The sequence below is a fragment of the Lolium perenne genome, chromosome 5, assembly GCF_019359855.2.
Source record: "Lolium perenne isolate Kyuss_39 chromosome 5, Kyuss_2.0, whole genome shotgun sequence".
Lineage (NCBI taxonomy): Eukaryota > Viridiplantae > Streptophyta > Magnoliopsida > Poales > Poaceae > Lolium > Lolium perenne.
The window spans coordinates 156,969,629-157,041,717 of record NC_067248.2 but is presented as its reverse complement, the minus strand read 5'-3'; the positions used below and the strand labels follow the sequence as shown (position 1 = coordinate 157,041,717).

The window sequence follows — 72,089 nt, the reverse complement described above, 5'->3', positions numbered from 1 at the left end:
AATTGCCAAGTATCAAATTATTCAAGACATTTTAGAATTACTACATGTAGCATTTTCCAATTCCAACCATATAAGAATTTAACGAAGAAGAAACTTCGCCATGAATACTATGAGTAAAGCCCAAGGACATACTTGTCCATATGCAACAGCGGAGTGTGTCTCTCTCCCATACAGTGAATGCTAGGATCCATTTATTCAAGCAAAAACAAAAACAAAAACAAAAACAAACCGACGCTCCAAGCAAAGCACATAAGATGTGACGGAATAAAAATATAGTTTCAGGGGAGGAACCTGATAATGTTGTCGATGAAGAAGGGGATGCCTTGGGCATCCCCAAGCTTAGACGCTTGAGTCTTCTTAGAATATGCAGGGGTGAACCACCGGGGCATCCCCAAGCTTAGAGCTTTCACTCTCCTTGATCATATTGCATCATACTCCTCTCTTGATCCTTGAAAACTTTCTCCACACCAAACTCGAAACAACTCATTAGAGGGTTAGCGGACAATAAAAATTAACATGTTCAGAGGTGACACAATCATTCTTAACACTTCTGGACATTTCATAAAGCTACTGGACATTAATGGATCAAAGAAATTCATCCAACATAGCAAAAGAAGCAATGCGAAATAAAAGGCAGAATCTGTCAAAACATAACAGTCCGTAAAGATGGATTTTATTGAGGCACCAGACTTGCTCAAATGAAAATTCCCAAATTGAATGAAAGTTGCGTACATATCTGAGGATCACTCACGTAAATTGGCTTAATTTTCTGAGCTACCTACAGGGAGGCAGGTCGAAATTCGTGACAGCAAAGAAATCTGTTTCTGCGCAGTAATCCAAATCTAGTATTCACTTTACTATCAAAGACTTTACTTGGCACAACAAAACACAAAATTAAGATAAGGAGAGGTTGCTACAGTAGTAAACAACTTCCAAGACTCAAATATAAAACAAAAATACTGTAGTAAAAACATGGGTTGTCTCCCATAAGCGCTTTTCTTTAACGCCTTTCAGCTAGGCGCAGAAAGTGTAAATCAAGTAACATCAAGAGACGAAGCATCAACATCATAATTTGTTCTAATAATAGAATCATAAGGTAACTTCATTCTCTTTCTAGGGAAGTGTTCCATACCTTTCTTGAGAGGAAATTGATATTTAATATTACCTTCCTTCATATCAATAGTAGCACCAATGGTTCGAAGAAAAGGTCTTCCCAATATAATGGGGCAAGATGCATTGCATTCAATATCCAAGACAACAAAATCAACGGGGACAAGGTTATTGTTAACCATAATATGAACATTATCAACTCTCCCCAAAGGTTTCTTTATAGCATTGTCAGCGAGATTAACATCCAAATAACAATTTTTTAATGGTGGCAAGTTAAGCATATCATAAATTTTCTTAGGCATAACAGAAATACTTGCACCAAGATCACATAAAGCATTACAATCAAAATCATTGACCCTCATTTTAATGATGGGTTCCCAACCATCCTCTAGCTTTCTAGGAATAGAAGTTTCAAGTTTTAGTTTCACTTCTCTAACTTTTATGAGAGCATTTGTAATATGTTTTGTGAAAGCCAAGTTTACAGCGCTAGCATTGGGACTCTTAGCAAGTTTTTGTAAGAACTTTATAACTTCAGAGATGTGGCAATCATCAAAATCTAAATCATTATGAGCTACAGCAATGGGATCATTGTCCCCAAGGTTGGAAAAAATTTCAGCAGTTTTATCACAAGCAATTTCAGCAGTTTTAGCAATTTCAGGCAGTTTTGTATGCTTTGCACTAGGAGTAGAAACATTACCAACACCAATTATTTTACCATTGATAGTAGGAGGTGCAGCAACATGTGAGGAATCAACATTACTTGTGGTGGTAATAGTCCAAACTTTAGCTACATTTTTCTCTTTAGCTAGTTTTTCATTTTCTTCTCTATCCCACCTAGCACGCAATTCAGCCATTAATCTTATATTCTCATTAATTCTAACTTGGATGGCATTTGCTGTAGTAACAATTTTATTTTCAATATCCTCAGGTTTAGCAGCCATTTTATTAATTAAAGAAGATTGTGATGCAGACATGTAAGAAATTCGGTTTTCAGCATTAGCAAGCTTAGTTTGCAACCCAGACATTTCAACAAGGTAGATTGCTCATTCATAGTTTTAGTAAACAATTTATTTTGCTTATATTGTGATTGCATAAAGCTCTTGGTGGATCTTTCAATTTCTAACACCTTTTCCTCATTAGGTGAAGCGTATCTACCATAAGAGTTACCATTAGCTGGATATGGCCTAGAATTATTTTGAGAAACCAATGACGCTAACGGAACATTATTAGGATCAACATTAGGCCTACCATTCATAAGCATAGACATAATAGCATCAATCTTATCACTCAAGGAAGAGGTTTCTTCGACAGAATTTACCTTCTTACCTTGTGGAGCTCTTTCCGTGTGCCATTCAGAGTAATTGATCATCATATTATCAAGAAGCTTTGTTGCTTCACCAAGAGTGATGGACATAAAGGTACCTCCAGCAGCTGAATCCAATAGGTTCCGCGAAGAAAAATTCAGTCCCGCATAAAAGGTTTGGATGATCATCCAAGTAGTCAGTCCATGGGTTGGGCAATTTTTAACCAGAGATTTCATTCTTTCCCATGCTTGTGCAACATGTTCAGTATCTAATTGTTTAAAATTCATTATGCTACTCCTCAAAGATATAATTTTAGCAGGGGGATAATATCTACCAATAAAAGCATCCTTGCATTTAGTCCATGAATCAATACTATTCTTAGGCAGAGATAGCAACCAATCTTTAGCTCTTCCTCTTAATGAGAAAGGAAACAATTTTAATTTTATAATGTCACCATCTACATCTTTATACTTTTGCATTTCACACAATTCAACAAAATTATTGAGATGGGCAGCAGCATCATCAGAACTAACACCAGAAAATTGCTCTCTCATAACAAGATTGAGTAAAGCAGGTTTAATTTCAAAGAATTCTGCTGTAGTAGCAGGTGGAGCAATAGGTGTGCATAGGAAATCATTATTATTTGTGGTTGTGAAGTCACACAACTTAGTGTTTTCAGGAGTATTCATTTTAGCAACAGTAAATAAAGCAAACTAGATAAAGTAAATGCAAGTAACTAATTTTTTTTGTGTTTTTGATATAGAGTGCAAGACAGTAAATAAAGTAAAGCTAGCAACTAATTTTTTTGTGTTTTGATATAATGCAGCAAACAAAGTAGTAAATAAAACTAAAGCAAGACAAAAACAAAGTAAAGAGATTGGGAAGTGGAGACTCCCCTTGCAGCGTGTCTTGATCTCCCCGGCAACGGCGCCAGAAATTTGCTTGATGCGTGTAGTTGACACGTCCGTTGGGAACCCCAAGAGGAAGGTGTGATGCGCACAGCGGCAAGTTTCCCTCAGTAAGAAACCAAGGTTTAATCGAACCAGTAGGAGTCAAGAAGCACGTTGAAGGTTGATGGCGGCGGGATGTAGTGCGGCGCAACACCAGAGATTCCGGCGCCAACGTGGAACCTGCACAACACAACCAAAGTACTTTGCCCCAACGAAACAGTGAGGTTGTCAATCTCACCGGCTTGATGTAACAAAGGATTAACCGTATTGTGTGGAAGATGATTGTTTGCAGAAAACAGTAAAACAAGTATTGCAGTAGATTGTATGCGATGTAAAGAATAGGACCGGGGTCCACAGTTCACTAGAGGTGTCTCTCCCATAAGATAAAAGCATGTTGGGTGAACAAATTACAGTCGGGCAATTGACAAATAGAGAGGGCATAACAATGCACATACATGACATGATAAATATAGTGAGATTTAATTGGGCATTACGACAAAGTACATAGACCGCTATCCAGCATGCATCTATGCCTAAAAAGTCCACCTTCAGGTTATCATCCAAACCCCTTCCAGTATTAAGTTGCAAAACAACAGACAATTGCATTAAGTATGGTGCGTAATGTAATCGATAACTACATCCTTAGACATAGCATCAATGTTTTATCCCTAGTGGCAACAGCACATCCACAACCTTAGAACTTTCTCATCCTTTGTCCCCATTCAATGGAGGCATGAACCCACTATCGAGCATAAATACTCCCTCTTGGAGTTAAGAGCAAAAACTTGGCCAGAGCCTCTACTAATAACGGAGAGCATGCAAGATCATAAACAACACATAGGTAATAACTTGATAATTAACATAACATAATATTCTCTATCCATCGGATCCCGACAAACACAACATATAGTATTACAGATAGATGATCTTGATCATGTTAGGCAGCTCACAAGATCCAACAATGAAGCACAATGAGGAGAAGACAACCATCTAGCTACTGCTATGGACCCATAGTCCAGGGGTGAACTACTCACTCATCACTCCGGAGGCGACCATGGCGGTGAAGAGTCCTCCGGGAGATGAATCCCCTCTCCGGCAGGGTGCCGGAGGAGATCTCCAGAATCCCCCGAGATGGGATTGGCGGCGGCGGCGTCTCAGTAAGGTTTTCCGTATCGTGGCTCTCGGTACTGGGGGTTTCGCGACGGAGGCTATTTGTAGGCGGAAGGGCAGGTAAAGAGGCGGCACGAGGGGCCCAGACGACAGGCCGGTGCGGCCAGGGCCTGGGCCGCGCCGCCCTGGTGTCTGGCCACCTCGTGGCCCCACTTCGACTCTCCTTCGGTCTTCTGGAAGCTTCGTGGCAAAATAGGACCCTGGGCGTTGATTTCGTCCAATTCCGAGAATATTTCGTTACTAGGATTTCTGAAACCAAAAACAGCAGAAAACAGCAACTGGCTCTTCGGCATCTTGTTAATAGGTTAGTTCCAGAAAATGCACGAATATGACATAAAGTGTGCATAAAACATGTAGATATCATCAATAATGTGGCATGGAACACAAGAAATTATCGATACGTCGGAGACGTATCGGTTGCTACAGTAGTAACAACTTCCAAAACACAACAAAACAGTAGCGAAATAAAGACATGGGTTATCTCCCAAGAAGTGCTTTCTTTATAGTCATTAAGATGGGCTCAGCAGTTTTAATGATGCACTCGCAAGAAATAAGAGTTGAAGCAAAAGAGACCATCAAAAAGCAAATTCAAAACACATTTAAGTCTAACCCACTTCCTATGCATAGGAATCTTGTACACAAATAAATTCATGAATAACAAAGTGACAAGCATAAGAAGATAAAATGAGAGTAACTTCAAAATTTTCAGCATATAGAGAGGTGTTTTAGTACCATGCAAATTTCTACAACCATATTTTCCTCTCTCATAATAATTTTCAGTAGCTTCATGGATAAACTCAACAATATAACTATCACATGCAGCATACTTTTCATGATCCATAAACACATAATTTTTATCAAGTTCAAAAATAGCGGGATTAAAACTTTCAAACCCACTTCTATCAATAATATAACAAGATGATTGATCAATCTCAAGAGATATGAGACTCCTAGATAAAGTCAAGACCTCTCCAATCCCATTTTCATTAGTAGTACAATTAATATTATCAAGTAACATAGGACCATCATCTAGAGCTTTATCATAAACATTTGCTAAGCAAAATTCTTTAGTACCATGCATTTCGACATCAGGCACAAACAAAGCATTATCATAAGATTTATCAAAGTAGCATGGATTATCATGAATAACAGTAGCATAATTATTCTCACAAGTTTTACTCATAGGGAATATTTCAAGAGAATCCACAGGAACATAACATTCATCCTCCTTTGGTAAGCATGGAGGACAATCAAATAGTGTAAGAGATAAAGAGTTACTCCCATTAGAAGGTTGGCATGGGTAGCTAATCCATTCTTCCTCCTTTTGTTCATCACTCTCCTCTTCTTTTTCATCCAATGAGCTTTTAGGTTCATCAATTTCCTCTTCTTTTTCATCCAATGAGCTTTCAGGTTCATCAATTTCTTCTTCCACAGGTTCCTGCAAATTGTGAGTGCATTCTTGTGCATTAATGAGTCTCTCTTTGTAATCAATGATATAAGGATATCACTGTAACTTTCTATGCAAAAATTAAGGATAGAAGAGACATAATCTTTAAGGTCCTTACAAACAACACAAGTTTCATAATTTTTAGCAATGAAAGATTCTATCTCAGAGGCTCCCATAAATATGACAAATTGTTCTACCTCTTCGAACCCAAAATGAAGATAGCTAATCCAATTATAGTTCTTAATTAAAACTTCCTCACTAAAGCCACATTGAAATTTAAGATGTTTAGTATCCTGTTTAGAGCAACAGTTTATATCATGGCGTTTAAGCAAGATTTTAGCAATTGTATTCAGTTTTTCTATCACAGCACTCATAACTTTTCCCGTTCTTGATTCTCTAGAATTATTATATAATTCAATAAGCTCCAAATAGGTTGTGGGTTCTCCCATAACAAAAGTTTTTAATTTTTCGGTTTTTCAAAGGATTTCCGGGTATATGAGATAAGTAAAACTAAACAAAAACAAACTAGACAAAAGTAAACTAAGCAAAATAATACTAGACAGAAATAAACTAAGCACAAATAAACTAGACAAAAGTAAACTAAGCAAAACGAAATAAAATAAAACAGAGAGAGAGGTGGAGTGTACTCCCCAGGTGAACTTATGAGTAGAGCTATGCCTCCCCGGTAACGGCGCCAGAAAATAGTCTTGATAACCCACAAGTATAGGGGATCGCAACAATCTTCGAGGGAAGTAAAACCCAAATTTATTGATTCGACACAAGGGGAGGTAAAGAATACTTATAAGCTTTAACAACGGAGTCGTTAATTCAGCTGCACCTGGAAAAGCACTAGTAACAGGGTGATGTGAAAGCAGTAGTAATATGAGAGCAGTAGTAACAGTAACACAGCAGCAGTAGCAGTAATATGAGAGCAATGGCACCAGAAAATAGTTGATACTACTTCCAATGACATGTAGGAACAAGTATATGATGATGAAAGATGGACCGGGGTTCCCAGCTATCTACACTAGTGGTAACTCTCCAATAACAAGTGTTGGGTGAACAAATTACAGTTGGGCAATTGATAGGATTGAAATAGCATTAAGACAGAACATCAAGATTATTAATCATGTAAGCATGTTTTCCATATATAGTCATACGTGCTCGCAATGAGAAACTTGCATAACATCTTTTGTCCTACCAGCCGATGGCATCCGGGCCTCTAGGAAATCTACTGGAAATTAAGGTACTCCTTTTAATAGAGCACCGGAGCAAAGCATTAACACTCCGTGAAAACATGTGATCCTCATATCTAAGCCTTCCCCTCCAGTTATCCCAGTTCCTGTCACTCTGGGGCCTCGGGTTCCGGACATAGAAATGTGCAAACAACTTGTAGATACAATCTAAGCAATAAGTATAGAGCTTAAATCTAAGATCATGCCACTCGGGCCCTAGTGACAAGCATTAAACACAACAAGATTGCAGCAACAATAACTTCACAAACTTATATAGATAGACTAATCATAATGTAACAATCCATCGGATCCCAACAAACACAACACCGATTACATCAGATGAATCTCAATCATGTAAGGCAGCTCATGAGATCATTGTATTGAAGTACATGGGGGAGAGAGTACCAACTAGCTACAGCTAGAACCCGTAGTCCATGGGGTAACTACTCACGGAGCATGATGAAGGCGGAGGCGTCGATGGAGATGGCTTCCGGGGGCACTTCCCCGTCCCGGCGGCATGCCGGAACAGAGATTTTGTCCCCCGAATTGGAGTTTCGCGATGGCGGCGGCGCCCCTGGAGTCTTTCTGGAGTTTCGTCAATCGGTATCGATGTTTTAGGTCAGGACGGCTTAAATAGGCGAAGAGTCGGAGTCGGAGGGGCCACGGGGCCTCCTCACACTAGGGTGGCGCCCCCCCCCTTGGGCCGCGCCGCCACCACGTGTGGGGCCCCCAGGGCACCCCTCTGGTCCCCCTCTGACTTTCTGGAAGGTTCCGGGAAAAATAAGATGTTGGGTCTTCGTTTCGTCGAATTCTGAGAATATTGCCCGAACAGCCTTTCTGGAACCAAAAACAACAGAAAACAGCAACTAGCCCTTCGGCATCTCGTTAATAGGTTAGTTCCGGAAAATGCATAAAAACATTATAAAGTGCAAGCAAAACATGTAAGTATTGTCATAAAACAAGCATGGAACATCAGAAATTATAGGTACGTTGGAGACATATCAGGCAGCAGAAGTAGTAGATCCTCCTCGGAATCCCGACAGCACAACGGCGTGGTGGCGGTGATGGTGGAGATCTCCGGCAGGACTTCTCCTATGCGCTGCGGGAGAGATATGTGGAGGAGGGGCGCTAGGGTTTGGGGAGAGGGGGGGTCTTGGGCGCCGGCCAAGGAGGCTTGGTGTGGCCGGCCCCCTCCCCTTGCTCCTCATTATATAGGTGGAAGCCCCCAAGAGTTCTAGTCCAAGTCTTCGAATAAGACCCCAACACCAAAACTTGCATAGGTGGGAAACCTACTCAAGATGGGAGTCCTACTCAAGGTGGGACTCCCACCTTTCCTTGAGGGGGGTGGCCGGCCACCTTAGGTGGAGTCCACCTGGGTCTCCCCCCCTTAGGATTGGCCGGCCATGCTAGTGGAGTCCCTCCGGGACTCCGCCTTCCATAGTGATTTCTTCCGGACTTTTCTAGAACCTTCTAGAACCTTCCATAAATGCACCGGATCATTTTCAAACTTATTAAATGACTTCCTATATATGAATCTTATTCTCCGGACCATTCCGGAACTCCTCGTGATGTCCTGGATCCCATCCGAGACTCCGAACAAAACTTCGAACTCCATTCCATATTCCATATCTACTTAAACGACATCAAACCTTAAGTGTGTCACCATACGGTTCGCGAACTATGCAGACATGGTTGAGACTTCTCTCCAACCAATAACCAATAGCGGGATCTGGAGATCCATAATGGCTCCCACATATTCAACAATGACTTAGTGATCGAATGAACCATTTACATACGATACCGATTCCCTTTGTCGCACGATATTTTACTTGTCCGAGGTTTGATCATCGGTATCTCTATACCTCGTTCAACCTCGTCTCCTGACAAGTACTCTTTACTCGTACCATGGTATGTGGTCTCTTATGAACCATTCATATGCTTGCAAGCTAATTAGACGATATTCCACCGAGAGTGCCCAGAGTATATCTATCCGTCATCAGGATGGACAAATCCCACTGTTGATCCATATGCCTCAACTCATACTTTCCGAATACCTAATCCCACCTTTATAACCACCCATTTACGCAGTGGCATTTGATGTAATCAAAGTACCCTTCCGGCATAAGTGATTTACATGATCTCATGGTCGAAAGGACTAGGTAACTATGTATCGAAAGCTTATAGCAAATGAACTTAATGACGTGATCTTATGCTACGCTTAATTGGGTGTGTCCATTACATCATTCACATAATGACATAACCTTGTTATTAATAACATCCAATGTTCATGATCATGAAACTATGATCATCTATTAATCAACAAGCTAGTTATACAAGAGGCTTACTAGGGACTCCTTGTTGTTTACATAACACACATGTATCAATGTTTCGGTTAATACAATTATATCATGGTATATAAACATTTATCATAAACACAAAGATATATAATAACCACTTTATTATAGCCTCTTGGGCATATCTCCAACAGTAAGGGTTTTACCTCATCGAGGGCCCCGAACTTGGGTAAATCGCTTTCCCCGCTTGTTTGATAACCGATGTCTCGTGTCAGCCTGCAGGATTCCATCTACCCTAAGCCCCAAACGGAGGGCATTGCCGAGGAGTACCCTCGACACCTGCTCCATCTCCTTCTAATCTCTTGGACCCGTCAAAGTTTATATGCCAGGTACTCGATAAATCCGGAGGTCCCGTGTTTTGCAGCTCCATCCATTCTGTGATGAAGTCTGGCAGAATCTACAACTTTATTGCTTTTCTTTTTTCATAAGTGATGTCCCGAGGGGAAAGCTCTATTCCCCGAAGGGAGACACGTCCTGTAGCTTCTGGATTGTTTAGGATGTTTGAGAGAGGCGCCTCGTTGACCACTACTATCGGATGTGCCGAAAAATAGTGTCGCAGTTTTCTTGCTGTCGTAAATACTCCATATGCTAGTTTCTGATACTGCGGGTAACGCTGCTTTGATGGCGATAAAACTTCGATGATGAAGTATCCCGGTCGTTGAACTCCATGGATTTTCCCTTCTTCTTCTCTCTCCACCACGAGGATTGTGCTTACCACCTGAGGTGTGGCCGCGATATATAACAAGAGAGGTTCTTTGTCCTTCGGAGCCACCAGGATTGGGAGTGCCGAGATTGTTCGCTTGAGATGCTCAAAAGCCGTGTCTGCTTCTTCGTTCCACTCGAACTTTTCCCCTTGCTTGATCAGCGCATAGAACGGCAACGCTTTTTCTCCCAACTTAGCGACAAATCTTCTCAAGGCTGCGACTCGCATAGTTAACTGTTGTATTTCCTTAAGCTTGGTTGGTTTCCTCATCGTCACGATGGCCTAAATTTTTTCCGGGTTGGGCTCGATCCCTCTTGCTGACACCAAGTACCCGAGGAATTCTCCCGCATGAACACCAAAGGAACATTTTGTTGGGTTCAGCTTGAGGCGAAACTTGTCGAGGTTGTGGAAGGTTTCCTTGAGATCATCGATCAGGGATGATCCTTGCTTTGTTGTTATCACGACATCGTCGATGTACACTTGTACGTTTTTGCCAATTTGCATGGCAAGACACTTCTGCATCATCCGTTGATAAGTGGCTCCCGCGTTTTTCAACACGAAGGGCATTGTTCTGTAGCAGAACATGCCGTAAGGGGTTATGAAAGCTGTTTTTTTACTTCAACTTCTTCTTTTAAGCAGATCTGATTGTAACCAAAATACGCGTCCATGTGTTATCACCGGATTTTGGCCAAATCAGGAGATGGGCCGTAATTGAGATGGGCTTGAAGGATATACACGTGGAGCGTCTCTGAAGCGGCCTTGCACGATAAGTTTGGGCTAGATTGCTCGTGTATCTGTATATTATAGTAGATTGCATCTTAGTTTAGAATCAAAGAGATAGAGTTTAGCTCGTACACGGTTGGGTTTATTCACTACTAGGAAAAAGCCTATAGTTGGAGGCAATAGGTACCGGCGCACCACCAAGGACGTGCGCCGGTGGTCATTGTTGCCGGCGCACCTCATTGTCTCCGCACCGGCGATGAAGGCCTTCTGCCGGCGCACCAGTGTTGTAGGCTCGCCGGCGCTATTTCCTGGCATGGCCTCGGCCGATTCGGGCCAGGCCCAAGAATCATTGCCGGCGCACCAACCCAGGGGTGCGCCGGCGGAACATTCTCTATTGCCGGCGCAGCCCTGGGCCGGTGCGCCGGCAATGATTCTTGGGCCTGGCCCGGGGTGATATAGCCGAAAGGGATATATGCTGCCGGCGCACCCATGCCCTGGTGCGCCGGCAGTAACCTGGGCAGTTATTTCTGCTCAACAACTACTCCCCCCACTACTACCACTCCACCTATTTTTTTCCCTTCTCCCAACCCACCTATTTTTCGCCAACCCACCTATTTTTTGCCCCCGACCCTTCTCCCAACCCACCTATTTTTTGCCCATTTCTATCCCAAATTTAGCCAATTTGACCAAACAAAATCATATTTTTTTACCAAATCTTCCCTTCCTACATGCATCTCCCACATCCCCCTATGTAGATCTAGATCTACTATCCCGCATTGACCGCTCAATCTAGATCTAGATCTAGAAAGTCAGCTTCCATACGCTGTGGTAGCGGCGCGACGTCTCCATCTTGTTGACGAGTATATCAAACCAATAGGTGATTAATGAACAAATTGAGGATTGAAATCAACGTATATTGGACATTAATTTGAAGCAAAGCTCGTGTGTGGCATATATATATGTTGTGTTTGTGCTTGTGCTTGTGTGTGTTGGCGTTGAAAATGAGTTGCCAACGTTGCACCGAAATGTTGATTCTTTAAGTTTCCGTTTCAGCACATTTCTGGCGCTCCTATGTCCTACCGTGTAGGAAGGTCATGCCGAAATTTTCCGTGAAAACTACCGACGGATGCATGGTTCTAATCAATTATGTAATCTTACCATGCAGGCGATAATGGTTATCGAGATGAGTGAAAGCATCGTGATGAGATATCTGAAACACGCGATCATCGACATGTATGAAAATAACCGCACGGAGGTATTGTGCCCGTGCCGGAGATGCAAACGAGGGAAATGGTTTGACCCGTATTCAGGCAAATTGCAGGGGTACCTGCTCACTAATGGTTTCATGCATGGACACACTCAATGGATGAGTGATGATGGCGCGGAGGTCCATGGGGCGACGGCAGCAGGTGGTAATAATGGCCGGCAAGAAGGAGGGCATCATGATATTGATGACGATGAAGAGCTTGTCGCACAGGACGATAACCTTGACGACGACAATAACCTTGACGACGACGAAGAGGTGCCGCTAGCTTCAGTCGTGCGGGACCCTCATCTTCAAGATCTGCTTCTCGAAAAGACGAAAGGCGCCAAGCGGAAATCAAAGCTTGAGCAACTCGAGATAGACTTGAATACTCCGTTGTACGACTCAGGTCGCGGGTTGGGGGAGTCTCGCTTGAGAGTAGCTCTCGATGTGCTGCAGATAAAGGCGAAACACGGATGGACAGACACAAGCGTCGACGACATCCTGGAATACGTGAAAGATCTCCTTCCTGCCGGGAACACGTGTCCTGGTAGTCTAGCTGAGGCCAAGAGAATCACGTGCCCTCTCGACTTACCCCACGAAAAGTATCACGCCTGCATCAACGACTGTATCATGTATCGCAAGGAGCACATGGACAAGACCAAATGTCCTGTGTGTGAAGCTGAACTGTACAAGAAAGGGAAGAAGAAAGCTCCTCGGAAAGTTGTGTGGTACTTCCCGCTCGCCCCCCGGCTTCAACGGTTCTACACGGACCGCAAGGAAGCAAAGCTCATGCGCTGGCACGCAGAAAGAAAGGAGGCAGTGTTGAATGATGAAGAGCGGATTGCGCACCCAGTGCTGACGCACCCTTCGGATGCAAGCCAGTGGAAAGCATTAGACAATGAATTCGGAAGTTTTGGGGCAGATCCCAGAAACATCAGGTTGGGTGCGAGCATGGACGGATTCAATCCGTTCGGAAACCAGAGCAGCACACATAGCACATGGCCCGTGTTTGTATGGATCTACAACCTCCCGCCCTGGCTATGCATGAAGAGGAAGTACATACAGATGAGTATGCTAATTCAAGGGCCGACACAGCCAGGAAACGATATCAACATGTATCTTGAACTATTAAAGGAGGAGCTTGAAACGTTGTGGGCGGAGGAAGGGGTAGATACATGGGACGCCGTCGCAGAAGAATATTTCCCTTTGAGAGCCGCGTTGATCACGATGGTGCAGGACTACCTCGGATACGGTTACATTTCGTGCCAGGTGTGCCATGGACACAAGGCATGTGTCAGGTGCATGGAAGAGGCGATGTTTTTGCAGCTTGGTAAGGATCCCGGCTCTTCGAAAACAGTTTACATGGGGCATCGAAGGTGGCTACAGAAGACTGACCCATGGAGAAAGCGTGGAGATCTGTTCGATGGTACAAATGAACCCCGAGGACCTCCACGTAAGAAGAGCGGCGAAGAGATCGATACATTACTGAAAGGTTGGAAGGAGTGCCCTGCGCCGGGAAAGATTCGTCAAAAGCCTGGAGAGAAGAAGAAGAAAAATGAAACGACGCCGCTCATTGGTGTATGGAAAAGGAGGTCCGTGTTTTGGGACTTGCCGTACTGGAAAATTCTCGATACACCTCACTGCCTTGATGTCATGCATATTACAAAGAACGTGTGCGAGAGTTTGCTTGGCACTCTTCTCAACATGCCGGACCGGACCAAAGATGGGCCGAAAGCAAGACACGACCTGAAAGTTTTGGGCATCAGGGAAGAGCTTCAGATCCCGCCGGCCCAAGAGGGACAGTTGGAGGAGGAGGCAGACGGCGGTCAGAAGCGCAAAAGGATTAAGCAGCCAGACTATTACTGTCCCCCCTCCTGCTTCACTTTTAGTCCGGCCGAGGTCAATCAATTTTTCAATTGCCTTCTAGGAGTCAGAGTGCCCTTCGTTTACTCCGGGCTAATAAGCAGATACATGGACCCCAAGAAACGAAACTTCAGCGGCATGAAGTCTCATGACTGTCACGTGATGATGATGCAGATTCTTCCGGTTGCAATCCGAGGTATAATGGATGACCATGTCCGTGCAACGCTGACTGGGCTCTGTAACTTCTTCGGCGTCATAACACGGAAGTCGATAAGCGTGAAGAAACTCGCAAGGCTCCAGGAAGAGATCGTGGTGATCCTATGTGAGATGGAGATGTACTTCCCGCCTGCATTCTTTGACGTGATGGTCCATCTGTTGATCCATATCATGGATGATATCGTCAGTCTAGGGCCGGCATTTTTACACAACATGATGCCGTTTGAAAGAATGAATGGGGTCATTAAAGGATACGTTCGTAACAGGTCACATCCCGATGGAAGCATCGTCCAGGGCTGGCTCACCGAAGAGTGCATCTCTTTCTGCACGAATTATCTAGACATCGAGGACCCTGTTGGTTTGCCTCAAAACAAGCACGTCCGCAGGTTCGAGGGAGTAGGCCACAAAAATGGAAGGAAGGAACTGCACGTGCACATGTCTGGTCGGACTTCCGACTTTGACAGGGCCAACTTAGTAGCGCTACAACACATTGACTTGATCGATCCTTGGTTGAAAGAGCACAAAACCATGATAGAGAACAGTGGCAAGCCGATGATGACGGAAGCAGAAATATACAGAGAGCACAACTTCTCTTTCGCGCGCTGGTTCAAAGACCACATTGATGCTAATCCCCCACCAATGGATTCTGACAAGGATAAACTAGTATTGGCCTTGTCACATGGCCCCGCGCCCAACATCATGACTTACCAAGCGTACGATATCAACGGGTACACATTCTACACGGAAGAAAAAGACAAGAACAGTGTTTACCAGAACTCAGGGGTAACGATGGATTCCTGGACGGGTGACGTAAAGACTAGATACTACGGAAGAATCGAGGAAATCTGGGAGCTTAGCTACGCTGGGGAGAAAGTGCCGATGTTCCGTATCAGATGGGCTAAGAGCGTCACAAAAGAAGACCGGTATTTCACCACCATGTTTCTACCCGAAGCCAACAAATCAAAGTCCACGAACGCCACCGCGCAGAATGAGCCATGGGTACTGGCAGAACACGTGCACCAATGCTTCTTCATAACCGACCCATCCAGGCCTAGCCGTGTTATCGTGAGGAGAGGCAAGAGGACCATCGTCGGAATGGATGGAGTCGCCAACGAGGAAGACTTCGAAGGACAAGTCGGAGACCCAATGATGGAAGAATCCGAGGACGAAGACACAACATACACCACAAGAAGAAGCAGGACCACGCTACCGAGGTCAGGTCGACCCTTCAAAAGAAGAAGTCACGACACGGGGCTAAATTATTCAACGACGAGCAAGAAAAGCAAGAAGAAAGCGAAACACTCTTCTCAATCGATGATGTAAAACTTTATTTGCAATGTATAACTCATATTTTGTGTAATTCATAACTACTCATATGGTCATGGCCAATATTTTATGTATGACTAATTAATATTGTGTTGGTCTATTTTCTGCAAGCATGTATAACTAATATTAATTGCTTGGTTATTATCTTGAAAAGAGAAGGAAATAAAATAGTAACTCACATATCTTGGTTATTAATATGGTGTTGGTCAATATTTTGTGTATATGTAACTCACATATCTTTTTGTTTTTGCATAATAACACTCACATATATTTTTGTTTTTGCATAATAACACTCATGTATAACTAACATATCTGAATAAAGAAACATAAAATAAAGAAAAAGAAAAGAAAAAGGAATCAAAAAAATAACCAGGGCCTATAGCTATCTGTGAATTTGGTTAAGTCGCAGCTATAGCAGACTAGCCTTATTGCCGGCGCACCAGGGCACTGGTTCGCCGGGGACATGGTTATCCCCGGCGAACCAATGCCCTGGTGCGCCGGCAATAAGACTAGTCATATGACTTAGTCGTTTCGGCCGAACCCCCATCTTCCCCAAACGTAACCATCTCACAACCCTACACCGCACCGCCGCCGTCGCGCCACCGCCGCCTCCCTGCACCCACCCCCGTGCCACCGAGAGGAGGAGAACGCCGCCGCGAGGAGGAGCAGGGCGTCACCGCCGAGAGGAGGAGCAGTCGCGCGCGGGCCACCGTCGCCGTCACCGAGAGGAGGAGGCGTTGCACGTGGGCCACCATCGCCGTCACCGAGAGGAGCAGGCGCCACCATCGCCGTTGGTAAGAACCCCCTCTCCCTCCCCCTCTCCCTTCCCCTCTCCCTCCCCCTCTTCCTTCCCCTCTCCCGAATTCCCCTCTCTGTAGTTGGTACCGTGTAGTATTGTTGAGAAGAAAGTGAATTTCTCCCGAATTCCCCTCTCTGCAGTTGAATTTGGTAGAGAATTTGTTAGAATTTGTAATGTCTTCATGTCCTGTAACTTTCATGTCATGTAACTGCACCCATAGTCTTTCCTTTTTTCTGAAAAATGACAAGATTTCTCTTTCAGAAGTACACATACATGATTTACTGTATATAGCTTACATTTCCCAATTTGCTTGCTTGATTGTTTTATAGTTTGTACTATTTAAATTTAACCTGTATAATCATCCATTGAATTTTCTTCTAGTATACTTAGTATATTTAGTTTAAGTTGGCTTTCCCCTCTCTGCCTCTAATTTCTTGCAGTAAGAAAATTGAAAATAAAAATTGGTTTTGCTATTGAAATTGATGCTCAGATGCTTACAAATGCCTAATGCGAATGCAAATGAAAATGCCTAATGCAAATTCCTAATGCAAATGAAAATGAAAATGCCTAATGCTACTTGCAAATGAAGTAGGTTCTGGTTGATATAGCAATAAGTAGTATTTTTAAATGAACAACCATATTGCAATTCTCTGAATCATAGGTTCATTGCTCTCTGAAAATTTTAAAAAAATGCAGTAGCTACAGGTTTAGTGTAGGGTTCATTCTCTGGTTCATTTTAAAAATGATGGAATGAACACTAGGGTTTAATTCACTCTCTGGTTTTGCTGCTGTGTGTTATGTTGTTGCTGGTTGGAATGCTGTGTGCATGCTGCTGGGCATGCATGATACTATTGGTTTAAATGAGCAAATTAATTGCAAAGTACTAATTGGCAAATGAGCAAATTGCATTTAAAAAATGGTCCATGCTATTATAAAAACCAGAGAATAGTTTTATTGTTGCCAAACTGTAAACAATGTGACATGCCTTCAATTGTTTGCTCTTCAGTAAACATACATTTTTTAAAGTGGTCAGCAAGCATACATGATTTTTTAAAGTAGGTTTAGGTTATAAAATGCCCAGAAATCCAATTAAACCTTACTAATTAAGTTGCTAATTAAGTAGTGTAGAAAGCAAGGAAGGCTGTTCAATTATCAAGTCCATGACTATGCTATTGCTTAAATCCATGACTATGCTACCTGTTTGGTTCCAGTTATTGGTATACTAGTATGTCTGCTTCATTTTAGTTGAGAATTTGAGATATGGTGGTATGAGTTGATTACTACAATTTGCTTATGATTGTTTGTCCCTAGTTTGCTTAGGTAGATTGTAGATTACATGATGTAAATGAAAATAAAAATGCTTGCAGTACCTAGGTAGCTAGGCAGTAGGGTTTTTTGGTTATGGTACTGCCAATTCATATAAATTACAGTAACAATTAAGCTCTGTAGTTTGAAACTAAACTAATTTTAAAATGAAATGCAAAATGCAATGCTTATGCTACTACCATATATATAAAATGCTCAGTAGGCAGTACACTGAACAGAACCTGCTAGGTATATATTTGTAAAATGCTACTACTGGTATATTTGTAAAATGCTACTGCTGGTATATATTTGTAAAATGCTATTGTTGGTATATATTTGTAAAATGCTACTGCTGGTACTACCTGCTAAGTTGTTGCAAATGAAAATGAAAAGTTCTTGTCTCTGGTTATATTTGTAAAATGCTACTGCTGGTATTTAGTTCATTAGGTGGAGTTCTCTGGTTATATTTGTAAAATGATACCGGTGAAATGAAGTTGTTATATATATGGTGATGGTTGAGATCTTGATGGTTATGGTGTAAGCATCAGGACAAGTGGATGTAGATGTGATGTTGGAAATGCTATATATGGTTGAATTGTATATATATGTTTGCAGGGATTAAGTTGCTATTGAGTGCCGGAATGTCGATTCATTTCCGTTCCGGCAATTCTAGCACTCGGCATGACCAATTTTTAGCAAAGGTCATGCCGAATTTTTCCGTGAATTCTAACTCTTTTTCATCTTCTATTAGTGCAAGCCACCATGTCGTCTCAAGAAGAGTTAGAGGAGCACTACAATAGGCACTTCTTTAGGACGGAGGAGGATGCCGAGGCCGCTGGTGTTGGCGGCGACGAGGACCATGAGATGGAGGATGCCGCTGGGGGTAGTGCCGACGAGCCGAGCGGCAACGAGGCAAGCGGCGCCGCCGGGGGTAGTACCTACGAGCCTAGCGGCGATGAGGCAACCGGCGCCGCCGGGGGTGGCGGCGAGACAAGCGGCAACGATCCTAGCGGCGCCGCCGGGAGTACTGCCACCGGGACAAGTGGAGCCAAGAGGCCGCGGAAGGCAAGGCGCCAAAACACGGTCGGCACCGGCAGAGACACAGTCAAAGAGGTGGACCCCGCCAGTGGTTTGCCGGTGGAGCCTAAGGATGTTGCCAAGGGGTACGGCAACCAATTGGCATGTATCCTCCGAGAGGTCATCAATCTCAACGAGACGGATCTCCGAGCTGAAAGCAAAGCGCATTTGCGAGCCCAGCTCATTGCGAGGTTGCACTCACGATACAAGTTCCTAGGCGACTACGCCTCCAGTCATCAAACCAACAACATTGTGAACTCACAAGCCCTCTTGAAGTTTACCAAACACCTCAGCAACTATAAGTACATGGTGCGGAAGCTGATTGCTGAGGGCAAAGGTTTCGAAGAGGTCCACTCCGCCTTTCCGCATGTCTCCCAGGCGGACTTTGATGCTTTTGTCGCCAATGAAGAGCTACAAGCGACCAAGAATCGCAAGTTGTGGGGGAAGGAAATGCGGGAGCTTAACATCGGCAACCACAACCTTGGGAGCCGTGGGTACGAGGGAAAGGAGCCCTATTGGGCGAAGGAGGACGAGGCGTATGTAAATGCCGGCATTGAGAACCCCTGGCTCAAGTACAAGGACCCGCTTGAAAGAAGATTCATCAGGTCCCGGTACCATAAGAAGAAACTAACCGGGGAACTTGTCACGGACCCGAAGGTCGTAACCGACATAATTTGGTTCACGAACGACCAGAAGGTCCTGTCGTTGGAGAAAAAACTAGTAAGCAATTTACCGGTTTTATTAGATCAAGTATCGTTCATATAATAGTAGCAACATTTCTAAATGGTTCACGTTTCTTCCGCAGGAAGAAGAAAGACAAAGACTTTCTCAAGGTGACGAAGGCTCCTCGTCCCAGGCGTCGACGGGCAGGGTAGCATGGGACAAGCCTCTCGTACGGGCGCTAAACATCTTCAATGAGCATTCACCTACGAGAAGGCCGCATAGAGGCCGTGTGGCTGGCGTCGGTACAGGCCACAAGCATGATCACTACGGCTTGTCGTCTGCGGCCGATAAAAATGCGCGTAATGAGAGGAAGCAGCGGGAGGCGGAGGAAATGAGGGAGTCAATCCTAGCCCAAGTCCAAGCTGGTTTGGTACCGCAACTCAAAGCTACACTCGTACCTGAAGTCAAAGCTGAAGTCGCCGCTTCAGTCCAAGCAGATTTCAACGCTCTACAAGCGTGGTATGAGGGTGGCAAACAAGGCCCCCCCCCCCGAAAATGCAAGTGGTTAGCTTCAACGGCAGCAACTCGATGGTGCCGCCGTCCGCCGGCAATGACAATGTTATAATGGAGACTCCTCCGGCCGCCGGCAATGTCGCTGGTGCTAGGGATTCACCATCCATGCCGGGTAGCAGCCCCTCCGTCACTTGCACGCCCGCCGCCGCATGTGCTGGCCCGTCGACATTAGCCGAGCTCAACGCCCTCACGGTAATTAACTAATGTGTACATCAAGTTAATATATTAGTTTCGTCATCCTTGCCCTCTCTCTAACGCCATACACATGTTCTCGCAGGCGCTCTCAACGCCATGCACCTTCCTGATGAGAGTAAATGACGAACTCAAAGACATCGCGAGGGGGTCCATCCTTCGGCCCCTGGATAAGAAGTGGCACACACGAGATATGGCGGATGACGTTTACCGGGTTGAAGTGGATCGGGCGTTACCGGGCTATGAGGATTTGTTTCCTCCTAATCAACCGCATGGTGCCGATGACGATAGCCCGTTGAATCTGGCCTCACTGAAGGGTTGGGTACTGCTATGGCCGAAGACCCTAATTTGGATCAACACCTACTCGGGGTCGACGGCAAGCAAAGACAAGCACCTTGCGGCGCCACATGTCAGCGTCCCTCCACGACAGCCAGCGGCGCCCGTGGTCATCGCCCCACCAGAACGGCCAGCTGCGCCAGAGGTCAGCGCCCCACCACAACAGCCAGCTGCGCCAGAGGCCGAGGAATACGAACGTGACAACTTCCAATGGGATATTCCTACGTCTTCTCAAGTTGTCCATGAGGATGCGCCGGGCTTGAAATATGTGTGCTCCAAGAAGCTGTTCGATTCTCAAGAAACGGCTGAGGAGGAAAATCCTGAGGAGGTCGCCACCGCCGCCGTCAAAAATATGTTGAGCCCAAACACACTCCGTGCTACGGCCACTACGGCGATGGAGGGTCCATCAGTACAACCCAAGAAGAGGAAGAGGCAAAATAAGAAGGACGCCCAAGACAAGGCGGCGGCGGCCAAATCCAAGGACAAGGTCCCACTCCTTGACAAGTTGCCAAACAATTGGCGACCTCTGCATCACTTGGGTCAACCGATGCTGCCGGAGCATGTCATGAAGAAACTCACCCCGGATATGAGGAGCTTGCATGAGACTGTCTTGCATGTGGAGAACCTTCTTCTCAAATCAAAAGATCCTGGTTACCCTCTCTTGGTGGCGAAGGTGCCAACTGGCATGAACTTCGTCGAGAAGTACCCCGCGGACTTGTGCTTCATCCGGTTCAACGACATCTTCAGCATCTATCGCATGCAAGCGCTCCACTTTAGTGTGGTTCGCCTAGTTGCTCTTAGCTTGTCTGCCCAGATTGTTAAGGAGGAGACGCCGACCATCGCGATAATGGACCCCTTCTATATGCGGGAGAGCATCATCTGCAACGCTGGGGATCGGGCGATTGCCACCCAGCAGGTCGAGGATTTCATGCTGGCGAACATTAAAAAGGGCGCCATTCTCATCCCTTACTTCCCCGAGTAAGTAATCACTCGCTAGTCCCCCATTACCATTCTATCCTATATCTCCATTTGCATTTCCAAAGGTTAATCCGTGTGTTTTCCGCAGAGACAAGTTCTGCACCCTCATCGTCGTGCACCCGCAACACTCGCATGCAGTCTATCTCGACTCGGGTAGGGACCACAAGAAAGTCTACACCCACATCAAGGCCCTTCTCAATGATGCTCTCACCGGCTTCGCCAACAAGGCAGGCCCCCTCAAAGTAGAGAGGAAATCCCGAGGAGGCTTGGTCTTAACCCACACAACCAACTTCCCCTGCCTCAGGCAGTCGACGCCCGACAATGGGATGGACGCGTGGTACGCCATCCTTCAGATGCAGGAGTACATAAAGTACGCAGATGACATGTTGCTGCCAGAGAATCTCAGAAACAGGTTTGCAAACATGGCGGATGTCCCTGATAGAGAGATTAGAAAGAACTGGGGTCGCATCCAGCAGTTCATTTGCACGATAATCCTGCAGGATGTCAACAATAGGTCTGGCGAGTTCTTCTACGGCTATGGTCTACCACCTAATGACGAGATAGAACTCCGCTTGGAGATGTCGCGTGATGAGAGGCCGTTCAACTCGCTTGAGGGCTGCCGTCCATTCCCCCCTAGGCGTACAACCTGATCCTACGACGGGAACACTTGCTAAAGCTTGAACGATATGTCCTTGAACTTCCGTACTGTAATAATTGCTATATATTCCCATAGAATCGACTAGTTGCTTTTATTTAGTTGTATGAATGTGCATGTGAACATGTGTCTATAGTTTCATTTACTTTGCTATATATTTCAAGATTATGGCATACATAGCTTAATAATTATTTGCATTTACTCGACCACTACTTGCCTCGTATTTGGAGTTCGCCGATGATTAGAATGTTCGGTCAATCGTACACTCGGGGGTGGAGCCAGTGAGCCTTGGTGCGACGGCCACAAGTATCAATCTATTGTGCATCCTACCTAGCCTCACTGACTCCATCCCTGGATGTTAATATTTGTTTCGACCGACAAAGTATGAGGCACGCTATTTAATTCGTACTACTTGTCTTCTATTTGAGTTCGCACTTCTTAATTGCATTGGCCGATGATTAAAATGTTCGGTCACTTGTACACTCCGGGGTGGGGCCAGTGAGGCTTGGTGTGATGGCCACAAATATCAATCTATTGTGCATCCTACCTAGCCTCACTGACCCCATCCCTGTATGTTATTATTTATTTCGACCAACAAAGTATGAGGCACATGCTATTTAGTTCATACTACTTGTCTCTTATTTGAGTTGGCACTTGTTCATTGCATTGGTACTAACGTTTTACTTGTCTTGTGAATGGAGATGCCGACGACATATGTCGTGTACAAGGGGAGGGTTCCTGGAGTCTACGACGACTGGGAGGACTGTCGGAGATAGGTGCACCGTTTCAGCGGCAACAGCTACAAGGGATACCCCACTAGGGTGGAGGCGGAAGGAAGATATGCCCGTTATCTAGCGGGAGAGATGAGGGACATGAGGAGGAACCGGATGAAGACCATGGCCTTCGTGATGATGGTCATCATGACCATGTTGGTCATGTTCTATGTGATTGTAGTTTAGGTTAGGACCTACATTGTGAGGCGTATGACGATACTTGTGACGACTATGTACCAAGACTTCTAACTTTGTGAAACTTCGTCGTTCGGTGTTGCATATGCACATGTGTTGTATGAATCAACATTCCGAAACGAGACTTGCGTATTTGTGTACTGATACCGAAATGAAACTTGGCTCTCTATGTGCTTCTCATATTGCATGTAATACTGTATAAATATGAACTGCGTTATAAATATATACTGCTGTCAAATATGTATTGTAATATGCTGGAAAAAAGCTGAAAAAAGAATTTTCGAATTTATTGCCGGCGCACCTAAATGACCTACTGCCGGCGCACGTGGCATGCGCCAGTGCTGGAAGCACTACTGCCGGCGCAGCTGATGGTGCGCCGGTGAAACTGGTCCTTTGCCGGCGAAGCGTTGAAGGCGCGCCGGCAGTATCCATCTATCGCCGGCGCACTGCCTGGTGCGCCGGCAGTGGCCATTTATCACCGGCGCGTTCGCACCGGCGGGCTCGTGGTGCGCCGGCAATGGGCCTTTTAGGTTCGCCGGCGGTAGGCCTTTTCCTTGTAGTGATTCCCAAGTTAGAAAGTCTACGGACTATAAATATGTATCTAGGGTTATTGAGAAGGAGGACGATCACGTTCACAACAAATCAATCTAGGCGCATCGCCACCCCTTGTTTCGAGGGTTTCTCCCGGGTAAGCAACATGCTGCCTAGATCGCATCTTGCGATCTAGGCGATGTCATTTATTCGTTATTGGTGTTGTTCGTGCTGAAGCCTTTTTGATGGCGAGCAACACCCTTATCTTAGGTGTTTTGGGGCTGACATCGATGCTTTCACGATGTACTTATTTAGCTACGCTGCCCCTCGATATCTAGCTTCCCTTACACCTATTTTAGGTGTAAGGGCAGCATCTTGCTTGATCTTTATTTAGTAGATCTAATCCGTTATAGTTTCTCCTTGTTCTTCAAGGATTGGTTTGATATCCGTATGGTTAGGCCTTATAAACGGGTTGAACGATCCGGTAGTGCGTAAGGTGTGGTTTATTAAGCTCTAGAGGGATTGTTCCGGGGATCAACTTCACGTTGGTTTTTAGGCCTCTTTAGGGCTGGTTTTCCATTATCTTACGTATCTGTTAGGCTCAACTACGCATAGGCTGTTCCGATTATACGGTAAAAACCCTAGACTATCGTAGATTAGTTTAGCTTGATATTGATAAAGCATGTTCCCCATGTCCTTATAAATCTAACATGAACCATGGGGCAATCGGCTCTTTGAGCCGATCCACAGAACAACTTAAGAGCCGATCGGGGCTCGTATTTAATGTTTACGTGTTTGCCATGCAGGAAACTAGTCGAAGCAATCCATCACCTTCCTGACCAGGTATAGGTCAGGTGGCACGCCCTCGTAAGCACCAGGACGTGTGCCAGAAGGCATTGCGGGTCGTCGCCCGAGGGACCAGGGTCCACCGCAATCCTGGGAGCCTCCCGGCTCTACGGTGTTGCCCGTCGATACTCGCCGGTGGGTTTTTGACCGCAACACATTCTGGCACGCCCGGTGGGACTCTCTACAGCAACCACTACGTCGACATCTGCAGCAACCATGTCAAAAGTTGCGGATGAGGTTGTGGGTGAACCAGTCACGTACGCAGATCTGCCGGAGGAACACAAGAAGAAGTACGATGAGATGAAAGCCATCTTGGAAGCCGATCTCATCGGCTCTTTCATGAAGACCCGTTCACATGGCATCAGATGGAAAGGGTTCTCCCCTGAAGGTGCTCTCGATGAAGTAGACCTCTCTACCTCTTCAGAGGAACGCACCAGAGCTCTACGCCAGGAGATCAATTACATGGTGGCTCATTCTCTACACCGCCATTCTGAGAGCTTGGTGAACGCTTTCGAGCGCGTGGCGGTCCGAGTGGTGCAGGAGATCATGAAGCATCAGTACTCTCCGTCCGGACCGACCCTGGGAACTCATCAGGGAGAAATACCGCTCCAGATTAGACCGCCGCTTCCATTCGCTCTTGCGGCGCCAGAGCCGCCGGGTTCACCGGCGTACGTTGTCTATAAGGTTGGTGGCGATCCTAGTGATTGCCAATTCCTATATGAGCCGCCCAAGGAGATCCCACATGGATACGTGTGCACATACGTGCCGGACTGCAACGCCTTAGCGCGCACAAGCCAGATCGCACCAACAGGGATTTCTGGAGTAGATGCTGACAAACAAGCATGGCTGGCTAAATACGCTACTGGAACGAGTCATGAAGGCTCGGTCCCTACAGCTAATACCATGGAGCAGATCAGCACTATCTTGAGGGACCAGTTCGGCATCTTGCCGAAAAGGAAAGCAATCGGCTATTCCAAGCCGTACCCCGACGAGTACGATCTGATCCCGCTGCCACCCAAATATCGGCTCCCTGAATTCTCAAAATTCAATGGAGCAGAAGGATCTAGCTCAATAGAGCACGTAAGCCAATATTTGGCACAGCTGGGCATGATTTCAGTGTCAGACCCGTTGCGTGTGAGGTTTTTCGCACAATCTCTTACGGGATCAGCCTTTGGGTGGTACACCTCGTTGCCACCAAACTCAGTCCGCACATGGAAATAGCTGGAGGAGCAATTTCATGTGCAATATCACTCAGAAGCTACCGAAGCTGGCATTGCCGATCTAGCGCAGGTGCGGCAGAAGCGGGGAGAAACAGTGTCTGAATACATCCAACGTTTCAGGACTGTCAGGAACCGATGTTATTCGGTTCGTTTATCTGAGAAAGAAGCAATCGAGCTGGCAGCATTGGGCCTCGCAACGCCGATCAAGGATCTGACTTCCCAAGCTGAGTACAGTTCATTGTCGCACATGGTGCAGAAACTCACATTGTATGAGCAGCGACACCCTGAATTGTACCAAGACAAGTTCAAGCGTCCGGTAGGCCTGGTCGAGATGGAAGAAGCTGAAGATCCTGCACCAGACCTGGAGGTTGCTGTAGCTGAATGGGCCCGGGGGGCAAACCCCGTGTCCTGCAAATGGGTAAAACCACAAGGGCCTGCAAGAGGGTTTGACTTCGATTTGAGCAAGGCTGAGCAGATTTTCGATCTTTTGCTTAAGGAAAAACAGCTGAAGGCCGTATTGCAAATGGCCACCCATACCACCAATGACTGCAAGGTTTTTCGTCAACAGATCCAAATGGCGATAGAACAAGGCCGATTGCTCTTCGGGCAGTTTGCCATGAAAGTGGACACACATCCGTTCCCTGGAGTCAACATGGTGGAACCTAACCACTCCGCGAGGCGTCGACTGGATTTCTCGTTCGACGTCAACATGGCAGGGCCTATGCGCCACCATGGCAAGGATAAAGAGGAAAGCAGTCACTCCCGCAGCAAGGAAAAGGAGGAGGCCGATCCACGCGACCGGCCCCAATATGATGACAAGCGGTACCTCACCAAGGAACAAGTGAGAAGCGTGCGATACCAAAAACCAATCTCCACGCATCTCCTCAACAAATATGAATATCAGTATGACCGACGTCGGCAGTACGACAGAAACGACGAGAGACACAATCGGTCTGATGAAGACAAAGGAAGGTACCGTCGGCGTGACAGAGACGATGAAGGACGTGAGCACCGCGCTAAGGAGAGGTCAAGGGAGCAGGAAGACATGGATAGGCACTGGGACTGTCCCTTCTTTAAACACTGCTGGGATTCAGGGATGAGCCGATTGCCTACAATCGACAACTGCCCGGAGTGTAGACGCCGGAAGAAAGATGCAGGGGAAGTTTCAGTTTTCAAGCGTCTAGGGCCTCTCCCGCCACAGAACAAACGAGCTGAGTCATCTCAAGATGAAGACTTTGAGGAGTCAGAAGATGAAGAAGAGGATAGGTACCACCGGCCAAGGTGGTGCCCCGATGGACTCAGTCACTCCCAAAAGCGTAGGGTGCAGCGGCTACGTAGCTTGGAGCAAGCCGAAGCGCGATACTTGCACACGTTGAGGAAAGCGCGGCCCGATCTGGCCGTGAAAATTCAGCAGACTTTGGACGAAGAGAGTCGTCCACCAAAGAAGGTTTGGCGGCCCAAGCAAGAAAAAGCCGATGTGAGTACATCGGCTGGCACAAACATGGTGTTCTTCCTTCCATCAGAGTTTCGTGCCCCAGGAATTGAAGAAGTGCCGATAGCAAAGTTTGACTACGGTCCACAGCCAGTCATCTTTGAAAAGCCACGAGAGAAGGGCTACAAACACATGAAGGCCCTGTACCTCAAAGGTTATATCAATGGGCAACCCGTCGGCAGGATGTTGGTGGACACGGGAGCAACGGTCAATATAATGCCATATTCCATGCTACGGCGTTTGGGACGCTCCAGTGACGATCTGATCAAGACCAACGTCACACTAAACGACTTCAACGGCCAAGCATCAGGGACGCAAGGTGTCCTGAACGTGGATCTAACCATAGGCCGAAAGACGATCCCAACGACATTCTTCATCGTCGACAGCAAGAGCACCTACGCTGCCCTACTAGGAAGGGATTGGATTCACGCTAACTGCTGCATTCCATCTACAATGCACCAATGCCTGATACAGTGGGATGGCGACGACGTAGAAGTCGTACATGCAGATGACTCGATCGACATCTCAATAGCCGGCATGAACATTTGGGACTCGGAAGACCAAGAGCCGCTCTCTGGAATCAGTTTGGACGGCTGTGATCGCATCGAGGTGTCAAAAAACGGTCTTATCCACCGGCCTGATAGAGTAGCAAGAGCAACATCCATCGACATACGTGGCAAGGCCGATCCCTGCGATCGGCCCCAAAAAATAAAAAGCAAGGATCTTACTTCAAACATGTCACGTAGTCGTGGTAGGGAGGCTTCCTCCTGTAAGGGAGCATATACAAGTTGTAAACCTTCATTGTGCAATTCAATCAACATGGAGGCCGATTCTAGCAATCGGCCAAAATTATCCTTGCCATACGTTTTGCCTGTGTTCAACGTCGATCTAACAGGCGACGGAAAGCTAGGATATGGGTTTATGTCAGCTGATGAGCTAGAAGAGATCGACATTGGTCCTGGGGATAAGCCACAACCAACATTTATCAGCAAAAAGTTAGATCCGCATCTGAGGGGCCTGATGATAGCTTTGTTGAAAGAATACCCAGATTGTTTTGCCTGGGATTATACAGAGATGCCCGGGCTAGACAGGAGCATCATTGAGCATCGGCTACCTCTTAAGAAAGGATTTCGGCCGTTCCAGCAACGAGCACGGCAGATGAAGGCCGAAATTCTAGAAGAAGTCAAGAAGGAGATTGAGAAGATGTTGAGCGCCGGGTTCATCAGGCCATGCAGGTATGCTGAATGGATATCTAGCATCGTACCTGTGGAGAAGAAGGACGGCCGATGGCGCGTCGCCATAGATTTTCGCGATCTCAACAGAGCCACTCCGAAGGATGAGTACCCTATGCCGGTAGCTGAAACGTTGATCAATGCAGCAGCTGGTCATAAGGTTTTAAGCTTCATGGATGGCAATGCCGGTTACAACCAGATTTTCATGGCTCGAGAAGATATACACAAGACGGCCTTCAGAGTACCAGGTTGGGTGGGCTTGTTCGAATATGTGGTCATGGCATTTGGGCTGAAGAATGACGGTGCAACGTACCAACGAGCCATGAATTACATCTTTCATGATCTGATCAGCAAGTTGGTGGAGATCTACATTGATGACGTGGTGGTCAAATCTGTTTCAGTGGAAGGGCACCTGGAGGATTTGCGACGCATCCTGGACCGAACTAGAAAGTTCGGACTTAGAATGAATCCAAAGAAGTGCGCTTTTGGTGTGACGGCCGGTCAATTCCTGGGCTTCCTAGTTCATGAACGTGGAATTGAGATCGGCCTGAAAAGTCAAGAGGCAGTGCGAACAATGAAGCCACCTACCACCAAGAAGGAACTCCAAAGTCTCATCGGCAAAATCAATTTCGTCAGAAGGTTCATCTCTAATCTGTCAGGACGAATTGAGCCGTTCATGGGATTGGTAAAAATCAAACCTGATGAGGAGTTTCACTGGGGGGCAGAGCAACAACGAGTGTTTGATGAGATTAAAGAGTATCTAACGAAGCCGCCCGTGTTAGTTCCGCCCCAGCAAGACAGGCCATTCTATATCTACCTGTCAGTAGCCGATACTTCTATCGCCTCAGTGGTGGTGCAAATCTATGATGGCATGGAAAGAGTTGCTTTCTACCTCAACAGAAGGATGTTGGATGCAGAGACGAGGTACCCGGAGATCGAGAAGTTGTGCCTCTGCCTATTTTTTACCTGCACCAAGCTTCTTCACATCTTTTTGACGGCAGAAATCATCATCATTTGCAAATCAGACGTCATCAAGCACATGCTGTCGGCTCCTATTCTGAAAGGCCGACTCGGTAAATGGATGTTTGCATTATCGGAGTTGGATCTCCGGTATCAACTTGCGAAAGCAGTCAAAGGACAGGCCCTGGCCGATCTGATCGCTGAGCGAATCAACACTAACATAGCAGCACTGTCTATACGTGCATGGGCCATGTTCTTCGATGGATCGGTTTGCGATGATGGTTGCGGCATCGGCATCCTACTCGTGTCGCCCCGGGGGGCAACCTACACCTTCTCCATCAGGCTATCTACCCCTTGCACCAATAATGTTGCTGAGTATGAAGCAGTACGTAAGGGGATGGAGTTGCTAATTGAAGCTGGGGCAGAAGCAGTAGAACTCTTTGGAGACTCAAAGTTGGTGATCTCCCAGCTCACGGATGAGTACAAGTGTGAGAGCGAGTCGCTCTTCCTGTTATGGATGCATTGCCGCGAGCTAATGACACAGTTCAGGTACATAAACTTCAACTGGGTCCCGAGGTCGCAGAATACGGAGGCGAACGATCTCGCACAGATGGCGTCAGGCTATAAGGAGACAGTAGAAGGCGCCGATGTCCAGATACATTTCATGGAGCCAGATGATTGGAGAGCCGATATCTTCAATTATTTGAAAGATCCGGCTCGGGGGGCACCTAAACGGATAAGGTACAAGGCTATGAAGTATGTCCTTATTGGGGATGACATGTTCTACAGGACCTTGGAAGGGTTACTTCTCAAATGTTTGGGAACAACCGAGGCAAATCGGCTCTTACACGAGGTACATGAAGGCGCCTGTGGAACTCACCAATCGGCTCATAAGATGAAGTGGCTGATCAGGCGATCGGGATTTTATTGGCCCACCATGCTCGAAGATTGTTTCAAGTACTATAAAGGGTGTCAAGCATGTCAGAAGTTTGGGAGCATTCAGATGGTACCCGCATCAGCAATGAATCCCATCATCAAACCTTGGCCATTCCGAGGTTGGGGCATGGATATGATCGGCAAGATTCATCCTGCGTCGAGCAAAGGCCATGAATGGGTTCTGGCCATTACAGATTACTTCACTAAATGGGTGGAGGCCGTCCCGATGAAATCAGTAGCATCGAAAGATGTCATCAGTTTCGTGTTGGAGCATGTCATTCATAGATTCGGGATTCCCCTGACTATCACGACCGATGGAGGTTCGATCTTCGTGTCTAAGGAGTTTAGAAAATTCTGCGAAGATATGGGAATCAAGCTGATCCGATCATCTCCATACTATGCTCAAGCAAATGGGCAGGCTGAAGCATCCAACAAGAGTCTGATCAAGCTGATTAAGAGAAAAATCGACGAGCATCCTAGACGTTGGCACGAGGTATTGTCAGAAGCACTGTGGGCTTATCGCATGTCGTGTCACGGAGCAATAAAAACCTCGCCATATCATCTGGTCTATGGACAAGAAGCTGTGCTGCCCTGGGAAATCAAGGCTGGGTCGAGACGGATTACGTTTCAGAATGATTTAACTACTGAAGAATATGCAGCCCTGATGAGTGACAGCATTGAGGATGTAACGGAACTCAGACTATGGTCGCTTGAGAAAATCAAGGAGAATAAAGCCAAGGTGGCTCGCGCATATAATAAGAAGGTGAAACCAAAGGAGTTCCAAGTTGGTGATCTGGTATGGGAAGCTGTATTGCCGTTGGGGACTAAGGATAAAGTGTATGGTAAATGGTCTCCAAATTGGCATGGCCCGTACAAAGTTGACCAAGTTTTGAAGGGTAATGCATACATGCTCGAGCAGTTGGATGGCGTGAAGTTCCCAGTGGCTGTCAATGGCCATCATCTCAAGAAGTATTTCCCAAGTATGTGGGATGATGGGCAGTGAGATACAGGGGCCGATTTTTAAATCGGCCAGTAAATTTTTTTTTTGGAATATGGGGGCCGATGTATGAAATCGGCCGATAAAAGGAAATATATGTGCAAGGCAAGAGCCGATGCACGGTCATCGACTTAAGAATAAAATAGCCGATGCACGGACATCGACTTGAGAACAAAACAGCCGATGTACAGCCATCGACTTTAGAGTTACAAAGTATTATGGTCAGATATAAAATTACAGTCTGAATTTGAGGAGTGTTTGCTTGGATGACTGTCTAATTTGGTATTTGAGTTTGGCCTCATGGGCGTTTGAGGGGAAAAGACCGATACGTTTCTATCGGTTCTTGGTGCGGCAATCGGAAGACTTGAAATTGGATAAATGGAGAATCAAATTGGAAGAACAATTTTCATTGATTCAAGGGAACGACTTTACAAGAAAGAGCCGATGGCTCTCAAAAGGATCATCTGATGCCTAATGCACTACTACTACTAGCCCTATACTACTCCCTAATCTAAGGGCCGTCGCTGCCCTCGTCGTCACCGTCGTAGCTGCCGTCGGCGCTGCTACCGGCGGGCTCCTCGTCGCTGCTGATGAAGCCGCCAGCGGGGGCTTCATCCTCCTCGTCATCATCGTCGTCATCGTCATCCGACCAGGCCCAGCCACGGAAGCGCTTGGCCGGTGGGTACCCCGCGGAGGAGGAGGAGTCTTCATCCGTCTCCTCCGCCTCTTCTTCCTCCTCGTCGGAGGAGAAATCCGCCTCCCATGAGAGGAGGTTGTCGTCGCTCGCCGCCTCCAGCTCCCCGTCGATGAGGAACCGGAGGTCTTCTTCCCCGTCGGTGAGGGGCTCGTCGTCCTCCGACTCAATGGAGGAATCCCATTCTCTCGCGTCCCAATACTCGGGGGCGAGAGCCTCGTAGATGGCCATCAGATTGACCTCCGGCTCTGGCTCGCTGGAGGAGGAGGAGTCGAAGGAAAGGCCGGAGGAGGCAGAGGAGGAAGAGGAAGACATGGCTGCAGAGAGGGCTTTTTGCCGATGGCAAGTACAGAGCAGGGGAATGGAGAGATGAACTGCTCGATGCGGTTAAATAAAAGGGGATATGGTGGAAATTTAATGCTTGAGCAGTTTTCGAGGATGCGGTGCCAAAACTGTCAATCGTGCAGAAGTTGAGAAGACAAGGCATCATGATGAAGGATACTGTGACGGTTCTGCTCTGCCACGACATGACCCTACGAAGGAAAAACAGAGTGGTTTTGAAATTATCATTACCAAAACCAGGGGGCATGTGTTATCACCAGATTTTGGCCAAATCAGGAGATGGGCCGTAATTGAGATGGGCTTGAAGGATATACACGTGGAGCGTCTCTGAAGTGGCCTTGCACGATAAGTTTGGGCTAGATTGCCTGTGTATCTGTATATTATAGTAGATTGCATCTTAGTTTAGAATCAAAGAGATAGAGTTTAGCTCGTACACGGTTGGGTTTATTCCCAAGTTAGAAAGTCTACGGACTATAAATATGTATCTAGGGTTATTGAGAAGGAGGACGATCACGTTCACAACAAATCAATCTAGGCGCATCGCCACCCCTTGTTTCGAGGGTTTCTCCCGGGTAAGCAACATGCTGCCTAGATCGCATCTTGCGATCTAGGCAGTATCAGTTTATTCGTTATTGGTGTTGTTCGTGCTGAAGCCTTTTTCATGGCGAGCAACACCCTTATCTTAGGTGTTTTGGGGCTGACGTCGATGCTTTCACGATGTACTTATTTAGCTACGCTGCCCCTCGATATCTAGCTGCCCTTACACCTATTTTAGGTGTAAGGGCAGCATCTTTCTTGATCTTTATTTAGTAGATCTAATCCATTATAGTTGCTCCTTGTTCTTCAAGGATTGGTTTGATATCCGTATGGTTAGGCCTTATAAACGGGTTGAACGATCCGGTAGTGCGTAAGGTGTGGTTTATTAAGCTCTAGAGGGATTGTTCCGGGGATCAACTTCACGTTGGTTTTTAGGCCTCTTTAGGGCTGGTTTTCCATTATCTTACGTATCTGTTAGGCTCAACTACGCATAGGATGTTCTGATTATACGGTGAAAACCCTAGACTATCGTAGATTAGTTTAGCTTGATATTGATAAAGCATGTTCCCCATGTCCTTATAAATCTAACATGAACCATGGGGCAATCGGCTCTTTGAGCCGATCCACATAACAACTTAAGAGCCGATCGGGGCTCGTATTTAATGTTTACGTGTTTGCCATGCAGGAAACTAGTCGAAGCAATCCATCACCTTCCTGACCAGGTATAGGTCAGGTGGCACGCCCTCGTAAGCACCAGGACGTGTGCCAGAAGGCATTGCGGGCCGTCGCCCGAGGGACCAGGGTCCACCGCAATCCTGGGAGCCTCCCGGCTCTACGGTGTTGCCCGTCGATACTCGCCGGTGGGTTTTTGACCGCAACACCATGAAGGAAAGACATGCACAACCCGCTGTGGAGTCGATAATTTATCGATCCTCGGGAGGGGAAAGTGATCCTTTGGATAATGTTTATTGAGACACGTGAAGTCGACGCACATGCGAAGGACATCAGTGTTTTTTCTTCGGGACCAACACTGGGTTAGCGACCCATGTGGCCTCTGTGTGTAGCTCCTTGATGAAATTTGCCTCTCTGAGTCGATTAATCTCAGATAGCATGGCTTTGCGGTTTGGCTCGGAAAAATACTGCAAAGGTTGTCGAATTGGTCTGGCTCGTGGATCCAGATTGAGGGGTTGCTCGGCAAATTTCCTGGGTACTCCTGGCATGTCAGTTGGACACCATGCGAAGATTTCCCAGCGCTCACGGAGGAACTCGACGAGAGCGCTTTCCTATGCGCTATCCATGTTTGTGGCGATAGCTGTCGTCTTTTTGAGATCTGTCGGGTGAATCTGTACTTCCTTAGAGTTCTTGGAGGTGTCGAAAGTTTGTTCCTTAAGCGGCCTTCCTCCGTCAGGCAGCACATCATAATCAGTTGTTAGCCTTGACACTGCATACTCCGCCTGCATCCCGAAGGTTTCTGACATCTTGTGGAAATCTTTGTCGCACTTATCTGCCAAAGCAAAGCTCTCTTTTACTGTGATTGGGCCATTGGGTCCAGGAATTCTCCATAATAAATATGTATAGTGCGGCACCGCCATGAATCTAGCATAAGCGGGTCATCCCAGTAAAGCGTGATACTGTGACGGAAACTCTATGATTTCAAACTCTAGCTTCTCTCTTCTGTAATTCTCTCGAGTCCCGAACTGAACGTCGAGATTGATCTTTCCTAGTGGATAACTCGGTTTCTCAGGTGTAATGCCATGGAAGCGCGTGTCTGTTGGTGTTAAGTTTGCCAGAGATATATTCATCTTCCTCAATGTATTTGCAAACATGAGGTTCAAACTGCTCCCTCCATCTATGAATACGAGCGAAACATCGAATCCTGCAATCACAGCTGGCAAAATCATGGCTGACTGCCCAGGCCGTGCAACTTGAGGCGGATGGTCCGCTTGAGTGAACCCGATATCTTGTGCCGACCAATTCAGATACTCGATCGTTGGTGGAGGCATCTTCTCTGCCATATATACCTGTCGCGAAATTAACTTTTGTGCCCTATTCGAGGGTCTGCCTTTCTGAATCATCGACACTGCTCCCGTTGTGTCAATGTAAGGGCCATTGTTGGCTGGGGTTCCCGCCAATTGCAACTGATGTCGACTTTCATTAGTAATTACGGGTCGAGGTGGCAAGTGTACTTTGCTCCTTGGCCCCTGTACATGCTCCCAGATTGCTGCTTGAGCATTGGTGTGTCCAGCGTATCTATGCAAAGCTTGGAAAGTTCGGGAATCCTTCTGAAGGTGACCTGACTGTCTTTTCCCATCATTGTCGAGATAAAAGTGCATCTGGCACGGTCCGTTCAGAAGATCTTCGGGTGATATATTGTATGCCCTGTGGAACCTCGATCTATTATTTTGCCTGCTAGAGCTTGGTGCATCCCTATGATCGCTGCGCTGCTCGCTGCTTCTTTGGTAATCCTCTCGATGATTTCCTCCACTACTTCCTCGGAAGCCAGCCGCCACTTGGTTGGGACTGTCGTAGTCTGAGTACTGGCGAGAATATCGTCGCCTATTTTCATTATTACTTCTGTTGCGATCCTCCTCGGGTGATCTATGCCGTTTATTTTGCACGGCGTCTTCTCCATCTGCCCAGCGATTCGCTATATCCATAAGTTCTGCAATTGTCCTCGGGTTGGATCTTCCCAAGTCTTCGATGAAGTCTTTCCTTTGGATTTCCGAAATAAATGCATCTATTGCTCTTTCGTCGTATACGTTTTCCGCCGAATTTTTTATGATGTTCCACCGCTGGATGTATATCCTCATTGATTCACCATACTTTTGTTTGCAAGCCCTTAGCTGCTCTATGGATGCAGGCTTCTTGCACGTGGAACATAAATTCTTCACGAACAATTCTTCAAAAGTTTCCCATTTGTCGATGGATCCTACTGGTAATTTCTTTATACATGATCTTGCGGCTCCACTAAGATGAACTTGGACGCTTTGCATAGCCGTTGCTCTTGTTCCACCCAACAATTTTACTGTTTCCAGGTAGTCGATTAGCCAATCCTCGGGTTCTTGCAAACCATCGATTTTTTTTGTAACCATCTGGCAGCATGAAACCAGAAGGGACCCACGTTATGCGAACTCGTCGAGTAAAGCAGGGGAGTCCACACATATCTTGTTCTTTGACTTCTGGCGAGTGTCGTCTAGATCTGTTTTCACGTGCCCTATTAACTCGAGCTTGTACCTCTATATTTCTCGCCTCGTCCGTTCGTGGAGGATCTCGCGCTGCCGTGGCGGGTCGAGGACTGTTTCGCCTTGGGATACTTTCGGGTTGGGGTGTGCTTGAGCTTGCGAATGCCGTTCCCATGACTCCAACTCCTGCCATGGCCATCTGATACAGTGCCTCTCTCGGGTCCCCTGCAGGTGGCCTTGATGCTAGTATAAAGGCTTGAGTCGCCATGTATCCAGCTTCCGCTATTTTGTGGATGATGTTCCCTCTTGTATCTATCGACATAAAGGACATTTCGAGGTTCCAGATCAAATGCTCTATCTCATCCTCTGGTATATGCGCCAGTTGAGATCTTGCTCTATCGCATGCTGCTCTATGGTTATCTCCTGAAGTTCCTGATTGTCAACTTAACTCAGCTCCTCGCCTACTCGACGCGAACGCTGCAACTTTTCTTTGATCCAGTATCACTCTTTGTTTTTCAAGCTCTCGTCCAGCACGTGCGAGTCTATATTGGTATGCTTGCAGCTCTTCTGCCGTGGTTGTGGTGGTCATCGGCTTTGTGCCATCCATGGCTCTTCATGCTCTGTCCCGAGCTGTTTGCGGAAGTTGTAATTTCTCGCGAGGTGTGGGCCCGACGTATTTATTTCCCAAACCTCGCGTGAGATCAGCGGGATCGATGTAAGGATTTCCCAAATCATCAAAAGCCTCTGATGTTTCATCTTCTTGGCGATTTGACTCGCCAATTGCACAGGCTTGATGATATATTGTAGCTTTACCTTCCTCTTCAGGATCGGTGACAACGTCGTATAGATCGGTGAAGACCTCCCGAATAGAAGTGGATCTGTCGATGAAATCGAAGCTGTCGAAGCTCTCTGAGTCGCTGCTTAGATCTGGGTCTGTATACGACCCGAAGGACATACTGCCAAAGTTTTCGACAAATTTTTTTGCTTGTAGCGAGCTTGATGGAGCTTGAAGGCAAGATCTCTTCGTCGCCTGACTTGAACGATGATGACAATCCCGAGAAATCGGAATCGACCGCTAACGGACTCGAAGATTTCGGTGCCGCGAGACGATGCGATCCTTCTTTCCCGACGCGGAAGTGGAAGCTCCCGAACCCATTGGCTCCTCCAGATACGTATATGCATCCACACAGGCGGGAGGGTGAGGAACAAAATCAACGAGACCAGTTTTGATCTGTTTACCTCCGTTCATCGCGATGCTTGCTACCGATGAACTTGACGATGTTGTCGAAGACGTTGTCGATGCCATCGAGATCAGATCCTTGTCGCCTCCAATCCCCATGGACGGTGCCAATTGACAAGGTATTAACTTGTCAATGCCTACAAGTTGTAGACTAGGGTTTCACGGAGAGTAGAGGGCAAGTAGATCTCGAAGGTTTCAGCCGAAAAGGTGCTCGACTGCTAAAAACTAGGGTTATGTTGACAATGAATCGATCCTTTCTTTCTCCCTCGACTCCCCCTTTTATAGGAGGCGGAGCCAAGCATTTCGTGCCGTACAAGTTACAAACAGCGAGAGACTCTCTGAGTTCGTCTCGTACAATTACAAATCTCTCTATTACCTAATCTATCTCCATCTTCCATATCGACGATTTATTGGGCTTCCGGGCTTTATAATCTTCGGGTCGTGAGTCTTTCAGTAAACCCCGGGTACCTTTTTCGGCAGGCCCATTCGGGATGCCTATGTCACCAGGGCACAGTGCGGTTCTGGCTTGGGTGCGAGTGTCCGCCTTGTTGGACCATGCCGACCTCCTACGAGCCAACTAGCCAGGTGGTGGTTCACCTCGCCCTATCCCTGTGAAGGCACCACTACTCACCCCTGGAGTCTGCACCGCCGAGGGTGGAATTAGGTTAAGAGAAGGGCTCTCGTGGGAGAGGTTTGTGACAGGCAAGTCGAGAAAGGAATGGCGGAGCAGGGGTAAGGGATAAGGGAGGGTGTCGGCCGACGTATGGCGACACGTTCACAAGGGAGGAAACAACAAGTTTGCCGAGGGAGGGTGTGACAATGGTGCCGTGGCGGTGGGGGTTGGGCATGGGAGGTGTGTGCCAACCGGGATAGGGGAGATGCTACGTTTTTTTAATTTATATTTTCTTTTATATCATATATTTTACTTTTTAATTTGGGCCATCATCAATAGTGTCATGTCATCAGCTACGGGTGGGTCCCATAGGTTAGAAACGGTGTCAACTCATACTCAATGTAAAATTAGTGTGTTTTTTGCGAAAACCTCGACAAAATGTGATGGATTTTTGCTTTTAAAATATAAAGTGGTACCAAAGTTGATATTTAGCCTACAAAGTAGGTGCTTTATACCAGCAATCATTTTAATACATATGTTCCTATATCCGACTTTATATATAAAGGCACAAACAGTGCCACAACATAGTCAGTTATGACAAATACACACCCCCATCCCACGGATCACAGACGAAGACGAAGACCAACGCCGGCCGGCAGTAGACAGGAAATATACCAGTGCAAAGTAGCTTGAACCATCCTCACTGACAGATATTCATTCTTATTTTTTTTGAAATGGAGGAAATATCACCTCAACTTGTGCATCCAAGGGATGCATACGGTTTTTTTATTAGATTATTCACAACACTTTACAAGAAGCAATACAAAAAATCAAATTTGAAGCCACCTCGCTAAACCTACAGTGAGATGAAGGGGGTGACATTACACCAACTCGCATGATCCAAAAAACCAAATGCCTTCCCAGGCCGCCCAATAGCAGATGAGAAGCACATCCAGTCAAGCAAACTCTCAACGCACGCCAACGCCCACACCACAGAAGCTGCTACCGCCGTCTTCCTCGATTGCATCTTCAAGAAGGATCATCGCATTGAACTTGCCAGGCCTCCCATCGATGCCGCCACGGCGCCAAACGACACCACCATCCTGTGCGCGTGCATCACACTGCGTCCGTCTCCAAGACACCGCTGCACCATGCCGCGGAGACTCGACGACGCCGACACAGCAAAGAACACCGCTCCACCTCAGCACCACCACCATCCATTGTCTGCTCCAAAACGATGCCCCCAGCAGGTAGAACGGCGTTGCACGCCGCCATCGTCCGATCCGGGAGACCCAGGTCTAGGGTTTCCCCTGGAGAAGCCCATGCGAAGAAACGCAGACTGCAGAGACAATGCCTTCAACAAGGTAACGACGAACATGCGCCGCCATCATCCGCCATGACCGAAGTCAGGGCCGGCTATCACCGGAAGCTACGCCACGCCATCGGGAGCTAGACGACGGATCGCGAGATCCGCCAAAGCTAGCCACACAAACTAGCCGATCTCCTCCGGCGAAAGAGAAGACCACCACCGCGGTGCCACGGTCAGTAGCACCGGACGCCCGCCACCCGCCGCTAGGTCGACACCGTCTCCGCCATCCAGGGCCGCCGCCCTTGATACCTTGGTCCCAGACCTGGACGAGGAGCAGCACCCCGTAGCCACCCAGGCACCGGCAAGGGCGAGGGAGGGAGAGGAGGGCCGCGCCGCCAGGATCCGGGGCCACTCCCCCCCAGTGCGAGGCTTGCCTCCATACTGCCGCATCAGGGGGCCCGCGAGAAGATCCCCGCCGCCTCCATCACCGGCTGCGCGAGGCTTCGCCGGTGGCAGCCTCAGGGGACGGCGAAGAGAGGGGAGAGAGCCAGAGAGGTGGGGAAGACGGCGGCGGGGGGGGGGGGGGGGGGTTAGGGTTCCTCCCCCGAGTCGCCTAGAGGAGACGACCCGAGGGGGTACGAGCTACTCAGAGATGGTTGGTTCATTCTTATGGGTTACACCCGTTTGTGACGGTCGTCTTGGCGTGTCAAACATGACTTAGTCTGTGTAGTGGGGTGCTCAATCCCTCGAGACGTAAGCTAACACTAGACGGGCATGGTCTGTATCATCTCTTAGCACGGTTATCAATATTATTTAGAGTAAACACCTGAAAGAAAATAGCAAACACTCATTTAAAATAGAGAAACCATCGAACATTCATGTAATTCTGAATTACAGGATAATTTGAAATTAAGATGAATAAATTCTTTCTAATGTATTCTCGAGAAATTATGAATTATGAATACAACTTCCACAAAACCAAAGAGGCAAAGCTTGTATTGCCAGACATGGTGTTTTCTAAGAAAGTTGTTCTCAATGAAGGCAACGATGGAAGAAAGTGAAACTAAATTAAGGTAGTTGACCCTATCTCCATATATCAGAGTAACGCAATAAAATATGTTCGGTGGGAAAACTCCACTATATAGGATAGATTAATGATGATGATCATGACATTTCAAGTTTGAGTTTTAGTAAACAATGTAGGATTAAAGAATATGTTGTCCCGCGACGTGGGGTAATATTCATGATTCACTTGTCTTGGAATATAGACATACTTATGAACTAGAAGGAAACGATGACAGACCCAAGTACGAGAGATGACTTAAGAGTCATGAAATTCTATATTTAGTTACATTTAAGATTGCAAAGTATGTTGATAGTTGATCTTATTAGGTGAAATGTTGCTTAATCTTCTTTTAAGTAGAAATGAAAATTCATGAACATAAAGCTCGATTTGTCACAAAGCATGTTTTGAGAAATTTAAAGAGTTGACTACATTTATATATAGATGCTTAAATCATGAGGATTTAACCAACAATTATTACAATTATAAAAATCGATGAAATATTGACAAAACTGCATCTCGTTCGAATATCTGAACTGAAGATGAATTGTAATTATACAACTAGTGGGTTTTGTAAATCATCTGAATGCTAGTACATCATAGCTGGAATTCTCAATTTCATAAATGATCAAAGGATTTTGGAATTACTCAAATAAAGAGAAAAGCTGCAATTGGAAGAAATTGAGTGGGAGCTAAATAGCTTTCCTAAGTCTTATGTGTGATGACATATTTTGAGTGGGAGCTATGAGAACCTCCGTCATATATGTGTTGACATATTTTAATGGGAGCTAAACAAGCTCTATAATATGTAGATGACATATTGTGAGTATTAAGGTACTATGATTATTTAAGATAATAAATATTCTATGAATGAAATTGAAAGTACTAAAACATTAAAAGGTCTATCGAGATAGATCAACGTGTTTAATAAAAATTAAATCTGAATTACCATCCTATATAAGATTCAGAATGACTTTTCAGAATAGAACAAGAAAACAAGAAGTTATATCATGTATAACTAGGCGGAGTATAAATATGTTCGTGGTGTTACAACAATTGTTAAATGAAAGAAAAGGGATGTTCTACATCATCTATGTATTGGTCATAGAGTTCTTCCATCAAGCGATGTTGTGTAAATGACATAATGTGACCCAAGTTCTTAGTCCAAAAGAACGTGTTCCAGAGTGATTTCTGAGAAAATCGTTGAATAAAACATAAGGTGATTCTCGAGTATCTTGTGAGAACTGAGAATATGATTCTGATCTCTAAAGGATAGTAAACTTGAACCGTCAAGATGTTACACTAGTACAAATTGCAATACTATTTAGAAGATTGGAAACCTTGCATTAATAACATCCTTAGATTTGAAATAAAGCATGGATAAACATTGAAGATGCATTGGATGATTTGAATCTACATTGATAGTTGACGACGTTGGGACTCCAAGTGTAGAGTGTTGTGTCGGTAGAGTATTTTCCCCACAAGAAAGGTGACTCGGGGTTTATATCGAACTCTCGTGGAACTGAGTAAATAGTATTCTCTTCTTTCTTCTGCTAGCAATCCTGCAAATTAAAATAAAGCCTTGTGTACCCAACTCCAACGTGTGGTTTTCAAGCACAAGTTTTCGTGTAAGTAAATAAAACACAAGTAAAAATAAAGCGAGTAAAACTAGATAAAATATAGTAACTAAGTAAAACTGTAAAGGGGTTGATTGTTTTTGGCGTTTTGGGTGCAAATACGAAAAATAAATATTTTTGTATTTTTGGGTTAAAATAGTGCATCAATAGAAAACAAGATAAAAGCAATATAAAGGTGTTTCTTCTGATAAAAAGTGGACTGGGGTTCATGGTTCATTTGACTATTCTTTATTTTAAGTTGTAGTGGACATATAGTAATTCATCAATGAGATATGAGGATGCAAAACATTAATATGAGTAAGATAAGCATTCAAATGAGCATCACATCCTAACATAGAGATGAAGCAACACATGTCTCTTATACTCCACAAGAAAGGGAAAATTCCATGCAATCTTGTATTAATAATTAACAGAGTATAGCCATAAGTACTTTGACATGATGTTTTTTAATGAATTAGCGCTAGGAGGAACTAGGTACTAAATGATATAGTAGAAGCGGAACCTCGGCGTGATAATTCCAGAAATTCGTTCCTGACAGGATTCGAACTCTGGTCGTTGGGATGCGCCACTGCGACCCCAACCACTGGCCTATGCACACATCCTCTTGACATGATGTTTGAATATCAACTATGCTACCTTGATCAAACAAGATCGTTACTTTTGTCACGTGACAAACATAGCACATGGATTCACTTTATCCCTAGTGAGGTAGCAAAATAAAAGGCAAAGTCATAATAGATCATTAATTTGTTGTCACTATTCAACCACTAAAACCATGCTACTCCATCTAATACACACATCACCACACATGCGCTCTTGCATAGATGTTGGATCAGAACAAATACTTAAGACCGAGGTACATAATATGCATCTATCAATACATCTTACACATAATCCGATCAGATCCCATAGCATAATATCATAGAATAAGGATCCATCACATAGGTATTACAAATATGTCCATAATCATGTGAGGCAACTCATATGGCACTAAGAACTATGAATAACATGAGAGAAATAGATCAAGTGACTGCCGCAAACCCGTAGTCCAGAGGTAGACTACTCTCCCTTGATCATGGTGATGTTGATGAAGACTTTGGAGAAGGTGGAGATCCCTCCGGCGGTGATCCCGGCGGAGTTTCCCCCGCCAATCTTCTCGGCTGCATCCTCTGTTTTCGCGTTTCTATCTTTCTATCGTGTTTTCCTCCCGAGAACTCTTCGGGGCCATATATATTGATTTTTAGGTCAAAATACGTCGGTGGATGAAAAGATCATATGATTTAGACGATCGACGGCCGAAAGAGGGCAGGTGGCGCGCCCTACATGTTTGGGCGCGCTACCTGGTCTCTTTTAGGCCTCGGGCCCATCCAGGTGTGCTTCCAGGTCCTAGGGTGCTTCTCCCGATGAAAAAATGACGCTCCAAAAGTCCCAGGTCAATTTTACTCCGTAGATGTCTTTGAAAGTGAAAAATACACAAAATAGGGAATTCCTGTTCTGCGGAGTTATAAACCAAATAAAGGGAATTATTGGTAAATCCCCATAAATCAATGAAAAATATGATAATAACATCATATATGTTGAAAATATGTGGGAATTCAATATGATAAAGGACAAAGTTTATGTATGCATTTTACATGCATCAATAGTTTGGCTGAGAAATATTAACTTTCATTTGAGCGTGTTTTCTAGTGTACATGACAAAGTATGTTAAAGTTTGCTTTGACCAAACAAAACATCATTGCGTAGACAGGAAGAAAAGTATCACTCTACAGCCAAACATATAATCGTGAATTTGTCATTTTGATATAGAATAATGTCAAACAAGGTGACATTATATATTTGCAAAGAACATCGAACTATTAACAACCTCTTCCATGAGCAGGAATGATCATTTGCACATAAGTGTATGGTGTTATGATTAATAACAAATGCAACTGGATTCTTTGTACCCTAGTGCAAGTGGGAGCCTGTTGGAGATAGTGACCTAGAGGAAAATAATAAGAATTATTTATTACTATATTTCAATTGTTCATAATAGTTTGCCATGCTATAATTGTATTAATCAGAAATATTGATACACGTGCGGTATTGTAAACAAACTAGAGTCCCTAGTAAGCATATGTGTGATAACTAGCTCATTATGGTCATGCGATGATCGAGGTTTCCCGATCATGGACATACACTTCATTTAACAATGGGGTTATAATTGGTGAATGATATATACGATGGACATACCCAATATATAAGTATTGTAATGCGATCAAGTCATAAATGTCAATGTTACGATGTTTATGAAAGCGTAATGACCTAATCCTTAGGCCGTGATATCATATATAATCACTGTCACCGGAGGTTGCTTTGATTGCATCAACCATCACACTGTAACAGGGTGATCATAAAGGTTTAGTTGGGTATTCAAAAGGGATGGGTTGAGGCGTATGTATCAATAGCTGTCAGCACCCGGATTTTTAAGTCCAGATGCCTATTATGCCATACATCGCAATCCCAGGAAGATTGTTTTTGCGAGACATAATAAGTTCAAATCACAGCACATCATTCATTACAACCCATAATAGTCTTACAACAAAGGATCACATGATCCAGTCTTAATACAACAGTTGATCTAAGGATCAATTACAAAACACATAGCGGAATACGTAGTAGTGGTCCATCTATTCCACAGGCAACGCTTGACGTTAGAAGACGATCCTAGTTATCGTAGATGTCATGTTGTCCATCATCCTGATACTGCTGCTCTTCTTCATAGTCTGGCCATTTGAATAGCCAGGGACACACCCACGAGTACTTTAAAGTACTCGCAAACTAATACTAGTGTAAGCATTATTAATTCTATCAATGGGGTTCTAAGCTCTAGGTTTATTTGCATAAAGCCAATTTTATTTCATAAGCACTTAGTAATAAAAGACTCTTCATTTGCCTAACTTAACTCAAGTGGGAACATTAGTGTCATTCCCACAACTTTGTTGTGATCAAGTCAAATTCACCTTTCAATTCACCATTTATTATTAGAAAACATCTGACAACGGAATAGTATGGCCATCCAACCGTCCATAACCGCGAACACGGCTATTCGAATAGGTTTACACTCTGCAGAGGTTGTACACTTGTGCCACAACAATTGATTACATCCGTCAGGGATAGCCCTAAATACTCATACTCAGTATGCGGATCATCAACCATTAACCTTTCACTTACATACCCTAGTATAGGCACCTCCCCCATGAGTTTGGCCTCCCAGTGATGGCAATCTACCATCCTGGGAACTGCACAAGGCTTGGGTAAGACATTCACCTCATTTTCACGTCATTTTACATTTCACGGAGGCAGCCTTGGCATAACCCCTATGATGCTTGTTTAGAGGGAACCCATACTAAAGTGCATAAGTTTCTAGTTAAGCCCTACCCATAATCAGGTAGTGTGGGGGTACTCTAAAATTGGAATGGTATCGCATCCGAACCCAATTATCAGGTTTTGTCAAAATTCACCATGTCATTCAAGTCATATTCATCTTCAAATCTTTCAATAGAATGACTCATCATTCCAAAGTTTTCAAAGTCATCCGATTCACATGTTCCCATCTAGAGTAGTCAATTTTAGTTTTAGCACTAGCAACTAGTCATGAGGGGTGTTAACTACCTTGTAGCTCTCTAGTCTAATTTTGATGTTCTTGTGATACTCACTATCTAGACCAAAGTTAACTATAAAAGTAAGCTTTGATAACCAAAGTAAAAACTTTGCAAGATAAAAACTTGGGCTTGGAAAGTAAAGCACAAATTAGTATTGCAATGGTGCCTTGCTCAAGTAGAGCTGGCATTAGGGTAGCTTGCAAGAGTATAGCTTTCCTTGAGTGGTGTAGTGATCAAAGTTTTCTTCTTCTTCCTCGTAGAAGACCTCCTCTTCTTTGAAGCCCTCGGTACTAGCGTCTATAAACGGATACGAGGTATACAATCACCAAACAAATCTTAAGCACTATACTCAACCCACAAAGGGATCACACAAGCAATCCTATCATCGCAACATTATTAACATGGTGATTGGTTTTGTTTTCTTTTTAAGAAAAATAATTTCCTCTCATTGAAATATTTATTAGTGTTTCTATTTATTTCCTTTGAGAAATAATTTCCTCTCATTGAATATCACTAAGGTTTAACATCCTCAAATAATAAAGCATGAACATATGTTGACCAAGGTCAACACTTCATATGTATCCATTTGAGAAATTGATTTAAATGAGATACTATATCTCATACAATTTAAATACTACTTAGAATAATTTAATATCACAAAGTAATTAAATATGAGATTCTAAATACCAAGCTATTATCTCATATTGAATTACTTGAGACAATGATTTAATTGAGAGAATACCTCTCATAGTATTTAATAAATAAATTTGGGTAATTTAAATGGACTAGAAATGGTCACATAGCCATTATTTTGCTCTAGCCCATGATCATGGTAAACACCACTGTCATATTTTTTTATATTCATGTAGAGTATTTGAAATGTGAATTATGAGAGTTGGAATCAACTCAAAATGAATCCTGGTTGATTTTTAATAAATGTTTGAAGTTTGAAAAGGGTACTGCCTTGTTATTTTTACTACATGAGTTCTACAATGAATCTAGGTTTGAGACTAGTGTAGTTGGATATATAATTTCATAAGCTTTCCAACAATATCAAATTCATAAATTTTGGCTCAGTAGATTTTGTTCTATTAAATTTTGAACATGGCACCAGTATTGAATTCAAACTAAATTGATTTATTCAAATTTGAATAGCTGGGCTCGTGTGGGAAAAGTTAACGAGCCAGAGAGAAAAATAAGAAAAGGGCCGGCCCACTGCGTGTCTCGCACACACAGGCCGCCTGATAGTGGGCTCCACTGGTCAGTGACCCTTTAAACCCGAAACGGTATGGATCAACAGGAGACGTTGGATTAGATGGCGATCTAACGGCTCACGCTCGTCGTCATCGACGACGAGCACAACCTCTCTGGCGGCAAGCACTAGGGGGTCGGCGGCTCACCGGAGGTTCGGCGACGAGCGACGTTGATGCACGGCGAGGTTGTCGACGACGGCGGTTCTCCTGGTACAAGCGGCGGCTCCTGGGACGGCTCCTATCTTAGTCTTCGTCTGCGGCGGCTCCGCAGCACTCCGGCGACAAATTGGTGGTCTACGGGTGGAATTGGGAAGAGGCACTGCTCGAGGAGAGGTTCTGAGATGAGAGAAGAAGATTGGCGTGTAGAATGAGCACGGGGGTGGCCTCCTTTTATAGCGGCGACGATGGCCGAGGAGCGTGGGGCAGGTCGCTCATGGCGTCGAGGCTACCGTGGTGGAGAGAGTTGGGCGATGACGCAGGGGTGTTTGCGACGTCATGGCGAGCACGGAGGGCTTGACGGCACAAAAAATGGAGCGCTGACGCGAGCAGGAGGGTGACGTGAGCTCGCAGTACCGTGGCGGAAGTCGCCGATGGTGACGACGGCGACGGTCCTCTCCGGCGCGAACGGTCGTGTATGGGAGGTTGCTGGGGTATGGGTGCGTGCGTGTGCGAGAGGAGAGGTCAAGGGAAGGACGAGGCTGACGAGGCGAGTGCGTGCTCTGGCGCGCTCTGGCGTGCACACGTCGGCGTCCTGGCATGCTCTGGACGTCACGGGCACGTCCTGGCCAGGGCGTTTCACGCGTCTCTGTGGCCAATGGTGGTGTCCAGCGTGATCAGGAGAGTGAGTGGAGGCTCAAGGACATGGTGACATGGGTTAGATGGGAGTGGAGAGGGAAATGGCATGGTGGTGCCATGATCACCACGACATGGCCATGGTACATGATGATCTCATGCATTATCCTTGTCTCTGGTGCTTGGCATTGTATAAGGAGTGCACGAGAGAGCTAATGATGACCAAGGGCTTGATGGTTTAGTCTAAAATCTGTTGGATATAAGAGTGTAGAGAGTTGGCAGATTTGGGCACACAAGGTGTTTGATGAAATGGCCACATGAACCAAAATTTTGAATTTTGCCAAACCCTTTGGTGGATGTGATTCAAATAATGTTTGGCACATTTTGGTGGTCTTGGTTTGCAAAGTAGAGTTGATTTGGAAAAATCCAAATGTGGCATGATCTTGAATCTGTTTCATTGTTGCATCTTTGCTGGATTATTTTTAGTAAATGAGAAAGAATTTTCAAAGTTGGTCTTTACCAAAATTGTTCACCTTGATGAGGTCTTGGATGAGGTGCAACGAGTTGGGAGAGTTTAGTTTAAAAATTTCTTAATACAGGGGCTCAAAGTGGGTACCCTGATATAAATGTCAATTTTGACCATTATCTTATGTGAGTGTGTTTTGTTATTTCCTTTGATTTGCTTTGCATTTGCTTGATTCAAATGTTGTTCTTATGAGTTTAGTAAGGTTTCTAAACCATTGACACAAGCTAAGATGGCCTAGGTTAGAGTTTTGCAAAAATGTCCATAGGCCCATAGGTGGTGTTATTTTCATTTTCTATTCTTTGTCTTTGCTTCCCTTCGATCCAAATGATCATGGTTAGGGTTTAGAGATATTGTCAAGCACTTCAAATACATAGCATTGCAATGTCACACAAACATGCACTAGCACTATGCAACACACTTAAAGTTTTTGTTGGCTCCAAAATTTGAATAATGGAAAATGTCTCTTTATTGATTTGAAATTTTTGGGATGTTACAATAGCGGGATTTTTTCATCCTCGTGACAGAGAGATACTTTAGGCCCACTCGGTGATATTAGATCCATAAAGCTGTGCAACGTATGAATAGGTCATGGGGATGGAATCACACAGAATGAGTTGAATAGCCTTATTAGTAATGAGATTGGTAAGATGATACCAACGATTATACCTCGGATGATTGTCAGTATCGAAGTAACAAAGGGTATGGGACTCAACGTAATGGTTCAAACTATGATCATATCTCCGTAGAATACACATGGATCATTATGGATATCCAAAACCCCTTAATGATCATTGATCGGAGAGTCGTCTCGATCATATATGTGTTCATCTCGAACTGTAGGGCACACTTAAGGGTTCAACCAAACTTAAGATAGTTTCAGATTCATCGGAAATAGGGAGACAGAGCCGAAAAGGGTTCCGGGAGTATCCGAACTGTGTTCGGAGTGGTTGGGGGAGGTGTCTCAGGTCAATGTCAATTAACTAATATGTATTATATATTAATTAATAAAATCAATATAAATATAATAATTTATTTAAAATTAAAAGGTTGCACACCCTAAATGGGCCTCACACAAATGGGAGGCCCATGAAGGGGAAGCGGGCGGACACCCCATGGGCTAAGGGGGTTGGGGCCAGGGGGCCGGCTGGCGCACCACCTCCTCCCCCTCCTTTGTTCCACCTTGCCAAGCCAAGAGCCCTACCCCTCCCTTCCCCATATATATAGTGGACAAGTGGAAGGAGGAAAATATACAATTAAATAGAGAAATCTCTCCCTCGAGTTTTCTTCTTCGTGTGGTTCCTTGAAGAGCTGCGCCATGAGGGAGACAACCGCTCCTAGTACGCGGGATCGCTGCTAGGATCTGGATCTAGAAGATCTACTTCCACAATTCTGTTGGATCGGAGTCGGGAGCGTCATTGTGCACCGTATGTGCGTGAAACCTACGAGGTGTGGCACCTGCAGCACTTGACGTCGGACGATGAGATTGAACACGACCCCGAGGTCGGTGACGAGTACGACTACATCAACCACGTTCTAGTAGAACGTTAACCTCTTTCGATCTACGAGGATACGCTACTGAAATGGTATCCGTCACAACATTACTCTTAGATAGATCATGGGCAGTTGGAGAACCGCTAGTTAGATTTTTTTTGTCTTAAGTTACGAATCCACTACACTTCATCCTTCTTGCATACACCAAACAAGAAGTTACCAAACAAATTTGTTATACTAGTTGGAGGTGCAATATTAAAGGTCATACGGACAATATGCCAAACCATATATGGGTTAGAGTACATTCAACAAAAAAGGTGTTGGATTGTTTCATATTTATCACTAAAAAAAACTTCATACTACCTTGCCAATTCCTATTAGCAAGATGAGAGTGCATTCGCTACCCGCATGGGTAGCTACACACCCATGCAGTATACCAATATGTAAGCCATATTAACTTCTTTTAGCTCGGTTTCCTAGTAGAACGTGGAATTCTAGTGTACAAAAGTGGTTTCCGAATTTTGATATGAATAGTTTTTGATCAAAGTCAACTCACCAACGTATTTTGCATTGACTTTTTGAATATTGAGTTGACTTTGACAAAAAAAAGTTCAAATCAAAATTCGGAAACCACTTTTATACACTAGAATTCCACGTTCTACTAGGAAACTGAGCTAAAGCAAGTTAATATGGCTTGCATATTGGTATACTGCATGGGTGTGTAGCTACCCATGCGGGTAGCAAGCTTCATCCGTTAGCAAGATTGTCTTTAGTTAAAATTACTTTACGATGTAAGAACCAAATAGAAATCCTAATTTTCAATGCTACCTTCATTTTCGAAATGCATTTGCCTAAATAAATTGTATGAAAATTCATGTAATCTAGATACATGGTCTAACCGTGAACATACCCATGTCGTAAGATTCCACACATATAGATTACTATTATTATTCAAATAAACTAGCATAGTGGCCCTCGCAAATGCGAGGGCATCGTCTTTAATGTATTAAAAAGTTGTAATCCTAAATTGACAGCTTCAAGAATAGCCACATTTCATTGTGGTTATACTCCTTTAAAAAACATCACATCCACTCGATAATTTATGTAGGACATAATACGGTTCTATAGTATCTATAAAAGTATATTATTGCATGTGATTATATTGATTATATGGGTATATTTACTCTTTTATGCATTGAGATTTCATACTTTTCTTACAACCTTGGTTCAAAAACACGTGACACTGTATCAAGCTTTTCTTTATTTACGAATTATTTATTTATAATTAGTTAGATCTCCAAATCACATCGCATAATTTTCTTATGTTATACTAACATGTATATTAATTTAAGTCAAGTCGCATCTTGATTGTGTCCATAAGTGTAATTCTAAACTAAGAATGAATCATGACATGCCATATAAATTTGTAAAATGCAACACATTACATCTTTCAAATGGAATTGTTGGATATGAATTTCTTGATTTACGTCGATTTTTGGATGTAAATGATAATAATTATTTTTAGTTATCAATCACGTTATAAGTACTCTTGGAACTTCATCTATTTAATGACTTGTTCATTTTTACATATATAACATCGCCTCTTGTGGTTTTTTGACGGACTGCCAGTTAGAGACTATCTACTGTGTTATTGTTCAAGAAGATATGCATAATTCATACTTCAATCCAAATTTTGACGACAAAATTCTACACATGAGCGCAATATTTGCCGCTATCAACCAATCAACCGATCAAAATATTATATCCCTATTTCTTGTTTACTCTGCATTCTAAATTTAGTTACAGTCAAAGTTTGCAAAGCTTGTCCAAAAATATAGGAACAAATATCAACATCCATCACACTAAAATCATATAACATAAAAATATATTTTATGATTATTTTATTACCATAGATTTTATATGATAGATGGAATGAAAAACTAAGTAAAAATAAAGAAAGTAGTTGAAGCCACGTAGGCATGTGGAGTTTAAATAGAGCACATAATATTTATTATAATCGATCTTTAGGATTACCTAGATTAGAAATTTTCTCTGGTGATCTTATAAAATGAAATATCTCAACTGAGGAGTGTACTTAGGTGGTTTAATAAAGTAACTCAACGGTGGACCCTATCTTTATGATGTGCCGACTTTTCTGTTTCTCCTTTGATCGATCCGTGAAGCACTATGGCAGCGCAGGCAACATCGCTAGTTCTTTTTTCTACACATGAGCGCAATATTTGCGGCTATCAACCAATCAACCGATCAAAATATTATATCTCTATTTCTTGTTTACTCTGCATTCTAAATTTAGTTACAGTCAAAGTTTGCAAAGCTTGTCCAAAAATATAGGAACAAATATCAACATCCATCACACTAAAATCATATAACATAAAAATATATTTTATGATTATTTTATTACCATAGAGTTTATATGATAGATGGAACGACAAAGTAAATAAAAATAAAGAAAGTAGTTGAAGCCACGTAGGCATGTGGAGTTCAAATAGAGCACATGATATTTATTATAGATCGATCTTTAGGATTACCTACATTAGAAATTTTCTCTGGTGATCTTATAAAATGAAATAACTCAAGTGAGGAGTGTACTTAGGTGGTTTAATAAAGTAACTCAACGGTGGGCCCTATATTTATGATGTGCCGACTTTTCTATTTTCTCCTTTGATCGATCCGTGAAGCACTATGGCAGCGCAGGCAAGATCGCTAGTTCTTTTTTCGTCACATAGAGAATTTATTTTGTCTGGGCGAAAACCACTATGCTCCGTAATTTTTAATATAATATGTGTCAATGACTTGTTTTGACAACAAACAATTTTCATTAAATCCTGACTATAGATTTTAGATCTAACAATAAAAAATAATTAAGATGCCATAGATTAACGTGACATCTCCATGATACATCCGTATATTGCATCCTGAACGAACTTATTATCTCTAGGAGGCTAGATAGCTAAATGATGTAGTTTTTTTTTTTTTGGCTTGACTGGCCTATTTTTATGGGGTTTATTTATAGATAGAAGTGTACGTTTAATTTTTTAAAGGGACTCTACCTTATTTGTACTGGATCCGTCCATGTTGTTTTCTGGCTTTTCATGTATACTCACGTAGTAGAGGCTATTTAGTTTTTTTTGATCGTGAATCAATTGAGTCTCTTTTATATGTGAATCAGGAGTCCTATTGCCATACGTTTTATCACGTTTCCATATGTACCTTTTGTTTTTTATTTTTTCTTCCACGTACGGTGCCAGACGTGACATATCATGTATGTCACAAAATATGTGTTATATATGTTACGTAAAATCTTTAAATTTTGACCATTAAACTTATAGATCTAACCGCTAAAATAATACTAATGATGTGGATTAATGTGGTGTCTCTATTTAAACACCCTTATTTTACTTTTAGTATATAATAATAATAGATAATAGATATCCATCGTCATTCGGACCAAATGAAACTACATTTCCCATTTATTCTCTGTTAAATTCTGTCTAAACACTATTCATCGGATTTTGAGACAAATGCAACATCGGCCACCGAAACCTCTTTTCATTGGAGAATGTGATAAAGCAACCAATATTGAAGAGCTTAAGGTGCGTCCAGCCATGTATCTTTCCAAAACCTAGTTTCTAGGATATTTCTTACTTCAAAATGACATCTACTAAGAAACTCATCTTAACTCTTAATAATCCCTTCTGAAAAGGAGAATCATAAGCATTTGGCCTTATTGACCCTAATTCTAGTACTTACTATTTATAAGCTCCTGCCACATGCCATCTTCATTTATAATCTTGAATAATCATTTACTTCATAAACATTTAATTTTTATTTTTTAGAACTTTGACAGCAAGACCCTCTTGATCCTTCGGTCTAAGGATAATGTTCCATTTTGTCAAACAATACTTCTTCTTATGCTCATCAATTTGCTAGAAAAATCGTGATAACAAATCCGTCCTCTTTCTTACCCTTTTAAGTATTTGAATGAATGAAAACATAAACATAGAAAAGCTATTAAGCACCGAAATAATAAGCACAAGCCTATCTCCATGAGAAAGTAATTCTCCTAGCCATCTAGCAAGTTTTATCTCAAACCGATCCTTGGCCAGTTTCTATTCTCCATTCTTAAGCTTACAAAATGTATAGGAATTCCGAGGTATTTGAATGGAAATGAACGAGACTCACAACCAAACAAACTACAATATTTCTGCATACTTTCTGTAGCTTGACCGAAACAAAATACCTAGCTTTTATGAAAATTCATTTTCAGCCCGGATAACTATTAAAAATGCTTATAATTAACTATATATTGAGAGCTTTGTGAAGATTATGCTCCATAAAAATAATAGTTTCATCGATGTATTGTTGAATAGAGACTCGTCCATCAACCAAATGAGAGATGAGCCCTCCTACTTGACCATCCTTCTTAGCCCTAGCTATCATGATTTCCAAAACGTCAGTAACATCATTAAAAAGAAATGGAGATAAAGGCCTCCCTGCCCAAGTCCTTTTTACTTCAAAAGTGATGTCCAATAATCATTTACTTTAATACCCACACTCCCCTAGTTGATAAAGCCCTTAAGTGTTTAAACTTGTTAAAAGAAAAGGCCATCTAACCTTATCATATGTTTTTTTAATCTAATTTCAACAAAATCCATCTCATTGTTTTCCTGTGTAATTCATTGATGGTCTCATGCAAAATCAGACCACCTCGAGAATATGGCGGCGGGGCAAAAACGTTGTTTGCGTAGGTCTGATCACGTTTTCAGCAATACCGGTAAGCCTTTTTGTAGCTTCGTGAATATACTAAAGCTGACATTAAATAAATAAGCTAGTCTATATTGTTGCATCTGAATTGGATTTTATTTTTTCGGAAGAAGAATGATAGTGCAAAAATTCAATTGAAACAACTGAAGTTCACCTTGTTGAAATTTATCAAACATATTCACAAGATCTCTCTTTATGACATTCCAGAAAGTTAGATAAAATTCAGCTACAAAACCATCAGGATGGGTGTTTTCTTCTTTTCCACTTGCATAATAGCATCATGTAATTCCTCCTCTGTGAAGTTAGCAACAAGAATACTATTTTCTTCTCCGGATTGTTGTGGAACTTAATCACATTGGGACTCTACTAAAGAAAAATATTTTGGTTCCGGTGCCCAAAATAATTTTTTGTAGTACTCTGTAATGAAAATTTTCAGATTCTCATGACCAATTATCGCACCCTTGTCTTGTTCAAGTTGGAATAATTTTTTCACCGGGTACATATAATCCAAGAAGATATATTGCACGAGAAACAACCGCATTCCTCTAGCAGTTTCAACTTTCAACAAAATAAGAACACTTTGTATAGTTCACTTGGATCATGAATCAGACATTTCCTTCCCCCGATGGGATCTTGGCGTATCCACAAGGCGCCTCCTCCTTGCTATCCATGGCTTCGCAGTAGTACACCGTGGCTGCCGCCAAGTAGTACACCTGCACGGCACCAGACAGAAAAGCATACACGGCCAGCATGCACAAAGCCGCCGCCATACTCTTCGCATATAGAAGAGCAACGACCCCGTAAAAGGGTGTCACGACGGTGGGCAGGAGGTGTCTCACCAGCACAAGCACGAGACCCTCCTTCCTCTTCACCCGCGTCATGAGCCTCCACGCCTGCCGGAGCGCGCCCACGCCGCGGTACTCCTCGTCGACCACCGACGCCGCGACGCCCACCAGCGCGACGACTGTGAAGTACATGAAGGCGAGGAATGTGAGGGCGAAGACGAGACCCTCGACGGAGAGCATCCCGCCGCCACGCATTACGACGGAAAGCAGGGCGGTCAGGACCGCCATCCACGCGAAGTTAAGCGTGGTGAAAGGCGAGCGCCAGCGTGACGATCAGTTGGGCGATGACGATGAGGACGAGCTTCACAGCGTCTTGTTTTATCTCCTCGAGGATCTTGGCGTACTCAGGGCTCGAGGGATCCATGTTTCCCATCTCGAGGAAATGGATCGTCATGTCGTAGGTGAGAGGCTGCACGAACACGACTTGGACCGCGGAGCCAAGGAAAGCGGTGCCGGCCAAGAGGAGGAGCACCGGCGTGAAGAGCTTTGGGTTTCGCGTCGGGAGGATCAGGGCTTCCCTCAGGAAAGTAAAGCATGATTTGGTTTTGGTAGCCATGGCTCGTTGAGCTTGAAGGCGTGGGTAGAACGAATGGTGGATTTAGTTGGATAATGCTCTATGAAGGTTTGTACTTTGTACTGGGGAGAAATGGCTGATGTGCTCACCGGTCAAATGAGAAGTTAGAAAAGTAAGGACACGTCGATAGAGCCAAAGCGAAGACTTGGAAAATTCAGTCCACGGTATATTATCGTACAGTACACGTCGTTGTAGACAATCTCTACTACTTAAAAAGACTAAACTGGTTCCTTATTCTGCCATCTACGATACGTCTGCCTTCATCGTTTCTTTCGTCGTCGCACTTCCTCGTCCGTCCGTCGTCCACATGGGCCAGGCCCAATGAAACCTTCCCAGCACAATTTCTGCCCAGCAGCACTACGACAAAATCTTCGCCCTACCTTCGTAGCTCCACCTCTCCCGAACGCGCCGACAATTCTCTCGTGCGCCGCTCTCGTGCGTGGAGGGTTCCGCCTCCGCTCCCTTGCACCACCGTGTTGCTGGTCATGGAGGCCCCATCACCTCAAGATCGAGCTCCGCATCTTCGTGCCCGACTTCTCCGGCTGCCATATCCACCCACCTCCACATGCCCCCTGGCTCCCAGTCACAGGGATCTGCAACCGCTGGGCCTTCATCGTCGGCGCCGCCGCGCCGCCCTCCACGCAGGGTGCGGTCGATGGCCGCCGCCTGGACGCTCCACGCGCACACACAATAGTCAGCAGGCGGGCGACACAGCGGCAGCCGTAGGGGAGCCGCGGCGACGAGCCGGTGACCAGCGGGAAGCGGCGGAGCAGCGGCCACTAGCCATCGGCAGCGGAGCAGGCAGGCGACCGCGACATCAACGGCCAGCAGCCAGGTGCTCTCTTGATCCCTAATTCTGGACTGATCGGTGTGTGATTCCCCTGATCCCTAAGTTTTTATTCCCCTCAGATTTCGCATGCCTACCTATTTGCAGGTGCTCAGATTTCAGCCAGGACGCCTGCTAGCATATTAACACCTAGCAATAGCAGTACCATTCTATTAGTTGTTTGCAATCAACGTGTGTCGCTGGTGCAGTGAACTATCTAGGTAAGTATTGATGAGTATACGTGTGTCCTGGTTTCTGTGATTGCAAGATGTGTGGTTTTTTAGGGGGAATTGCAGGAGATAGTTTGGTTCGTGTGATTGTAGGATCCTAATTTTACAGGAAAGACTTGAAGGACCAAATTGTCGACTGTGGTTGTCATTGCTATAGTCAGATTACTTGTATTAGGAAATATGGGGTAGTTTGAATCGATTATCAGTTGTACTGATCTACCGTTTTTTGTACATTATGCCCAACTTGAAACCAATAAGCCAACATAAGCCCCCTGCAGGCACAGTATTAAATTTCAACTTATTTCTACAACTTTAACACCAATAAGCCTCTATTTTCCATCTGGTAAAGGATGTGTACCTTCCAAGGAATTATAGATGGTCTTAAGTTTTCTTTACATTTGAGCACTAGCCCATGTCATACACATGGTAAATGTGTGATCCGTTGGACAATGCGAAACAAGTATATGAGATGCTGAATAATATATATTCTATGCAGCTTGATTGATAATTTATAAAGTGCATTCCCAAATTTCCTTGTTGTGACTCAGGTGGATATGAGGGACACATGTAATCTAGACGGACATCAGTTTTAAAAAGCAATAATTCCCTGGGCAAGTTCTTTGCTATGTAAAATGGCATATCATGAATTTGTAACCTGATATTCACTTCCATTTTCATAAGTTAGCAGTTAATTTCCTGATTTTAGTCAATTGTGGATCATGTATCTCTTCTGAACAGTACTTGTGGTTAGAATACTCTTTTTTTTGCGTACTATTCCTTTTTACATTTAGTGCCTACAATTGTGAATTTTAAAATGTTGTTAGAATAGCAACTGTTGGCACATGCCTTTCTATTAGTTCTGATTTTTTGGCACATGCCTACAATTGTGAATTTTAAAACTAATATGTATTTTCAAGGTACTGCAAGTTTTTTTTTGTTGAGTAACAACTTGTAGTTTCATGATCATTGATCAAAATGATGTGTACTTACAGGGAACTAGGTGGTTTCGGGTTTGTTAAATTCTGCCACCTTGAGAGTGCCGCATATGACAAGCAAGAAATTAATCATCAAATTATACGTGGTCGAGATATTACAATAGTCTTTCCGAGGAGAACAGAAAAATCCCACAAGAACTGCACTTTAGAACAAGATCAAGGTAAGTACAGTATACTCTTTGTTTTATTTACTTAAGCATAAGGAATAGGTACGCATATGGATGGAAACTTCAGGAGAAGGAAGTCCCTATCAAGATCCCTGAGGTCTTGTCACCCCTATAAGAATATAACAGTTTGTTTAATCAATATATTATAGTCCCTTTCAAGAAAATCTTACCTCATTGGTAGTCGAGCTGAGGTATTGAGTTCACCAGTAAACTCTTGAAGTATTTTTACATAGTTAGTGTAGATTCTTGAAGTTTTTTCACATAGTTAGTATAGATAGACTCTTGAAGTATTTTAAAATAGTTAGTATATACAAAAGTTTATCTTACAGTGTTCATTTGCTCTATTTTTCTCCAGGGAACAGGTTTAGAAGATGTACTTTATGACATGTGAAAGAGGTCAAAGAGCCTTTGTTGAACCATGCCAAAGGATGTCTACACAAGATGATGCAACTAAAAATCGCAGGAAACCAGGTTCTTCCTTTTTGGCCATTTACCACATATCCAGTTATTTGTCATGTACATCAAAAGAGATTGCATTTAAACTTGTTTGTGCACATTTTTCGTTTGCGTAGACGATGCGTTTGATAGAGTTCTCAGGTTAAAATAAATCCATGGAAGATGTATCCATCACTCAAACCAGTTATCCAAAACCAGCAAATTGGGTTCACTTGCCATTAGTTCGTGAGGCCAAAGCCATCGGAGGAAATGTATCTGCATGTGCTTCTCTTGAATAAATGGGCTATACCTATGGTGCACTAAAGAGCAATGCACCAGAGATGGTTGAACTTCCCCTTGACTATGTGAGAAATCCATCATTTTTAAAATTGTAGGTCAAAGAGCAGGTATTTGGTCATTTTCAGTAGAACATAGAAACTTTTCCTGACATTTTACTTATCATGTGCTGTTTTTTCTTCTTGTAAAGCTCTAGAAAATAAAGCCTAAAATCTCTGATATTAATGGTAATCCAGAAGGTTTACTTTTGGAGGCACTTCATTCGGTTGGTTGTTTGTGTGCTTTGTATGCCCTTGTAGCACCCCTCAGTGTTGTTTAAATCAGATACTCCCTCCGTTCCTTTATATAGTGCCTATAGATTTTCGGCATTTGTTTCAGAATATAAGGTTGTAGCTTAGCTTTTTTTCAATTACCCCTCCCCGTTCAGCTCCCAAATCGTTCAGCTCCCAAAAATTGTTGTGGTAAGTTAGAAAGATATGGATTTAGCAAATTTTACGTTGATCTCAAATCGTTCAGTAAGGGGTCTTGTGTAAAAAATACTCTTGCGCTAATTTCCGTGCCAAAAAACAATAGGCACTATAGAATGGAACAGAGGGAGTATATTGTTTTACAAAGGGCCTACCCTTGGGATAATCACTATAGTTGAACATACTGGTTTGAGTGACAGAATCATATTGGGCCATTATTCAGTCGGTTATTTCTGAAATGCACGAACTAATTTCCCTTGTACATGACCCTAATTATTTGATGACAGTTAGAACTCGGTCTGGTTACTGAAGTAATCACGAATACATGATGCAAATTATTTCATCACAGTTGACCACTCTATCTATTTAGAAGGAAGTAACCATGAAGCAAGTGTTAGTTTCTATCTTGTACGGTGTGTGGGTTTCAGTGGGTTATATTAGTCTATATAACGCTCATTTGCCAATGCAGGAAGCATCAAGTTTGCAGGAGGAGCAATGCAATGGCCAGGGTCATGCTAGCATTGTAGAGAATGCTGATTTTATGCCTGTACTTGAAGGCGCTGATGGTGGTAGTGTGCAGAATACCAATATTATTAGTGATCAGGGGAATGCAGAGCATGGAAGCCCAAGATCAGGAGATGGCGAAGATTCAAAAGTGCAGGCTACCAGTTCAGATGTTGGTGATGATCCTGTAGGACCTCTGCCATAGAGGTGGATGGCGAGGAACTGCCAGATTGCCTTTCGAAGGAAAGCACTGAATGGCAGATTTCTTCCCAAGAACCACCTCCCTTACAACCAGCGCGCCAAACATAGAGGGAGAGGAGGGCTTGGCAGAGAAAATCTCCTCCCGCTCCGCTCGATATGGACGGGAACTCGCGGGCGGAGGGAGCAGAGGAGACGGCCGTAGGGGAAAGGGGGAGCATGGTCACCTGGGAGAGGTGAATTGGATGGACAGAGGTGGTGGGACTATGCAGCTGCGGCAGCAGTGCAGATGGAATTCTGGTGAATCGGCCGCCGTGACCTAGCGGTGCTAAGTCGGGTGGGAGTAGTGGATTTCGGGTGCGGGGCAGCACGTGGCGGCATAGCTTGGAGCTCGGAATTCTCCGTCGGCGGCGTCGCTGCAAGTAATTAGACACGGCTGTTCATTGGCGGTGCTAGGGGTATTCCCCTATAGTGAAATAGCACATACCCCATACATAAGCCCAACAGGGAATGCTCCTCCGTAGCTCGCACGAAGACCAAGCCACAAAGGCACGAACCGGTCGAACCCACTCACACTCACGGTCGCTGCACGCGCACACACAGCAGTCAGCAGGCGGGTGACACAGCGGCAGCCGTAGGCGAGCGGCGGCGACGAGCTGGCGACCAGCAGGAAGCGGCGGCACAGTGGCCACCACGACATCAACGGCCAGCAGCCAGGTGCTCTCTTGATCCGTAATTCTGGACTGATTGGTGTGTGATTCCCCTGATCCCTAATTTTCTATTCCCCTCACATTTCGCATTCGCATATTCGCATGCCTACCTATTTGCAAGTGCTTAACCAGATTTCAGCCAGGACGCCTGCTAGCATATTAGCACCTAGCAATAGCAGTACCATTCTATTAGTTGTTTGCAATCTTTGTATACTCGTATATATCCACCCAATTTCTCTGTAATTGGCAATTTTCCTTTGAACGCCCAGATTATACTAGCAGATATAATTTATATAATTTGTTAGATGCAAGCTTTTAATTGACTATTTTTGATGTCATGTAGAGTTTCATTACTTGACTTATGTCGTGTTATTTACCTTTGCATTGTTTACAGTAATTTCTGGATGTGTTAGGACCAAGCATTTATACATAGCTATTCAACTACTTTTCTTGAATTAATAGCCTTTTTCTGAACTGCGGATGGAGCTCTGGCCCTAGAAATAGTTCACAACAATAAATATTGCATTGCTGTTTTATAAATTCCTAATGCATCTTTTTTCCTAGAAAAAAAATCTAAACCAGTTTTGGTGTCCTAATTATAAAAGCAGTCGAAAGAGAAATGTTTATATTTATTCATCCTTGCCAATGGCGGATACAGTTCTCACATGCCAATCTTCCACGCAGATGTAGGAAATAGGCCATGATCTACATGTATTGATGCCTTGATAATGGCAGGTCTTGCGAGTACTTCAATATATGTTAATTGGAGGTTAGAGCTATGAAGTTATACCTCAGAACTTGGGGTAATGGCATGTGAATTGCAGTGGTTTGAGTACTGCTAAGAGCATACATTTCATCAATCTGGAATGCATCTTTATTTAATTTAATTCATAATGAGGAAGTGAAACACGAACCGTGTTGGCGATTTTTTTGGAGCTTCAAAGATAACAGCGAAAAGAGTAGAAGGAATGAGGATGACGATAAATCATAAGGGTGTCGTTTGGATGGAGGAGCAAACCAGGAGGCAATTTGTAGATGCCATTAGATGCAGCACCTGGCGTGTTCAGGTAGGTGACTTACATAATTTTACATGAACCTCTTTATTTCAAATAAGATCTCTCTATTTCACAAATATAATTGTGGCACTGGTATCTGCATGAAGAGCTGCAAGCTCATTATCTCTATTTACCTTCTGAATAGTTCTTCAGTTGAGAGTTATAATTTTAGACTAGGTGACAATCAAGATGCAATTGTAAAAAGGAAGTGCATTTGTTTACAATACGCCAAATTATACAGGCACAGTCCTGTTATGGAATCTTATGTGATTCGATAATTGTAATTTTGGTAATGCGCTAGATCTGAAATTTACCTAATAGATAAATAAATGAGATGATTCAAATTAAATCATCTTCCATTTGATGTGATCTTTTTTCCTTTTTGTTAAAAAATATACTTGCCTTCCTTTATTCACTAAGGTATCATTTATGGATGTGTTAGGACCAAACATTTATACTCGCTGAAAGTCCAATTATGGTTCCAACAAATGTATCTAAAGGACAGCCTCCGTTCCTAGATATAAGGTGTATAATTTTTTCCACGGAAATTAAGAAACGCATGTGGAGGAAAAATTAGACAAGGTTTTGATGGGATTGATCCGCAATATACCTTACATTGTGGATTTTTTCTCAAAAAACTATACACCTTATATCTAGACTAGAAACGGAAGGAGTATATTTTCCAGGATACATTCACTGACCACAAGTGCATACATGAATGTTTGAATCCTTTTCATGAAAAAACGGATTTGCGTCAAAGATGTAGCTGATCCTCTTATCGCTCGTGAATGTTTGAATACTTTTAATGAAAGTTATAGCGGATCTTCTTGTCGTTAATGAATGACCTAAACTGTCATGATCTGAAGATTTGTTTAACAAATCAATGAATGGTTAAAAATAAACTCCTTGAATAATTGTTATGTTTTACTATTTACAGAGACTACACGGTGCTACTTTTAACTTAGAATACAATTTGACAGATTGCAGAACATGGTGGTGGGATGATGCTGGCAGGAGGAAAAGAGGGATGCAATTTCTGAAGGTTTATATTTACTGCTTTGAGGATGACAGGTATGGAATTTCGCAATGGTACTATGTGTCGTATACTTATAGTTTAGGCTTTCGACTACGGCCTGCTCAGGTAGTACGCGTTGCAACAGGTGTATCGGGTGACACAGGGGATGAGAGTTGGACGGCTTTAAGGTCCGTGACCAATGACCTCCTCCCACCTTCAGGTGTATAGTACTCTTGCAAATCTGGTTAGCTTTAAAAGATAAAAAACAAGACAAAGTGCACTCCATATAATCTGGTTAATTGACATTATCTATTCAATTTAGGACGTTGTCAGTCTTTAATTGTCAGCTATGTAGTGATATAGACGTGAAAAGAAATATGAAGGCTGATAGATTGCCTCATGTATTAACTGTGCTAGCTGCTAGCTATTGGATTTGGAATGCATGTCTGGTTGATTCAACATAAGAATTAGTGAATGATTTCAGATTGTTGGGCATCATAAGTTGTCAAAGTTTTTCCTTTGTTGGTATGATATTTAAGGTAACAAGGAGTAGTCAAAACTTCTCTCAAGAGAAACGAAAATGTTGGTGCTTTTCTTTGCTAATAATAAGAGGATATTGAAATTTCAACAAACGAAAATAGGTGTATTTTATGAATAGTGGAATTTTAATATTATAGTTGAGGCTTGGCATTATAGAAAAATGCGGACTAACTATGCATGTATTTTCAATTGGTTCAGCTGTTAGTTGCCTTATCTGATACTGCCTTTTGAACGTCATATGTTGTCCATCTCGGTCCTAACTGCTATTTTAACATTATTCATATTCCTCCTATTATATGAATGCATGTGCTTCACTGGAATTATCATGAAAATGGTAGCTGTGTGAGAAATATTATGAATACATCTGGCACTGTACCTTGGCACTTTAAAGAAGTAGCAACTATATAGTAGGATAAAAATAAGAATTATGCTTGAGATTGTTCATAAAATATTACACAAGAAGGTTTGTTTACGCACTAAGGACCATTTTTCTTCTTTGTAAAAAAAGCATTTAGATAGCATATACTGTAGTTATTTTGAAGGAAATGATAGCTGTGTGAGAATATTATTCATAAGAAACTATCCAGTATCAAATTTATTGTTGTAGCACTTTTCTATCAACAACGGTCTTTTGTCTTGCATTAGCTTGGTTAAGAATTCCGAATCTGAATTACTTTAGGTTTCATATAGCAAAAAAAACAGTGTTGTTTTCTCTTTGAACTACGTTTCGAAAGGGAGAAGCATCCGAACTGTAGGCATGCTGCTATCAATTGATTACAATTTTCATGCATTGCTTCCTTTGCTGAATATGTTACTAATTTAGTCTGTTTTTTCTTAGAAAAACTGTTCTCGCATGGAAACATGGTTCTGAAAGATCACACCTGTTGTAATCTCAAATGAAATAAGCATACAGCCAGCTGTTGGTGCACATGGAAATGGAAGATCTTTGGTCAATTCAATCTTCTCTTTACCTTTGATGGGAACTCACTGAATAATATGGACGTGCTTACTTGGATAGAGAAGATGGTAAGTTAGATCAATCATCTTGGGAGAGGTTTCTTATCCGACAGAATCCGACTAGACTAATGATTCTCATTATATTTAACTGATGTGGCAAATATGAAAAGTGCAAAAGAAAAGTGTGGCAAATGTGCAGCCCCCTTTAAGTAACATGAGTCTTTGTCTGAATATTATATTATATTAAATGTAACTTGGAAAAGAAATTGAGGATCTATTATATTAAATGTGTGGCGGAAAAAAGAGAGTAACAATAATGGTGTCTTGTTATTGTGTTCGGTATTATCATGCTATAGTACATTATGATATCCTTGATTTATTTTGAATTTTTATAGTGAGTTGTGATACATATATGTGCATTGAGAAATGAAATTTGAGGACCCGTAGCAACGCACGGGCATTTGTACTAGTTTGTACTAACACGAACAGTCATCAAAGAACGGCTGCATGCATCATTGTTAGAGATATATTCCGTATCTTTACTATTAAATGGGAGTTGGTCGTTTGACACTCAACGCACTTTGGTGGTCGTCATTGAAAAGATCCTAACCATTAAATCTAATAACAACAACTAACATCGTCCGATTGTTTTCATCGGCACCAAGCACGACCCCCGCTCAACAAAACAAAGTTGCATAGAATCTCTACCTTCTCGGTTTACAACGTATCTGAATTATATTGGGATGTGATTCACGGACGTTTATGTCCATCAAATACTTGCCTTCCTCTAATTTCCTTACCCCTTGTGTTGCCGCTAATCATGATAGGAGTATTTTTTTGTGACTTTTTCTCTAAAAGGAAGGCACGGCCATTTGAGGGAGTATTGCTAAAATCCAGAAACAAACCCTCCTGAAAACAAGCCACCAATTAACTGAGACACCGCTTTTTTTTTATTGTGAACGAGTTGCCGTTGCCCCATCGATTTTTTAGTACTGTATCAAATTTAATTTATCGTGTCTCGCTTACCGGAAAGATCAACAGGATTTCTCACGCCGGCATGATTCCATCTTCTTCCCCAACTCAAGTGCTTCTGTTAATTGGTGTTTTCCATCTCTTCCGTGAACAATCTGAACCAAGGACGATGCCGCAGGTGGCGGCCTCCGTGGTGTTTATGGCGTCCCGGCGTTCATGGTGTGGGTGGCGATCTCCATGTCGTCGACCGTCCAAGGTGTGGGTGCGGTGGAGCAGGGACTTACCGGGAGTAATATGGTGGGTGGATTTTATCGCCGTGCAGGGTGAGCGGGGCCGCGTTCCGGCGATGGTGGTGGCGTGCGATGTCCAGCATGGTATGGGTGGCGACCATCCAGTGTTGGGCGAGCACGGAGCTTCGCATGCTTCTGTGCGAGCGCGGTACCCATCATGGCATGGGCGCCGGACTTCCCGTGCTGGGCGAGCACAACGGCATGTCCATGATACTGAACAAGCATGATGACCTGCATGTTTCTCTGGGCGGCGGCCTTCAAATGCATGACGAGCACGGTGGCCTGCCCATGGTGCTGGAAGAGCCCGATTGCTGGCATGTTGTTGCGGGCAGTGACCTTTACGTGGCGAGTGTGGCGGCATGAACATGCAGGAGGACGGTGCACAGGTATGAAACTGCTACGGAACAAGCACGAACAATACGTGGATCATGCTGCAGGTTACGTACCATTTTTTCTAGACTAATTTACATGAGCCACGCTACCATGGGTTTGCAGGAGAAGCTGCTGCACTACAATGTTGGTATGCATGAATCTGATCTATTAGAGTTCCTTGCATGCAGGGGCATTATTGGAAGATATTAGGCTGCCCATCACCTCCTTAATCGGTGCGCACCGTCTCCGCAAGAACATAGGGAGTACTAAACTAGAATCAATACAATTCCTTTTGGTGTATGCCACTCCGCATAAACAAATCTCACAAGTCACAATATTTCTTGATGCTCCTTCTCCTCTCCCTCTCGATCCAATATGTTGCTGCCTTACACCCATCTGGCCGGCCACTGAGCCACTCCCACCTCCGGTCGGTCCTCCGACGCTGAGGTGCACTTCCTCCGGTGCCGCCTCAAACCATCCTCGGCATCGCCCCATCGGCGCTGATGCGCCGCCTGCACGCCGATCACCTCCCTATACCGTCATGTCAGATGGACTGCTTCCTCCAACACGCTGCCTTCCTCTCGAGGGGTGGACTTAGATTGCCATGCCCCGACTCTGATGTCGCACTCTCCCCAGATGGTTGGCCTGAAGGAGCAGAGTATCATCACCAACTCTCCTTCTATGTTATCACCAAAGATGCCGCCGCCTCCCTGCAATCCCACGCACATGAAACATCATCCACGCCGCACGTCGACGCCATGCCAGATTCAGGAGATAGTCTGCCCCGACTATGCACGCTCCGCAAACGTTGTCCCCAAGGCTCAATCCCCAGCTGCCTGACAGGAAATGCTATTGCATCAGGAGTCAATCCAGGCGACTTTCCATGCTGGCCATAGAGGTTAATTTCCTCCATTGTTTGTCAGTCACCCAAATCGTGTGGAGATTGTTTCCATATATTTGTACAGGCTCATCTCCAAGCTACATTAGAGGAGAGCCTACAGATGGTCATGTTATATTATTCAACCATGATACAATATCTGCACTTATCAATTCGTTCTATGAATAATGTTGATTGCATGAAAGCATAGTCGTGCACATATGGTATGGATTTTCCATTTGCCTACATGACGGGTCATGATTTGTTGTAGTAGGGAGATGAGGTGGGTTGCCGGACTGAAACTAGGGAAAGAATGAGAAGCAACTTTAGTAGCGGCATTGCAAGGCGATATGGGAGCTCGGAACGTCGCCGTAAAGCTATCGGTTAAAGAACAAGGAAAATGATATTTTTTTTGCAAAGGCAGGTACAATGAGTTTTACTTTTTGGGTTTTTCTACATCCTTAACTCCAGATGTTCAATACAGTAATTTCATTAACTGTGGTATCCCTAATGTAAATACAATTTGTAGGGTTAGGGATAATTGTTTGGCTCTTTTCCACAGGGATTATAAAGTACAATTTTGTTTTACTTTATAATCCCTGTGGAAAAGAACCAAACAACTTCATTAACACGGAGTGTTCGCATGCTTCTGTGCATGATACTCAAAATTTTGTTTTACTTTATAATCCTTGTGGGAAAGAGCCAAACAATTATCCTGCCGGTCTATATGCACACGGCAAACCAGAATTGTGCTTCTTATAACAACTTTGTCCTACTTGATTGAAAAAAGATCTAGCCTAAAAAAATCTATGTTATCACTGAACCTTTTCACTTTCTTTCTTAATATGATAACTAAGTTCATGCTTTGATCACACCCACATGTCACTAGGGAAAGTTAGCGGGCTGAAATGCCTTGAATAGGCGGTGTGTAGAGGAGGGAATGGATGAATTGGAGCTCGAGACGAGGATGCGTCATGGACAAGCCTGTAAATCCTTCATCGACTTGCCACTTGCAGGGGTGGACCGACATCAAGATACCTTGCCTAGGCTCATACGTTTGTAGCAACACATGTGTTAAAAAACAAGTACAGGACATAGTACATTTTGGTCTAAATCTACATATAAATATACATTGTATGATGTTTTCTTAGTAGCACACATATCACGTTAGATGAAATAATTAATGTTTTTCACTACATTTTAACATGTGCACCATTATAAATATGCATGGTTGCAAAGTAAACAACTCCTTAAGTAATTTCTCTCTCCATACAATAGTTTTCCGTAACTTTTGGTTCCTTGAGTTATTTTTTACCTACATGCCGTCTTCGCATAAGTCATACCAAAATAGGGTAATACAAGAACAAGGAAAAAATATAAAGTTATTGAGATACTATACAAAAAGTAGATAACAAAGTTCTTAATTATCTCATCTACCAATAAGCCTCACAAAGTAATAAAGTGAATAATAAGAAAGAAAATAGAAATTCACGGAAATCCAAAATTATACAATTTTTTTTGTTATAGTTACTTCATGAGGAACCACTAACAAACATTACATTCATGTATCTTTTAGATTCCAGTGACCAAGATCAATAGCAAGCCATGGTACTTTAAGTAACCTATATAAACGGTTGGATGGTGTAGCAGTTAAATGTCGATAAAAAAGTTTTCTTTATTTGTATATCCTCCACACCAGCATTTATTTTCCATGGATTATATATACGTGTGTGCCGACAAAAAAACTTGGAAACCCGTAGCAGCGCACGGGCATTCAACTAGTACCTATAAACGGATAGTCTAGGATAGAGAAAGGACTGTCGTGTCTTGTCTTATATGTCTATATATACTCGTCCTTGAAACTTAATAATATATTATATTTCGCTAATCTCTCTCCCTCATCGTTCTACATGATATCAGAGCGGCACGCTCCTTGACCTAGCCGCCGCACAAGATTCCGCGCCGTACCCTCCCGGGAAGGTCGATCTTCGTGATCTACTCAATTTTATTTAATGTAGGTTCCTCTGAGCCATAATAAATACTGTGATTTTTTATTAGATTTAAATAAAAATAAACTCAAATCACCACACTTACTATGTAGTAGTAGTACTCACTCCGTCCATAAATAAGTACTAACTCAATTTTATCTAAATGCGAAATATATATTTTAATTATAAATACCTTTATATATTAAAAAATTGAATCACTTATTTATGGATGAAGGGAATATATGACTTCAAGAGGACCAGTATAGCCGCCTACCATATATATAATCGCAAAGATACATTAATTGCATGAGAAACCAACCCATCCGTAAAGCAGTTTCTGTTTACTTTGCTAGATGGTCTAGGTGTAGATCTTAGCCGGGTAGGAGAGGGACTGTGAGGTTTACCTTCTCCCTGCGAGGACGACGAACCCGTCGACGTCGACATGGTGATGGCGGCGGATCGGTGAGGTAGTGGTGGCGGCGGATCTTCCCGTCGGCACTGCACTAACCCTAATCGGTGGGTCATCTGGTGGGGCGAGTGGCAGCTCCGGGCAACCTCGTACCGAGTGCCACTGGCCCCCACCACTCTATATAGTGCAGGCGACAGGAGCCCACCAACCAGCGAACGGTTGGGCGCCCCCGATCAGGGCGCGAACGAGGTCAAGGGGTCGTGCCAGAGCCGTTGGGCTCTGGTGCGGTGGAGATCAATACTAACATTCTCCCCCTTGATCTCAATTTTTCTTTTAACTTTATACTTTCACTTTATTCGTTTCATTTTGGATCAGTCCATAGGGCATGTTTCATCGTCACAGCTCTATTGCCGATAGAATCAGACAGCCACAATACACTTCTCTGTTTTGAAACAAATTCTTTTACTTTTGGGCCTCTTATGATCTAGGATAGGTAAGACTTTCCCTTAAACCCATGCCGGCTACGTGCTCCTTGAACACGCTGGGTGGTAAGCCTTTCGTTAGCGGATCCGCAAGCATATCTTTTGTCCTTATATGCTCGAGACTTATAGTTTGATCCTGGACCTTGTGTTTCACAACATAATACTTAACCTCAATTGGTTTCGTAGCTGTACTCGACTTGTTGTTGTGAGCATAAAGTACTGCAGGCTCATTGTCGCAGTACATCTTTAGTGGTTTGTCAATACAATCTACCACTTTCAAGTCGGGTATAAATTTCTTTAACCATAATGCCTGCCCCGTGGCTTCATAACATGCTATAAATTCTGCATACATCGTGGATGATGCAACTATGGTCTGTTTGGAGCTTCTCCACAAAATAGCTCCCCCTGCGAGGGTGAATACATATCCAGATGTGGATTTTCTATCATCTTTATCCCCCGCAAAATCTGCATCTGAATACCCTCTTATTTCTAGGGAATCAGATCTTCTGTATGTTAGCATGTAATTCTTTGTGCCTTTCACATAACGCAATGCCTTCTTTACCATTTTCCAGTGTTCAAAACCTGGATTTTCTTGATATCTACCGAGTACTCCGGTGATAAATGCTAAGTCAGGGCGAGTGCACACTTGTGCATACTGTAGGCTTCCAATAGCCAAAGCATATGGAACCGCTTTCATTTGATCGAGCTCGTATTGATTTTGGGGACTTTGATGTTTCCCAAAACTGTCGCCCTTGACTATAGGGGCAGGTGTGGCACTGCACTTATGCATATTATACTTACTTAGAATCTTTTCTAAATAAGCCTTTTGCGATAGTCCTAATACTCCATTGTTCCTATCTCGGTGAATTTCTATGCGCAAAACATATGACGCTTCACCAAGATCTTTCATATCAAAATTTGAGGACAAGAACTTCTTTGTCTCTTGCAGTAGACTAACATCACTGCTGGCAAGCAGAATATCATCCACATACAAGATTAGGGAAATATATTTCCCACTTTTAAACTTTGCATAAACGCAATTGTCCTCAATATTTTATTTAAATCCAAATCTCTTAATTGTCTCATTGAACTTTAGATAACATTGTTAGGAGGCTTGCTTTAATCCATAAATGGATTTCTTTAGGCGGCATCCCATTTCTTCCTTGCCTTCCATGATAAAACCCTTGGGTTGTTTCATGTAGACATTTTCTTCTAAATCCCTGTTTACAAATGCCATCTTTACATCGATTTGATGCAACTCTAAATCAAAATGTGCAACTAGTGCCATGATGATTCTGAAGGAATCCTTACATGAGACCGGAGAAAATGTCTCATTGTAATCTATCCCTTCTCTTTGTGTAAATCCTTTTGCCACAAGTCGTGCTTTGTACTTTTCAGGAGGTGGCTGTTGTTGCTCCCTTTCATGCTCAACAAATGGTTCATTCGGCTCCTGACGGACAGGTTCCGAACTTTCACTCATCGTTGTCATGGGTGGAGTCACAACAGGCGCTTGCACCACAATCGCAGGGATCATCGGTACAGATGCACATGGTAGCGCAAAAAATGGCTCCTGAGTCATTGGATTAGGTGCATGCACCCTCTTCTCCTCAAGATCAATTTTCGGAGCTACCATGCTCCCCCTCATCATTTCGTCTTCTAAGAAGACAGCATGTCTCGTTTCCACAAACTTTGTGTATTTTTTTGGACAGTAGAAACGATATCCTTTTGACTTTTCAGGATAGCCAATAAAATGGCAGCTGACTGTTTTGGTATCTAACTTTGCGATATTTGGATTGAATACTTTGGCCTCAGCAGGGCTCCCCCACATTTTCAGGTGGTTTAGAGAAGGCACTCTCCCTATCCATAGCTCATACAGTGTTTTGGGCACCGATTTGCTTGGTACTCTGTTTAGAATGTGAATAGCGGGTTTTTAACGCCTGATACGTCCCAAACGTATCTATAATTTCTTATGTTCCATGCTACTTTTATGATGATACTCACATGTTTTATATACATTATATGTCATTATTATGCATTTTCCGGCACTAACCTATTGACGAGATGCCGAAGAGCCGATTCTTTGTTTCTGCTGTTTTTGGTTTCAGAAATCCTAGTAAGGAAATATTCTCGGAATTGGACGAAATCAACGCCCAGGGGCCTATTTTTCCACGAAGCTTACAGAAGACCGAAGAGGATAAGAAGTGGGGCCACGAGGCGGCCACACACTAGGGCGGCGCGGCCTGGGCCTTGGCCGCGCCGGCCTGTTGTGTGGGGCCCTCATGTGGCCCCCTGACCTGCCCTTCCGCCTACTTAAAGTCTTCGTCGCGAAACCCCCAGTACCGAGAGCCACGACACGGAAAACCTTC

At 43.8% G+C, this 72,089-nt stretch overlaps 1 long non-coding RNA gene and 1 pseudogene across 3 annotated transcripts; one reads left to right on the top strand and one right to left on the bottom strand.

Moving 5' to 3' along the window:
- Positions 1 to 54,955: 54,955 nt before the first annotated feature.
- Positions 54,956 to 56,094, bottom strand: LOC127300325 (uncharacterized; annotated as a pseudogene).
- A 207-nt stretch (positions 56,095 to 56,301) lies between these two features.
- LOC127300326 (uncharacterized) lies at positions 56,302 to 64,620 on the top strand. 3 transcript variants are annotated; one of them, XR_011745140.1, is made up of 8 exons: positions 56,302 to 56,772; positions 57,986 to 58,149; positions 58,511 to 58,626; positions 59,824 to 60,773; positions 61,451 to 61,833; positions 62,802 to 62,892; positions 62,982 to 63,024; positions 64,215 to 64,620. It is a non-coding gene; the product is annotated as an uncharacterized lncRNA (long non-coding RNA). The 3 variants fall into 3 exon arrangements; XR_007851120.2 differs by lacking the exon at positions 56,302 to 56,772 and adding an exon at positions 56,819 to 56,984 and having other exon boundaries at positions 61,502 to 61,833; XR_011745139.1 differs by lacking the exon at positions 56,302 to 56,772 and adding an exon at positions 56,819 to 56,984.
- Positions 64,621 to 72,089: the final 7,469 nt, after the last annotated feature.